General features: G+C 43.9%; 3 non-coding genes across 3 annotated transcripts; all 3 read right to left on the reverse strand.

Annotated features, from left to right (window-relative positions):
* Positions 1–50,146: 50,146 nt before the first annotated feature.
* On the reverse strand, positions 50,147–50,221 carry Trnal-caa (transfer RNA leucine (anticodon CAA)). The gene has a single exon. It is a non-coding gene; the product is annotated as a tRNA-Leu (tRNA).
* Positions 50,222–50,748: 527 nt separating this feature from the next.
* Trnal-caa (transfer RNA leucine (anticodon CAA)) lies at positions 50,749–50,823 on the reverse strand. Its single transcript has one exon. It is a non-coding gene; the product is annotated as a tRNA-Leu (tRNA).
* A 226-nt stretch (positions 50,824–51,049) lies between these two features.
* Trnal-caa (transfer RNA leucine (anticodon CAA)) lies at positions 51,050–51,124 on the reverse strand. The gene has a single exon. It is a non-coding gene; the product is annotated as a tRNA-Leu (tRNA).
* Positions 51,125–72,089: the final 20,965 nt, after the last annotated feature.

Raw genomic sequence — 72,089 nt, forward strand, 5'->3', positions numbered from 1 at the left:
CTGACTAGAATTATTACGCTATCTGACTGCAAAGAACAACAACAAAGAATGAAATGAAAATTTCCATAAACACAGTTAATTAATTAAGTCCCCAGCAACTATAAAACCTACAAAACCAAAGCACAAATGTAATTGTTCTGTGTGTGGGGGTGTGACTCAACGCACACATCTGGCACGGTTCTTCTTCAACAAGACAAGAAATTTCAAATACCATTTATACTGACGTGATAAAAGAAAATTACAAATACTATAATTGCGTAAGGAAAGCAGAATTAAACTCTAATACAAGAACACATGCCAGATGCTTTGTTGACTAAACCTGTAATGACGCATTATTTAGGATACTGAAATAAAAAGATATGGAGTTTATTACCTCATTTATATTGATGAAAATCACTCTAATCCTTACATTATATCTCAACCAGAACTCTCCAATATCACATCTCAGCAAGCACTGCCTAATAGCACATCTCAACAAACACGCTCTGCTACAACATCTCAGCACAGACTACCCCGAGTCCTCGACAGGCACTGACTAGTACGAGCTCTAAACAGGCACTGACTACTACGAGCTCTCTCCAAGCACTGACTTCTACGAGCTCTCGACAAGCACTGACTGCTACGAGTTCTTAACAGGCACTGACTTCTACGAGTTCTTAACAGGCACTGACTACTACGAGTTCTTAACAGGCACTGACTAGTACGAGCTCTAAACAGGCACTGACTGCTACGAGTTCTTAACAGGCACTGTGGAGGCGGCTTAATAATACTCTTTGGCGCAATCTCTGGCGCAGTGGCTCAGTGTAGCCACCTTTCATGGCAAAGTCATTTTTTCGGATGAATCGAGGTTCTGTTTACAGCATCATGTTGGTTGCATCCGTGTTTGGCGACATCTCGGTGAATGCACATTGGAAGCGTGTATTCGTCATCGCCATACTGGCATATCACCCGGCGTGATGGTATGAAGTTTCCATTGGTTACACGTCTCGGTCACCTCTTGTTCACATTGACGGCACTTTGAACAGTGGACGTTACATTTCAGATGTGTTACTGCGCGTGGCTCTACCCTTCATTGGATCCCTACATGTATGCACGACAGCATGTTGCAAGTCCTGTACGGGCCTTTCTGGATACAGAAAATGTTCGACTGCTGCCCTGGCCAGCACATTCTCCAGATCTCTCACCAATTGAAAACGTCTGGTCAATGGTGTCCGAGTAACTGGCTCGTCACCAGACGCCAGTGACTACTCTTGATGAACTGTGGTATCGTGTTTAGCTGCATGGCCAGCTGGACCTGTACACGCCATCCAAGCTCTGTTTGACTCAATGCCCAGGTGTATCAAGGCCGTTATTACGGGCAGAGGTGGTTGTTCTGGGTACTGATTTCTCAGGATCTATGCACCCAAATTGCGTGAAAATTTAGCCGGCCGGTGTGGCCGTGCGGTTCTACGCGCTTCAGTCTGTAACCGCGTGTCCGCTACGGTCGCAGGTTCGAATCCTGCCTCGGGCATGGATGTGTGTGATGTCCTTAGGTTAGTTAGGGTTAGGTAGTTCTAAGTTCTAGGGGACTGATGACCACAGATGTTAAGTCCCATAGTGCTCAGAGCCATTTGAGCCATTTTGCGTGAAAATGTAATCTCATGTCAGTTCTAGTATAATATATTTGTCCAATGAATACCTGTTTATCATCTGCATTTGTTCTTGGTGTAGTAATTTTAATGGCTAGTAGTGTATTTAGAGGTCGTGCAAAATAGATACGTGTTTCAAGTTCTGCCATATGGTAGGTTCGATAGGCAATAATGTCTCTATCAACAAAACTTTCAAGTCCAGGTACATGAGGAACTCCCGTACCACCACGTACTATGGCTACAGTGAGCCAACCATTACCATGAGAGAATGTATCATTAATGTCAATACTAAAAGTAAGTCTACAACCACAGAAAACACATGGTCCGCCGACAAGTGCAGTAGCAGCAACACTCTTAACAGGTATGCGGTTCTCTTTGTCGCCTGCTGTTGTGGCGAACACGATGTTCTCGATGGTTTTATAAACTGTCTGTTTAGAACGGCGACGAATTCTCCTGTAAGGCATCGTGGCGGCGTTCAATGCAGTTGCCTGTGCCTGTGCCTGTGGTTGTAGACTTAATTTTAGTATTGACATTAATGATAAATTCTCTCATGGTAATGGTTGGCTCACTGTAGCCATAGTACGTGGTGGTACGGGAGTTCCTAATGGACCCCGACTTGAAAGTTTTGTTGATAGAGACATTATTGCCTATCGTACCTACCATATGGCAGAACTTGCTAGTAAAGACTTTGTTAAATCTGCTTACATGTCCCCTTCAGCACAGGCACCGTCAAAGTATTCACCAGCATTGTGTATAACCCGCTGTCAGCGTGTTTCAAGGTTTTACTGACCTTCAAAGTAGTCATCAGCATTGTGTATAACACGTTGTCAGCTATGTGGAAGTTGTACGATACTCTCAGCAGTCCCAGTTGTGTTGACAGTTTGAGCGGCGCGGTCTATTGCCCGACGATTTTGTAACAGTTCTGAAGCGAATGCCGTGAAGTGTTTCCTTTAGTTTATAAATCGAGCTGAACTCACTATGGCTTAAGTCAGGGGAGTGCAGTAGTGGTATAGCACTTTGCAGCTCCATAAGCCAAACATATCAGTAACAGCGTGCACTGTACGTGCTTGAGCATTGTCCTGCAAAATGATGGTCAGGTCCTGCAGAAAGTGTCATCACTTCTGTCTCTAAGCTGGTCGTGGGTTGTGTTCCAAAAATGAACAGCATAGAGACAGAAGCGATGACACTTTCTGCTGGACCTGCCCATCATTTTGCAGGACAATGCTCAAGCACGTACAGTGCACGCTGTTACTGATTTGTTTGGCTGATGGGGCTGCAAAGTGCTATACCACCTACTGCATTCCCCTGACTTAAGTTCTCGTAAGTTCAATTCGATTTCTAATCTGAAGGAAACACTTCATGGTATTCGCTTCAGCGCTGCTACAAATTCGTCGGGCAATAGACCAAGCCGCTCGAACTGCCAACACAACTGGCACTGCTAAGAGTATCGTACGACTTCCATATCGCCGGCAACGGGTTATACACAATGCTAGTGACTACTTTGAAGGTCAGTAAGACTTTGAAACACGTTTTGTACGAGCTGTAAATAAATAATTGCCCCTATTAAAGTTCCAACTCTCGTACCTATGCCTTAACGATGTATCGACGGCATATAATGATATTTTTCTAAAATAACGATAAATCGAATGCCCGATATTTTTAAAAATGATAACACTCCTAGTGCGTACGTGGAACATAGCATTTCGAGAGGCCATTATTCTTGCTGTCAGCAGACAAGAAGTACGAGTGTGTGAGCTCTTAAGGATTCTTTTGGCTATTGCACGAGAATTTCCACAGATTTTTCAGGGAGCAATAAAACAAATGAAACCCATGAAAATTCTCTTTCTTGTACTGCCGTTGAGAAAAGCTGTTTATCTAATAATAGCTCCTTATTGTAGGAAAAAAAGAACAAAGAGAGTATAAGCGCTGCTTGTAGCTACACTCATCCCAAATAAGTTACGTCTGCAAATATGTAATTCTTATACAAGGCCCCTTAACAAATACAATAAATGAATCCTTCACATCAGGGACCTTTCCAGAGCAGTTAAAGCAGGCAAATGGGAAGTTGCGGTAGAGAAAATGGCCTCAATTTTTTCATCCGTGGATCTGTCGTGTCGATTATAATATAATATTTGTCTCTCTGGTGCCCGATGTTCACTTTGACCTGTGGTGTATACTAGGAGTAAATCTGATGATTGTCTCTAACTAGAAGTCTGTAAATATATGTGTATATGAATTAGCTTGTTTTAAATTGGTCTAAACTTGTAAATTCTTTGACATGTCCTATATCCTTGTAAAAATAGATATATGGATGATTAAAGCTACTACTACTACTACTACTACTACTACTAAAATAACAATAACGGCTTAATAAATACGAGACTAGACCCCTCAGAGGTTTCAATATATGAGTACGTGGCAGCGTTACAAAAATATCATCTTCCACACTCAACGACGTAAACAGCCCTTCAGCTCCGAATTTGTACCCTAGGGGGGCTGCCACAGACTCATTTAAGTGTTTAGTGTAACAGAGATAAAGAAAAAATGGGAATTCCAGATTTGTACACTTGGGGCGTTGGTGCAGACTGGTGTGGTTCAAATGGCTCTGAGCACTGTGGGACTTAACATTTGAGGTCACCAGTCCGCTAGAACTTAGAACTACTTAAACCTAACTAACCTAAAGACTTCACACACATCCATGCCCGAAGCAGGATACGAACCTGCGACCGTAGCGGTCGTGGCAGATTGGTATACGACAGGTATATTGTGTATTACGCCTTAAGGCCACAGCTGAATACTCGCCCCATCCTTGACTAAAAAATCTGTAAGTCTGCGCATTCCTCTGCATGTGAATTATGTTTTTGTTTTTACCTAAAATGCGGTGTATATATGAATAATATGTAACTAAAAGACACTGCGTGTTACACATTGATGATAGCATTCTAAGGGCATAACATGCTGATGACATTCTGTTTGCAAGTACCTTTGTCTGTTGCACTAAATACACCACTTCAACTGAGAATCAATATTCATTCCTAGAAATTTTGCATTTGTTACACGGTCTACAGAGGTGTCATCCATCCTCAATGTATAAAATGTATTGCATGACAGGTACTTTTTAGCTGCATATGTACACTTAGTTCTTAGCTATGGCTCTCTTTTTTGGGGAGCAAACGCACAAAATACGAACACAATTTTCAAACTCTAGAAAAGAACCATAAGAATAATAACCAAAAATACTAGTCGAGCTCATTGTAAAGATCTGTTCAAAACACTGGATATTTTAACCGCTCGATGCGAATACATTTACCAGTGAGTTGTACAAATCAAAAATAACAATGGAAATTACTGCACAAACATCTCTGTCGATGACCATGCAACAAGAGATAGACTCAACTTACATTTACCAAGAAAATATAAACATAGAACACAAAACAGCATTTTCTACCAAGGAATAAAACTGTGCAATAAATTGCAAAAATACACTTATTCAAAAAGGCAGTGTCAGATTGTATGCAATAAATCTAAGACGTTAAGGTAGAGCTTGTAAGCTATTCACAAAAAAAAAATATTCTACAACAAACATACGACTGATATACTTCCTTCTTTTCGAGCTGTATGTAAATGTACAGTACTGTTACGACAAAATTTTATGATGCCTCAGACTTTATTGTGTATTCCGTCTTCTGGAAGCTATTATGTAGTATTAAGTATTTGACAATATACACATAAGAAACGAAACGACAAACTCTCGAAAAATATGGATGTAGATGAATAGTAAGAAGACGCCACAGGTCAAAGTGAACATCGGGCACCAGAGAGACAAAGATTATATTATAATCGACACGACAGATCCACGGATGTTAAACTTGAGTATCTCAAGCTACAATGAAGAGCCAAAGAAACTGGTACACCTGCCTAATATCGTGTAGGACCACCGCAAGCACGCAGAAGTGCCGCAGCACGACGTGGCGTGGACACGACTAACGTCTAAAGTAGTGCTGGAGGAAACTGACACCATGAATCCTGCAGGGCTCTCCATAAATCCGTGAGAGTACGAGGGGGTGGAGATCTCTTCTGAACAGCGCGTTGCAAGGCATCCCAGATATGCTACAGAATGTTCATGTATGTGGAGTCTGTTGGGCAGTGGAAGTGTTTAAACTGAGAAGAGTGTTCCTGGAGCAAGGCTGTAGCAGTTCTGGACGTATGGGGTGTCGCATTGTCCTACTGGCATTGCCCGTCTGAATGCACAATGGACATGAATGCAGGTGATCAGACAGGATGCTTACGTAGGGGTCACCTGTCAGAGTCGTATCTGGACGCACTAGGGGTCCCATATCACTCCAACAGCACACGTGCCACTCCGTTACAGAGCCTCCGCCAGCTTGAACAGTCCCCTGCTGACATGCAGGATCGATGGATTCATGAGTTCTCTCCATACGTGTACACGTAAATCCGCGATGTACAATATGAAACGAGATTCGTCCTACCAGACAACATGTTTCCAATCATCAAAAATCCAATGTCGGTGTTGACGGACCCAAGCGAAGCGTAGAGCTGTGTGTCGTGCAATCATCAAGGGTACACGAGTGAGCCTTCGACTCCAAAAGCCTCTATCGATGATGTTTGGTTGAATGGTTCGCAAGCTGACAGTGTTGATGACCCAGCATTGAAATCTGCAGCAGTTTGCGGAGGGTCTGCACTTTTGTCACGTTGAACGATTCTCTTCAGTCGTCGTTGGTCCCGTTCATGCAGGATCTTTTTCCTGCGGTAGCGACGTCAGAGATTTGATGTTTTACCGCATCCCTGATATTCACGGTACACTCGTGAAATGGTCATACGGGAAAATCCCCACTTCATCGCTACCTCGGGGATGCTGTGCCCCATCGCTCGTGGGCCGACGATAACACCATGTTCAAATTCACTTAAATCTTGATAACCTGCCATTGTAGCAGAAGTAACCGATTTAACAACTGTGCAGACACTTGTGTTATACAGGCGTTTCCGTCTGCAGCGCCGTATACTGCCTCTCTACATAAATCTGCATTTGAATACCCATGGCTGTACTAGTTTCTTAGGCGCTTCAGTGTAATACAAAAATATTTAACACATATAATCAGTGGTATGTAGTAAATGACTTAACAGAGCTCGTAAATGATAGATGAACACATTAAACCTCATAGACATAATTGTAGGGGTTAGCACACTGCACTCGCATTCGGAAGGACGACGGTTCAATCCCGCGTCCGCCAATCCTGATTTAGGTTTTCTGTGATTTCCCTAAATCGCTGCAGGCAAATGCTGGGATGGTTCCTTTGAAAGGGCACGGCCGACTTCCTTTCCCGTCCTTCCCTAATCCTATGAGACCGATGACCTCGCTGTTTGGTCTCTTCCCCAAAACAACCCAACTAACTCAACCCTAGGTAATTGCATTCTTGATTTAGGTCTGAATGTTTTAATTCTGAATGTTTTAATTTTAGAGAATGTTTTAATTCTAAGACTGAACTCGGATAACAAATGACAAACGAAATATTGCATTTGTGTGATATAATCGCAAATTAATATGTTTCGGATTTTTTTCTCTTACTTGTAATGTGAAGCATTGCTTCATGCTGAAGTTCATGAATCAGGGTCAACGAGAAGCACGCTATAAGTTTTGAGGAGTGAGTTTGTGAGTATAAAACATGTGACATACATAAATAGCTATATCTTTCGACTGCATTGACTGTGAGACTTAATATTTTTACGTCTCCAAGAGATCGCAGACCTATGTCACGTAAATTTGAACTTGATTCGTCAACCCGTTCCTGAGAAAGAGGGGTCATAACAGCCGGACAGATAGTGGGACAAAAAATGACAAAAATATTTTTTTTCACGTGTTACAAACAGAAATTAACAATTTTCGGATTGTTTCCTTTACCCTTACTGTGAACCCTTGGTGACTCCAAAATTTCATGATTTTAAGTCAACATGAAGTACCGCGTAGGTTTAGACGAGTGAGTTTGCGAGTATCAAAATATGTGACCTAAATAGCCTTATCTTTTTACTGCATTGACTTACAAGCTTTAATTTTTTGCACTGCTTACAAATGTAGACCTTAATATGTAACATAGCTTTCAACTTGATAAGTCTGCCCGTTCCTGAGAAATAGGATTCTTAACAGTCAGAAGCAGAGACAAACAACAGAGTGATCGTATAAGGATTCCGTTTTTACCAGTTGAGGTACGAAACCTTAAAAAGATTCAATTTTGCTAACATATTTATTGCTCATTGCAGTATATTTTAAGCACCTTCCTCTCCACAGTAGTCCCCTCCATTGACAATACATCTCCCCAACGATTCTTCCATCTTTGGAAAGTTTCTTGGAAAATACTTTTTGAGGTGGCACGCAAGTCTCTCTTCGTATTATCCTCAATGTCCTCTATGGTTTGGAAACGGCGTTTTTTCGACGAGGTTTTACGTTTGGTAAACAGAAAAAGGTCTGCTGTGGCTAGATCCATAAACAGGGTTGATGGGGCACAATGGGAGTCTTGTTGTTTTGCCAGATGGCTGCGCACAAGGAGCGAAGCATGAGCCGGCGCATTGTTACAGATGCAACATCCAAGCTTTATTGTTTCACAATTCAGCCCTCTTCCTGCGTACAATATTTCTCAAACACCCTACAGTTTACTGTAACATTCTTGTTTACCAGTTGCACATGTGGTACAAACTCCGATGGACAAAGCCTTTGCATTCGTATAACACAAACACGACAAACTAAACAACATCACCTAGGTTTTTGACAGAAACATCGGTGCTTCTGCAGGAAGAGTTTCATGTTGTCAGTGGAGGCTGGAAAAGACGCACTGTTTTTGGCGGGATTCTCTGTTGGACGGAATCCTCGTGATTAAGCCGCAGTGATTCGTTATTCAGCGACTGGCGAATGGCACCTTTTGACGGCAAAGAATACGCAGAGCATAAGTGAGCACCACAGGAGATCCACTGGATGGTGGGACCGAGTGTCTAGTTAGGCATTCCGGTAGGGTGCGAGCTGTCCTGATCGACTTGGTATAGCAGCGTGGCAGAGGCTGCCACATCTTGGAGTATCTCAAAGGTGCCGACGACTCCATCTTCAGGAATGAGTCAGCACCACGATTAAATACTTGTCAGTTATCGTTGAACACCGAAGTAGTGTAAATTCGTAAGCGGGCAAGAAGTAATTTAACTGATAGGGGTGTGACTCTGCTGTCCGTTTAATCTTCAGCAAATTTGGATAGAGATAACTATCACAGGTTTTCGTTATTCATTTATATGTTGATCCAGAATACGTGTCTCTGAATAAACGTTAGTACTGAATTTAAACATCGTTTCTGTTCGACCCTTTCACTCTCCTTAAGTCATAGACTTTTAGTCTGTGTCCAGCAAGAGATTAGGAGCTAGGTCAAAATCATAGACAGAGTGAAATTTTGTGCAAATTCTCCACTTTAAGAGGATTTTGGAAGATTGATTTTTGAAGACTGAGGGAAATTCTACACCCAGGAGTTTGGCAGCTTAAACTGTACCCATTGTTCAATGTCATGTTTCTCTCTGTTGAAGACTATTCTCGAAACTGTGGTTATCCGCGAGTATTCCATTTAAGAAACTGCGGGGGCCAATAAGTAAAGCACACTGATGTGACTTTTTATCCTTGATTGACTGATTGATTGTTCCAATGCCAAACGTACCTGCAACAGCAATATGATTTGAATTTTATTTATATTCCAAGACCACAAATACTCAAATGGTTACTAATTATTCATATTTCATTGAAGTGTTCTCTTATATCACGTTACTGTTTTTGGTGGAGAACGGCACACTGGTAGTGAATTCACAAAGACCTTTGTTTAGTATTTACGTTTATTTAGTGCCTAGTGACTGTGTCGTCAATAAATAATGAAGATGGACGAAGGTTCATTTCTCGGTATCTTTAATCGAAGGCCTTCCGCTGAAAGGGAAGCCTGACGGAGAGATGATAACGCGTAGTCCAGAAGCATTATAACAGCTGGGCGTCTTTTGCATTGCCGGCTCTGAGAGACACTGCCAAGGTCGGCCTTATTGGCTGCACGCCATCAATGAATGACATAAACGAGCAGCCTTCCTCAAAATCGGACGTAATTTTCTTCACTCGCTCGTCAAGGACTTCCACCAGACATGACCCATATCCAGACGACGGAGATGTTCATTATTCGGGCAATTTAACAGACGTGTCGTCCTTACGGAACCTTCCTCGGATTTTTAAGGAGACCCGCACGATTACTGCCTTTGATGAAGGGTTAACCGTACGAAAGTCTCATATGGTGACCGTTTCCCTTAGATTGTGGGCGCCCCGTGTGTAAATTGCTCATGACATATGAAGGTGTCAACATTTTTTGGCTATAACATGTTAAAATAAATGGTTTAGCTTGTTCTAACATTTATCAGAGAAGGACATGTGAACCTGTGGCTTCAGATTGCAGTACGGGATGATCTCTTCTTAACTGAAGTCGTGGTACGTTACTTTTTATGTTTCAGATTCGGAACATTACGCGAAAATTGTAAAATTTTGTCTTCGTCGTCAGAATGTTCTCAATTTTTACTGTGCCGAAACACTATAATTAACTTTTTTCAGCTGCAGAATTTCTCATTGTGTCGTTTTCTTTGAGTACATCTGCATATTTTCGAAGGATATTCTTAGCCCATACTGCTCTCGCATAGCGCTCTGTAACTACGTACGGAAAGGTGTGGACTTCCCTGCAAACTTTCTTTCAAAGGCCTCCATCGGACATAAAAACACAAGTCAAATTTCCGGATCGAATTCGAATAGCTTCCTTGTCTACTGCCATTCTATTGTTGCACTGGACTTTCTTGCTGTAGTTTGGTTTCTTGTTATTTATCATATTCAATATATTTATCATATACAATACGCCGAAATCTCTCGTTTTTCGAGATGTTCATCAGCTTATAACAAAGCGTGCACTGATGTAAACTGTGCAATCTTTGAAAGATTTAATAATAAAACACTGCACGAGATACATTTTCTTGTCATGCTTATCATGACCCGTTTCAGGAATTTTTTCCTCTATCAGGTGCAGCAGCTATTTACAATTGTGTTTTATGTGCTGTCTGCGTGTGTGCTGTTCTGCCTCTATCGCTGCTGTCGTCTCTTTGATGTTTTACTGTCATAGGAAAATCAGAAAACTTAAATCTTCTGATTTTTCAATTGCTGATTTTAGAGAATAGTTATTTTTGGGTATCAGCTTACAGATTATGTGCGTCCTTCATTGTACAGGAATTCCTGCACATACAAATAAATCACTAACAAAGTTTGTTTACGTTAAATTAAAATATGGACTATCAAAATTCGGACAGTGTAGCTTCGGAAAGGTTTTCTGTTTAGCGGGAGTATTCCGTATTTTGTGGATTACGTTATTTACTCCAAGCTGTCGCCAATAATTTCTGTCAGTAACACAACAGACTAGTGAAATTATCAGTTATGCTTAATATCCCATTTTATACTACTTTTTTGAGGTGTTGAATGATAAATATATGAGAGAATCAACATATTTATCTATTTGCTATAGTTATCATGTATAAGAGAAACATTTGAAGAAATTAATCGATTCACTATTTACTTCGTCACCGAGAATTTCTTCTCCCGACTTTTTTCAGTTTACAAAAATTTTCAGCCCCTCAACTAAATGAGTCATACGTGAATTCTGGAAGTGATGAAGTATCTCAACAACTTTTATGTTCGTGAGTGGATGGCGCGTGTTGTCTTTTTTTTGTGTGTCTTTAGCTGATTTTGTGAACTGCTTATATGTGTACCACTTGATGACTTCAGTGTATCTAGTGCGAAAATTCATGCCAGTCAGTTCTATGTAGAAGCTCGAGCAAATTTTACACGTGATTTTGTGTCTTTCTAAATCCGAGAATTTATATTCCTTGTCACTTATAATATGTAATAATTTCTGTTGTAGTTCGTTGTTTGGGGAGGACACTTCCACTTTAAGTGACCTAAGTATATAGATTTGAAATTTTTGGAGAGATGTTTCTTACAGCTACATCTACATGATTACTCTGCTCTTCACAATAAAGTGCCTGGCAGAGGGTTCAATGAACCACCTTCAAGCTGTCTCTCTACTGCTTCACTCTCGAACGGCGCGCGGGAAAAGCGAGCACTTAAATATTTCTGTGCGTACCCTGATTTCTCTTATTTTATCGTGATAATCATTTCTCACTACGTAGGTGAGTGCCAACAGAATGTTTTCGCAATCGGAGGAGAAAACTGGTGATTGAAATTTCATGAGAAGATCCCGTTGCAACGGAAAACGCCTTTGTTTTAATGATTGCCACTTCAATTCACGTATCATGTCTGTGGCACTATCTCCCCTACTTCGCGATAATACAAAACGAGCTGCTCTTCTTTGTACTTTTTCGATGTCATCTGCCAGTCCCATCTGATACGGACTCCACACCGCACAGCAATAGTCCAGAATATAGCAGACGAACGTGATGTAGGCAGTCTCTTTAGTAGACCTATTGCATCTTCTAAGTGTTCTGCCAATGAATGCAGTCTTTGGTTGGCTCTACCAACAACATTATCTATGTGATAGTTCCAATTTAGGGTATCCAGGTACCGGTATTTGTAATTGTAATCCCTAAGTATTTAGTTGAATTTACAGCCTTCAGATTTGTGTGACTTTTCGCGTAACCGAAATTTAGCAGATTTCTTCTAGTATTCGTGTGAATAACTTCACACTTTTCTTTATTCAGGGTCAATTGCCACTTTTCTCACCATACAGATATCTTATCTAAATCATTCTGCAATTCGTTTTGGTCATCTAATGACTTTACGGGACGGTAAATGACAGTATCATCTGCAAACAATCTGAGACGGCTACTGAGATTGTCTCCTATGCCGTTAACAAGATCAGGAACAATAGACGGCCTATAACACTTCCTTGGGGAACGTCGGATATTATTTCTGTTTTACTCGACGACTCTCCGTCTATTACTACGAACTATGACCTTTCTGACAGGAAATCACGAATACAGTCGCACAACTGAGGCGATGTTCCATAGGCACGCAGTTTGGTTAGAAGACGCTTGTGAGGAACGGTGTCGAAAGCCTTCTGGAAATCTAAAATTATGAAATCAATTTGACATCCCCTGTCCATAGCATTTATTACTTCATGAGTATAAAGAGCTAGCTGTGTTTTGCAAGACCGATATTTTCTGAATCCGTGCTGACTACGTTGCAATAAATCGTTTTCTTCGTGGTACTTCCTAATGTTCGAATACAGTACAGTACAGTACAGTTACAAATAGTATGCCGGTCAAACATTTGATTACATTGTTATTTTCTGCCATGAAGCCAAGTATTAAATAGCTGAAATAGTAGGAAGTGTTGTTGTCGACCCTGATCTCGATTCATCAGAGTTACACTCAAAAATTGTCTGTAGATGATCAGCAATTACAAGTACGCTTGAAAATTGCATTGTAGAATACACAGATTTACTGCTGTATTTTTACTGAAGATAATCGATTTCGGACTTTAATCAGAACATCTTCGGAACCCAAAAGGCTCTTCACCTATGCACTGTCCAATTGCAATAAGAAATGCAACTTATAGAATGTTGCATTAGTATTAATAGATGTCTGCATGTAACTGTTATGTCCTGACATCAGACACAGTCGTGCCACTAGACAAAGCTGACTTGCGCATTATGCAAATAAGCATTATAGGTCAGAGGGTTAAAAAAATGATTTCATGTGGTAAAGAATTTAAACAGGCCTTGTTTTTAAACTCAGTTGTGGTTCAGAAAATAGAAATAAAATCTCATCAGTAACAGTTAGAAATGTCTGCTGGCGGACCATGTGACTGTGCAGAACATGGAGGTAAGAATAAGGGGAGATGGCGCTACGTATCCCAGCCGTACTACGTTTTGAAGCCACGGGGGCGTGGCTCGCTGCCATGACACTCTGACCAAAACATTGCCAGTGTGCTGTAGCGCTGCGTGTATTACAGTCGCTAATTGCACCATATACGCATGTAACGTCATCAGGTTGGTTGTTTTAAAGTTTTTGTTTAAAATAAAATCTCGTAAAGGCGAAATTCCGCGTTTTTTCTGATTAAAAATAGTTTTTAATGTAATATTACGAATAGCTAGCCTTCAATGTAAACGATACAGTTTTGTTAATTCAGTAACAAACGTGTAACACAAACTAAATAATAGAAACCGAAAACTAAGTTAGCTATACCCTCCCTCCAAAGCCCCATAAATACGTCTTGTTTGTAATACGTACTGGGACATTTCAGTTACGTTACACTACTGGGAAACACTGTTTATTACCACCAATATTTACTGAAAAACGGTACATAGAATAGCAAATCTACACAGTGTCCTGTTTAGGCCTATACTTTACGCCAGTTAATGTAGTGTTAGCTTTTAATTTGGTACATGATGAAGACAAAGTGAGTTACTCAACACTTGGATTATCGACGATACGTACGTATTATACTGACACGTGAACTTGAAAACTAAGAATTTAATTCTTTGAATTAACATACCTTTTGCAAATGTTTTGGGTGTGTAGGGAAAACTGATGGTACAGCATTTTCTCGGAGCCTTACTGTTGAAAGGGAAGTTCGGTCTATCTCCTCTTCTCGGAAATGCTGAGAACATATAGTGCTCCATTTAGACGCACGCCAATTCTTCCTCCTCACGGCATTCTCCCACAGAGCTTTCCGACTTTCATTTTTAGGAAATCTAAAATCATACAGGAGAAAAACACGCTATAGTACAAGTACCGATGTAGCACACGTTCGTTCACAATGAAGTTGTAAAATCACACTTAACGAGACAACTTACACATGAAATGTTATTCCCTTCGATATCGCATCACAATCAGAACGATTCGTACATCCGAACTCCACACAAGTCACCAAAATAGCGCAAAATCCTTCCAAAAGCGAGCGACAAGCCTATGCACACAAGCTTACAGCAGCAATGTTTTGGTCGGATTGAGATGGCTACCCTCGGCTTCACATAGCTTCACAGCTGTGACGTCACGGCGTCTCCCTCTATTCTTACCTTCATGGTGCAGAACCACAGGACAGAAACATAACCCCATATTCATGATAATTCCCGTAGTATTACAGTATTTAAAAAGTGTGCGAAGCGACCGATGTGCTCGGATGACTCAGTGACAAATAAACATTGATCCTCACGTATTCTAACAAAGATGTGAATTGAACAAAGAGCTGCTATTGCTCAGACGAATGTACAATAGCAAAATAAGTCCCATAAATGAACTTGAAAGTCGTGTAATGTAGAGTTACTACAGCTGAGGGCAAGCAAGCAAACAACAGTGTCACGTTAGACAGTGTAGCTTCAAAATATCTAGCTCAGTATCGCAAAACAAGTCGACGATAGACAGAACTATGTTCACAGCGCCAGGCGAAAATTCGGAGAACAGAACGAGAATGAATGTCTGGCTGCTCAACGGAACTCAAATGCCTCGTTGCCAGGCAATAGATTAGCGGGCTAGATTCCACGTTCAAAGCGCCGATTAAGGACGTGTCTTAGCAGGCCGTTGTGACCGAGAGGTTCTAGGCGCTTCAGTCTGGAACCGCGCGGCCGCTACGGTCGCAGATTCGAATCCGGCCTCGGGCATGGATGTGTGTGATGTCCTTAGGTTGGTTAGGTTTAAGTAGCTCTAAGTCTAGGGGACTGATGATCTCAGATGTTAAGTCCCATAGCACTCAGAGCCATTTGAACCATTTTGACATGTCGTACACTATTCAGTCAAAGATGAGGTTATCCCAGCAGGCGAAAACACTGACTAGACAGTATTTGAGTCACACGAATGCTCCGCAACTCGCTTGCTCATACCATAACACGAAAGTGTTTTACAACAGACGGCTTTCAGAATTTCCACTTGGTTCAATGAGTGGCAGCGCTCTTTAAATGTAGATAAATACAAGATAATGCTATTAACGTAAAGAGAGCTGCTGACAGTAACGATTACAAGATTAGTAGTAAATCATCTGAAGCCGTCTCATCACTTAATATTTACGGGCAACACTGAGAAGCATTATGAAATCTAGTCATGACAGCAGGCTAGAACGCATTCAGAGACGCGCAACTAAGTCGTAAGAGGTCGATATAGCCCATGTGATACTGTAACAAAGATGCTCAGCGAACTTGATTGGTAATTTTTGTAAGAAAGATGTTGTTCTCGTGAAAATTCAACAGCCCTCTTAGACTATTTGCAGGTGATGCGGTGATTTACCGTCTCATAAAGTCATCAGATGATCAAAACCAATTGCAAAACAATTTGGACAAGATATCTGTACGGTGCGAAAAGTGGCAATTGACTCAAAATAATGAAAAATGTAAAGTCATCCACATGAGTACTAAAAGGAATACTCTACATTTCGATTACACGAAAAATCACAAAAATCTAAAAGTTGTGAATTCGGTTAAATTCTTAGGGATTACAGTTAACTTAAATTGGAGCGAGAACACAGATAATGTTATGGGTAAAGCGAACCAAAGACTGCGATTTATTGGCAGAACATTTCGAAAACCCAACAGGTCTACTAAAGGGACTGCCTACACGAAGCTAGTTCGTCCTCTTTTGGGGTATTGCTGGCCGTACGGCATACACATCAGATAAGATTGACGGAGGACATAGAAAAACTTCAAATAAGTTTGTATTATCGTGAAACAGGGTAGACAGGGACACGGAAATTACACGAGAATTGGAAAAGCAATCATTGCAACAAAAGCAGCTTTCGTTGCGGCAGGATCTCGCCATGAAATTTCAGTCACTAACTTTTTCCTCCGAATGTGAAAATATTTCGTTTGGCGCCCATCTACAAACAGAGAAATGATCGTTGTAGTAAAATAAGAAAAATCAGAGCTCGCAAGGAAAAGATTTAAGAGTTCGTTTTTCCCGCGCGCTATTCGAGAGTGGAACGGTAGAGAAATAACTTGAAAGTGGCTCGAAGAACTCTCTGCCACGTACTTGATTGTGAATTGCGAAGTAACAGAGTAATAAATTAGATGTAGATGAAATATTTTTAGGTAAATCTGGAACACTGGTGTTCGAGGAGAAAGTGCGATAATCCTAGTGACATCCTATTTTTCTTGGGAATAAATACGATTCGTCCATGTCCAAACACACAGCCGGCTCGAGAACATTTTTCCGCCCAAGTAACGTATTATTTGCCCCCTCCGCTTTTCCTCTCTATCACTTTCACCTATGTCAATTTTCTCTACTTATTATTAGTCGACCAGTGTATTATTGCCTCTGGCAATGAGGGCTCTTCGATGGGCTTGTCGTGTTGTCGTGGATCTTTATCGTGATATTTCAGCAAGGCACGCTGAACCACTTGTTGGTATATGCACAACTATCTTGAAACCGTTCACAGTGCGATGCGTTTTCCTCAGTCACCACTGTAGTTGTTTGCTGTGATGTCACCGCCTGTTTCCGATAACTATCACGGGAGGCCATGTGCAATGATATCGTGGTGGGGAAGTATTATGGTACGCATTTTATACGAATCTTGCACTTGGCCGCCTCTCTTAGCTTGGAGACCCAGGCGGCGCCTTAATCGGCCCTACCGAGGCATACAGTCATTTTTCCTTCACTGAATTTGTTAATGAAGTAGTTAAATGAAAGAATGTTTCCTGCAAGCTATATTCTTTTATAAGAGAATGACTTATTCGTTACGACTGGTCAGTTTCGATTACTTTGTCGTTGCAAATGAACCGTAATTAACACGAATATACATGAAGCATACCAATTTATCAATCACATAACATTCGTCAGACTTTAAAGCATATGGTATACAGCATATTTGTCTTCTTGAATATAGCCTATATGGAATACATCATCCATTCTTAATGTCTGACGAACGCTATGTACGATAGTTGAAAGTTATCCTGGCATCGGACGCCACAATGAGAGTTAACCCATGGTGCTGACTATTTAAAATGAGAATGCAGTAAAATTTACTTACATCTATTTTTTAAAATGAAAAAAAACTGACATAAATTAGAGTTATTGAGTGAATACAGTAAACAACTAACAGTTGGGTTAAGAAAACAATGGACAAGGATCCTGAGTGCCAGAAGTGAGTCAAGTACTCTGGTTCTAAAAATGTGGATAACACCATCTGAATTTATCTGACGCTGGGCAGACTTTGATTGATAATCTAAAGAAGTTTCTCAATAAAGGTACAGTTGAGAGCAAGTGCCGACTGAGATATGAACGCCCTGACAAGGTTGGAGCAAGAGTACGTTGCGCTGTTTGCTTTGTGCGGCGATGTAAATTGCAGCTGGCGAGAAGTGCGTGGCGGTGCCAAGACGTGGAGGCGGCACCTGTGAGTCGACCACAGCCACGAAAGAAATGCAAAAATGTCACGGTCTAGCGATCAGTCAGACGGATCGAAATTCATTCTCCACCAGACCCCTGAAATCACGGTAGATTTCAGTGTGTGACACACCGGTTGGCTGGTCATTCCAAGGACCAATTTGGCTCACTTATACGACAGAGTGCACAAGGATACCAAACGTCGAGACTGGTAAACAAAAAACAAATAAGTGTGCCTTTGGCAAACGAGTGGTCTGAGATGTTTGAAGTCACACTGTCAGTGCAGTAAGAACTTCACCACAGGCTCCCCAGTCTAAACTACTAGCAAGTGAAGTCAGTCTCTGGACAGCTCCCAAGTACCAACCACACATGCTAGAGCCTCGACCAGAAGTGGTTTTTAGCAGAGCAAAGTCCAGCACCCGAGTGCTTCCACCAATCCAGAAAAAAATTCCATTTTCCCGCAAAGGGCACGAACAACAACGCCTTCACGCCGTCTTGAACCAATCACAGGGCTTTAGAGGCGATGAATTTCCCCTCGTACACGATAGCACAAACTCATGTCGAACCAATGAAAGAGTTAAGAAACCTGTGTCTCTGAAAATAGAAAGAAACAGCCAATTACCGACTTTTTCAAGTTTTTGCAGAGGGAGAGGATGGTTTTCTCTGATGTCGTGTTGCTTTCCGTGGCAACTAGTGAACAGATACACTCTTAAAGATCTTTATCTAAATCGCCTGTGGCTTGGAACATGTTAGTCCTAGCTATGAGGTGTAATAAAGATTCTATCTTTAAACGTTTCATAGACGCTGCAGTTTATTATACAAGTGAGGTGGCTGATGGAAGTGAGTCACAAGCCTATTTGCAGTATCGGCAAATACGAAAACTTGTGAATTTTTATTACACGTGGCTCTGCACACAATGCCAGGTTTAAGACTTCACGGTGTAGACGCATCCCTTCAGTCCACCGCCCCTAGCCCGGCCTTCAGCTGGCGCCACAGCAGGTAGCTCAGGATTGTTCTGCTGGAGACCTGTCTTGGCTAGGGGTTGCTCTGTCTGCCCTGTATGGCTGGTGGGCCTGTCCAGCAAGATTTACTGAGGGATGGGCTCGCCATCAATTGCTTTAAACTTCCAACATGCCGTTTCTGCAAGCTAATACCTCATGCCTTTAGCACCCTACCAGGCTCCATCAACGTCTGCTCAGGCCATTAACTTTCTAGAGTCACACTGAAGGTGCATAAGGTTCTAACAAAATCTTTAATAATTTTCCGTATACGAAAAATAGGTGAGAGAGTAATTTGTCCTCTCTCATAATTAAGTCAGTGTTTTTGGTCTCACTTTATGATAATGACTGTTCATTTAACAATAATCATGAACTCCTTAAGTAATTTAACCTCCACATACTCTCTCTTACTATTAGTTTAGTCGATTCTGACTCTCCGTGACACCTTGAATGCCAATTTGTTGTGTCCTGCAATTTCTCCCACAGACAATCCATTACTTCTGTACTGCCATCTCCCACTGTCGCCCTTTTTTCTTTGTGTCCTCTATCTTCCCCAGCATTAATTTCTCTTCCAGCGAATCATGCCTTCTTATGATTTGCAAAGTAGGACAATTTTTGTTTTAGCATCAGACCTTCCGAGGAGCAATTTGTTTTTTTTTTTTCTGTAGTGCTGACCTAAACCCTTAAAACGAGACGTTCCTCACAGTTGGCCAGCCTTTTTCTATAGATAATTCCGATGAATAAAAGACAGCGTAACAGAAAAAAATGTTTCACTTACTAAATGCCTTATATTTGTGGATCCATGTATTGCGGGAAAGAACAATTTTGATTGGAACAACAGAGAAAATCTCTAATATTGGCAAGAAGGATGTTCCGTCACTCATTTTACAGCGAATTGCGGAGTAAGTAAATTCGTGGGAAAACTTAGTCTTCCTTCCGTTATTCCACAGTTTGAGAAGACAGTTTGCCTTTTCAGGAGACATTTCATAAACAGGGGAGAGTTTAAAAGTACTTTCGTTGGACCGTCTTCTAGGCAGGAATTGCTCAATAGGCCATGTTTTCTCTATACCATGCCGGCCACTGTGACCGAGCAGTCCGGCTTTCGCAGCAGTGCGGACGTGTTGTTGTTTCCGCCTGCGGAGCGCGCGCGCGCTCGCTGTTGTTTACATTTCAGCGGCCGTCACTTACGTGTCGCTTACTTGCACTAGAACCATGACCAACCGTTTTGGAAAATCAACACTACGATTCAACTTCTGCAACGACTACGCCCGACCAAAGGCCTTGGAAGTGGAACGCTTCCTACGCGACGTTACTAAGATCCCAGCTTCCGACATCTTGGGCATCCATTTGTCCATATTAAGCAGTACGGTGTACGTCAAAGTCGTCAATGACGCGGTATGTGAAAGAATACTTCGTGACACCGACCATGGATTACGCTTTTGCCACGCCGACGGCAATGTCGGAGCGGTCACTGTCGACCATGCCGGCTTAGGAATGAGCACCATACGAGTATTCGAACTCCCGTTCGAGCTCCCGGTGGAAGACGTTATCGCGGCTTTCCGCCCCTATGGCACTGTACATGGCCACACTGCCGAACGCTGGGCACAATTCCAAACGTACCCCGTTCTTAACGGTGTACGGCAGATCACCATCGATCTCCATCGCCACGTGCCATCTTACCTGCAAATTAGCGGGTGCCGCGCGGTTGTCATATACGACGGCCAACCCAAGACCTGTTCCGGGTGCGGCAAAGAAGGCCACCTCATATCTGAGTGTCTTCAGCGACGAATCACCCAATTGCCAGCCGCTACCGTGGCACCTCCGGCTCCGACGACGGTTTTACCGATCACCTACGCATCGGTGCTCTCTTCTCCTCCCACCGGCCGCCGCCCATCGGACCACGTACCGGTGACCCTTCCAGCTACTACGGATACCGCCGGGGCCGACACGTCGTGTTCAAAGCCTGACGCTACTCCGGCGCCACTACCAACAGCGACGACTTCCGACCCCCACCCGCCCGACCATATGGACGCCCCTTCATCTGACGTTCCCGCGACGGCCTTCCTCTCAAAGCGACCCGACTCCCTTCCGTCTTCCGACACGGAGGGACGAACCCGCAAACAACGCTCACCTAAGAGGCGCAAGAGGAGGCGCCGTACGGTCTCGGAACGAGACGGATCACCTCCCCCTGATGCTCCAGAGGCCGTCCGACCCGACGAGGCCTCGGAGAACCTGGACGACGATACGAATGACGACAACATGACGCCGACTTTGGATGTGTCGATGCCTACTCTACTGGCTCGCTCAGGTGCTCCTGAACCAATGGACTCTACCGTTGCGACTGCCGCCGAGACGTCCTCCGCCCATACGACCGAAGTGGAACGTACGACCATCACAACGACAGCGCCTTCACTGGTGTGGAGCGAGGACGTCGATGAGGACCCGGACCACACGCTGGGGACGGAGTTACCCCAAACGGAAGCATCGTTACGCCGCTGATAACGCCGTCAGGTGGCGTACGGCACGACTCGCCGTTGCCTCGCCCTCTTCTTCCTCCGCCGGTGGAGTTCCCTTCCACGGCGGGGTACGGCTCCAAACCTACCGAATAGCGACGATCAACACTAACACCATTAGCTCACCCGTGAAACTTCAACTGCTGCGAGAGATGATATGGGCATCGGACGTCGACATCGCACTACTACAGGAAGTACACTTGGCCACACTTCCAGACGTCGCGGGATATAATACTTATCCATCACCTGGTGACCACCTGGGACGCGGCGTCGCCATCTACGCCAGAGAAGGCATTCCGGTGGCTGATATCACATACCTTCCATCTGCCAGAGGCATGGCCGTCACCGTCATGGGGACGCGTATCGTCAACATTTACGTTCCGTTAGGCTCCACCGGCAGACACGACAGGGCACTCTTCTATTAAGAAGAAATCGCTCCTTTGTTTCTTGGACGCTGCGACCATTACTTGCTTGGGGGTGATTTTAATTGTGTCTTGCACCCTAAAGATCAAGTGCCCCACTGCAACACCTGTCAAGAACTGCGTCTTGTCGTCCGAGATCTGTTGCTCCGCGACACTTGGGAAGTTCGGCACGGCGACGCGCCTGGACATACTTACCAGACGAGTCACTCCGCGAGCCGCCTTGATAGAATTTACGTCTCTCGGGAACTCTCACCAGCAGTCCAAGATGCAGAACTTTGGCCCCTGGCCTTTTCGGACCACTGTGCCTACATCTGCAACATTCTCTTCCCCAAGCAAGTGGTCTGGCGTAGTCGTGCACCGTGGAAGCTAAACACCTCCCATCTTCATGATCCCGAATGTCTTCAACGTGTTACCGAGACATGGCCCACCTGTGAACGTCACTTACCTAAATACTGCACGACCTTGACCTGGTGGCTGGAATGTGCCAAACCTGCCATTCGACGTACTGTGATTCAGTATGGAAAAGAAGTTGCTACGTGCGCCGGCACACTACCGACTATTTCTACGCCGTTCACCGCGACCTGGACGCCTAACCGCCCACCCCCGACACCCAGAGGGAATGCAGCAGGATTAAGGCACAAATTGTAACGTTGACACGCCGTAGAATGCAGGGGTCTATGGTGCGAACCCGATGTCAAGATTCGGCGGAACAAGAACATCCGACCATGCATCATATCGCCTCCGATAGGAAACATCGACGACAACAACTCATCACCGAGATCACCACCTGTCGCGGCCAGCACGTCACTTGCCAGGCCGAAATCGTCAGTGCCTTTGTCGACCACTACCGCACGATGTACCAGGAGGAGACTACCAACAACCACGCTGAGGAGTCTGTGTTACCACACGTAACTCGCACCCTCACCAGCGACAAAGCGGACGAGCTGATGGAATCAATTACGCGTGACGAAGTCCACGATGCAATCAAAAAAGGTGCTCTGAATAAGTCACCTGGTGTCGACGGATTGCCGATAGAATTTTATCGCGCTTTCCTCACACTAATGGCGCCACGGTTGACAACGATGTTTCATGAACTGCTGACGATGGGGAACGCCCTACCGCCGTCCTTCGTCACGGGAAATTTTATACCCATCCACAAACCGACACCAGGTGTGACGACAGCACATTACCGCCCCCTGACTCTGCTTAACGCAGACAGTAAAATTTTTACACGCCTACTGGCAACGCGATGCCGCAAGGTCCTGCCTAGCATTCTATCCCCGGAACAGACATCTCCGGGCGGCTCAGTTAATATACAAACGGCCACAGGAGAATGTCGCGATTTAATTGCACTGGCAGCGGCGTGCAGACTCCGAGCCGCAGTGATTGCCATTGATTTTGACAGTGCATTCGACAAAGTGCGGCATCTTTTTCTGTTCTCAGTGATGAACCGCATGGGTTTTCCACCAGCCTTGATCGACATCATCCGGCGCCTGTACGGCACCGCCGAATCGCTGATTCAGGTTAATGGCCGTGTGGCGGGACCAGTGGCGATCCGGCGTTCCGTACGGCAAGGCTGCCCACTTTCGACCCTACTCTATGCCATGAGCCTGGAGCCACTCATCGGGAGTCTGACGAGCCACCTTTCTGGTCTCACTTTGCGACAGCACAGTTTTCGATGTCGTGCGTAAGCGGACGACCTCCTCCTCTTGATCCGCTCACGGCGTGAAACGCACACGGTACTTGATTTGATATCAACGTACGGCACTGCAGCGGGCAGTAACATGAATGTGGCTAAATCCGCGGCGATGCCCATTGGATGCGGCCTCTCACACGACGACTTAGCACCCCTCCCGTGTGTACAAAAACTACGATACCTTGGTATCATTTTTACCTCCACCGTGCGCCGCTCCGCTGCCATCAATTTTCGGCGTGCACTCCAAACTATCCGCACGACGGTGCGACAAAATCTTCTCCAACGGCTCGATTCATTACAACGTGTCCAATACCTCAATCAACATGTGGCGTCCAGAATGGTCCACATCGCACAGGTCCTCCCGCTGCCATCAACTATTGGACGCAGCCTCCAGGCTGCCTTCGGATACTTCCTTACGGCCGGTACGCTCTTTAAGGTCCGCTACGACACGCTCACCCTTCCCCCGCGAGCGGGAGGCCTCGGCCTTGTCAATGTGCGACTCCGAGCGGCGTCCTTGTACATGTCCACCATGCACAAGCAGTGGCACGGGGGCACCTCCCTTACGCGCAGCTTGCTGGAAATTCTTGTGCCCGCGACCATAAGACCACCAGTACCAGTCGGACACATCAAGCACCATCTGACACACATTTCTGATTTCATCGTCGACTTCAGTTATGCTCACACACACTTACCGACCACGCGTTCACCTCGACCTAAAGATTTTTACACCCCACTGCTTCGTTCCATATCCAGCAACAACATCGAACTGAGACATCCGTCAAAGCGCTGGCCCACGGTTTGGCGTCATATCCACCAGCCTTTTCTTCCCTCCAACGTCCGGACAACATGTTACCAAGTCGCAAATGAAAAATTCGCCACAAATCATCGTCTTCACGCCATCGGACTAACGGACTCTCCACTTTGTTCCATTTGCCACCTCGTGGATGACGATGTCCATCAACTGACTTGTACTGCCACCAGTGCCGTCTGGAAACTTGCCCGACAGTTCGTTGCCTGTTACCTCCGCGTTCCGCCGGACTCGATTGACCCATGGACTTTTATCCATCCTGAGAATACTTATTTCCCCGCCACCAAAAATCATGCGATTGTATGGGTCAAGCGATGGACGATCACCTACATGTATAATGATGGCGAGAAATCACGCCTTGATTTCTGGCAGTACCTACAAACCGCCCACAGTGAAGTCGAACACCGACCGCGCTACCGAGCCTACTTCGCCAATTACCTACATGCGATCTTTACTTCACCCCCGCTCAGTTGGGTGGTGCCACACGCCGACAGCACTCACGCCCCCCTGATGACATCTGAGACTCCCCGCGCTACTTTCTATGTTGTAACCCACAGTGGAGTAGGCGCATGGACACGCGCCTCCTTTCTTTTATGCACTATACCAGAACACACTGGTTTTTCCCTCACTCCACTGCATATTGCTTCACACCTCTTAGCTTACATCAGTATTGTTATTCTTTTTTTTCCTACACCTTGTACCTAAAAAAAATTGCTCGCCTTGTACGAGTATAATGTCTTGTGTTATTTCCGCCGGAAGGATGGCATTTGTGTTGTATTTAAGTTTGTACCAATAAAGATCTTTTGTTCATTTACCCTGTTCCAGGTAAAAAAAAGCGGTTCTAGACGCTTCAGTCCGGAGCTGAGCTGCTGCTGCCTCGGGCATGGATGTGTGTGATGTCCTTAGGTTAGTTAGGCTTAAGTAGTTCTAAGTCTAGGGAACTGATGACCTCAGATGTTAAGTCCCATAGTGCTCAGAGCCATTTGAACAATTTTTTTTCCATACCATACAACAAGTATGCTCCGGAAGAGTAACTACATTATAAATGCATTGTTTGTTCATGGTCTGCAGCACTCTTCACTGACGCTGTGTATTCTAGACACATATTGACGTCAAGAGTCGTTTTGAAATACAGGGTATATCAAAAAGAATTATTCTATTTGGCACGTCTATGTTTCTGAAACTGATAAACATATACAATGAATTTTGCTTTATGATGGACCAGAAACTCAAAAAGTTTTATTTCATACTTTTTATAGGAGTTCAATATGCCCCCGTTGAAATGCACGGCATATGTCAACTCAATATTCAGATTGTTCCTACACTGCAGCTAGCATGTCTTGAGATACAGCTTCCACAGCTGCTGTTATGCGATGTCTCAGTTCATTCATTACTGTTGGTAAGGGAGGCGCATGAGTAGAGTCTTTTATAAACCCCACAAGAAATAATCACATGTAGTCAGATCGAGCGACCATGGCGGCCAGTAATGTTAAGGCTGAATCGTTTCGTACAGTGCGACCGTTACATCGTTCAATAATATCTTGATTTAAAAATTCCCGCACTTCCAGATGCCAATGTGGCAGTGCCCCATTTTGTTGGTAAATGAAGTCGGTCGAATCAGTCTCCGACTGTGGGGAAAAATGTTCTCAAACATATCGAGATGTGTGCTTCCTGTAAGAGTGTTCTCGTCATAGAAAAATGGACCATACGCCTCTTCCCGTAAAATTGCACAAAACACAAAATTTTTGAGAGTCCCTCTCATGTTGTACAACTTCATATTCCGTAACCCATATTCTCATATTATGACGATTCACCTTTGCATCTAAATGGAATGTTGCCTCGTCATTAAACACTAAGCGTGGAAGAAAACTGTCAACCTCCATCTTGCCAAGAACGAAATTACAGAACTCCGCACGTTGTTGCTTGTCATCTTCACGTAAACCTTGCAGTAGCTGAATTTTGTATGGTTTCATTTGTAAACGTCGACGCAACACACGCCAGACGGACGTCGGGGGCGTGTTGAGCTGTCGTGCTGTACAGCGAACGGATTTCTGCAGACTCTTTGTGAAACTATGGCGGATGTGTTCGACGTTTGTGTCAGACACTCGGGGACGGCCCGGCGATTTGCCTTTACATAAACAACCTGCTTCTCGGAATTGTTCATACCATCATCTTATGCCCTATGTTGTAGGAAGAATCCATACCATAAATAGTGCAAAAGTCACTCTGAATAGTTATTTCTGACCAGCACTGCGCAAAAGCCGGCTGGAGTGGCCGAGCGGTTCTAGGCGCTACAGTCTGGAACCGCGCGACCGCTACGGTCGCAGATTCTAATCCTACCTGGGCATGGATGTGTGTGATGTCCTTAGGTTAGTTAGGTTTAAGTAGTTCTAAGTTCTAGGGGACTGATGACCAAAGAAGTTAAGTCCCATAGTACTCAGAGCCATTTTTGAACTGTGCAAACTGTAGAACACAATACGCTTTCTGTTATCCCGATACCATTTTTACTAGAACCTAAGTGGGCGCACATTGGTGTTACCTAGCGGGAACCATGAAAACCTTCAGAGTTTGCTCTTTCCAACATTACGCACATATCTCCGAAATAGTGCAGTAGGGAAATGGCACCATGATTCCTGCAGGGCTGTCCGTAAATCGATAAGAGTACGAGGCGATGGAGATCTCTTGTGAACAGCACGTTGCAAGATATCCCAGATACGCTCAATAAAGTTCAAATCTGGGAAGTTTTTAAACTCAGAAGAGTACTGCTGGAACCTCTCTGTAGGAATTCGATTTTGTTGAGTTTCGCATTGTCCTGCTGGAATAGCGTAAGTCTGTCGGAATCCACAGTGGACATGAATGAATGAAGGTGACCAGACAGGATGCTTACGTACGTGTCACATATCAGAGTCGTTTCTAGACGTGTCAGGGGTCTGATATGACTCAAACTACACACACCCTTTATCATTACAGAACCTCCACCAGCTTGAACAGTCCTCTGCCCACATGCAGGGTCCGTGGATTCATGAGGTTGTCTCCACACCCGTACATGTCATTCCACTCGATAATAATTTGAAACGAGAGTCGTCAGACCAGGCAACACGTTCCTAGTCGTCAAAAGTCCAATGCCGGTGGTGACAGGCCCACGCGAGGCGTAAAGCTTTGTGTCGTGCAGCCATAAAGGCAGTCATGGTTCGCACGCTGACACTTGTTTATGGCCCAACATTGAAATCTGCAGCAATTTGTGAAAGGGTTGCACTTCTATCACGTTGAACGACTCTGTTCGGTCGTCGTTGGTTCCATTCTTGCAGAATCTTTTCCGGGCCGCAGCGATGTCGGAGATTTGATATTTTACTGGATTCCTGATATTCACGGTAGACTCGTAAAATGGTCGTACGGGAAAATCGGCATTTCATCGCTACCTCGGAGATGCTGTGTCCCATCACTCGTGCGCCGACTTTAACACCACGTTCAAACTCACTTAAATCTTGATAACCTGCCATTGCAGCAGTAGTAAGCGATCTAACAACTGCGCCAGATACTTGTTGTTTTATATAGGTGTTTCCGATAGCAGCGCCTTATTCTGCCTGTTTACATATCTCTGTACTCGAATTCGCATGCCTATACCAGTTTCTTTGGCGCTTCAGTGTATTAGTCGACCACAATATCATTGCCTGGGAGTGAAGGTGCTTCGTTCGGCCTATCATGAGTTTTTATTGTCATATTTGACGAACACACGCTTAACGATTTACAGTAAATCCACAACTCAGCTGAAAGCGTTCATATTGCGATGCCTTTTCCTTAGATACCATTAAAATTATTTACGGTAACGTCATAGGGCGTTTTTGGTAAGTGCAATAACGTGGTGTCAAATAGTACGTATTTCTCAAACAGAGCAAACAGCACAGTAAAACACAAATTAGACAGAGAGTTACAAAGAGCGTCTTGTGAAAAAACTTGATCTCGTCAACTCTTGATAATGAAAACCGCAGTGCTACTTTAGTGTTTGTGAGACGAAAGCGAAACCTTTGAATGGCCACCATATAACTCTGTATTACTTTGAAAGTGGGTCAAATAGAGCTAAAGTTGGGAAATAAAAATTTCATGTCATTCTTGCTTTCTTTTGTCAGTATTCTGGTTACGTGACTGACAAATCACGGAAATGTTTACCTTTGAATTATTGCTCGGCAGCAACAGCTTCGTCGCGATATTACGTCCTTATGTTTTGAAAATTACAGGCTATTATCCTTAACAGGTATTTTCTTTTACGCTTAAGTAGTTCACAGCAGTCTGACGTTCTGACGTTCGCCAGAATGGAGAATTTTCTTCCGACCGCTTAAACAACAAAGCTGCGCGTAATGCGTGGGCACGTGTGTCACACCGCAGAACGCCCGTCCCGTATTTACATCCGCTTTGCATAAAACAGCACTGGTATTCGAGGTCATGGCGTGTGAAATGTCAGTAATTGTCAACTGAGCTTACCGAGATTAGCGTGGGAGTAGCGCTGCGAGCTCCTACAGCCCGCAACGCTCTGCTTCAGAGCCGCGGCCCCTCCCCACCGCTTTTACTTCGCTGCTGCCTTGTATCTTCTGGCAGTCAAGGTTTACATGGTCTCCGAGGAGTCTGTTCAACATAAATACACCCTGAGAGTGGAGTCAGCTGCTGTCTTTTTAATTCATCCGCTCGCCCAGTAGCCAAGATTACCAGTGTTACTGTCTAATTTAGTTGAGAAGGCAGTAGAAAAATTATAAGCAAGTGTAATCAATAATAAAGGGCGTATCAAAAAGAATCATCCGATTAAAAAAATGATAACTACTATTTCTACAGAGTGGTTCCAGCAGCACTCTTCTGAGTTTAAAGACTTCCCAGATATGGACTTTATTGAGCGTATCTGGTATGTCTCGCAACGTGCTGTTCAGAAGAGATCTCAATCCCCTTGTACTCTTATGGATTTACGGACAGCCCTACAGGATTCATGGTGTCAGTTCCTTTCAGCACTACTTTAGACATTTGTCGAGTACATGCTATGTCGTGTTGCGGCACTTCTGTGTGCTCAAGGGGGCCCTACACGATATTAGGCAGATTTACCAGTTTCTTTGGCTCTTCATTGTAGATCCTGAAAAAATAGCATCTACCGTTGTTGCAGTCTTCGTCTGAAGACAGGTTTGATGCACTCCTCCGCTCTGTTCTATCCTACATCAATATCTACATCTACGTACACAATAAGCAAGCCACCGTATGGTCCGCGGTGGATGGTATCTTGTACCTCTATTAATGAGCTCCTTTCTTGTCCTATTCGCAAAATAGTTAGGAAAAAATGGCTGCCTTATATGCTTCCGAACGAACCCAAATTTCTCTTATCACTGTGCTCCATACGCGAGATGTGCGTTGGAGACAGTAAAATCGTTCTGCAGGCAGCTTCAAATGCCGCTTCTCTACATTTTCTTAGCAGTGTTCCTCGGAAAAAACGTCGCCTTCCCACTTGAGTTCACAAAGCATCTCCGTAAAACTTGCGTGTTGATTGAATCTCCCGCCTCTGCGTTGTTCGATGTCTTCCTTTAAACCGACCTCGCGGGGATTCCAAAATCTGGAGCAGTACTCACGAAAGGGTCGCCCTAGTATATCAAAGACGGCCTCCTTTAGAGACTGAAAGGACTGCAGGGCACAGAGGTGCTGGGCTGGAAGCAGTGAGTCCAATTTAAGGATACAGAGCATTAATATTTATTTATTTATCTATAAAAAAACCAATGGTAACAGCATAGGTGCACTCTGATTTCCAACTGCAGTTTTATGAAGAAATATCTGTAAAATGTCCCGCCTCACTGCCATTAAAAGTTAAAGTTAAGGTTCAGGCGAAGAGGTGCAAAACAAATAACGTTACAACGAAAGTAGCGAGTTTAAGTTAATTAAGCTGTTAAAAATTGACAATCAAATGTCAATAGCATGAAAATTCAACTTCAAATGTTTAGTTCCAATTTATTTAACAAGTTGCCTAAAACACTTAAATCTTCCTTGAAATTTACTGCAATCACCAAGACTTACTGGCGAAATCTTAGTTAAAGAATTTACAAACAATCGAAATGGATTACGGAGTTGTTGAGCCTGGCAGGCCACAAACAGCATAGGCCGTTTAGTTAACTCGGTCACTCGACCCAATGCACTGCCGCAGGCAGTACAGCTAGACTAGCATCAGTTTGACCTAAAAGACAGAAAAATGGTATTAGCACAAGGCACTTTCAGAAGTTACCAGAGCAGCTATGCTTTACCGTATAAGGCAAGTAACTGACGTTTGGACACAAGCTATACAAACTGTCATGAACAGAGTGTCTAGAAATAAATTACACTGGTTAACTTAACCACACAAATATAATTCGCAATATATCTTTCAGATTCACCCATAAGTGATCAGAGAACCCATAACTACTAGCTATTAAACATACATACTCGTGAAATTACAAAGGGTATTATCACGACAATGCTTTTCACTTCACTTCAAACAACAGTCAGCAATATTAATATTGAAAAACCACTCTGAACCCTATTTTAGTATCAAAACCTTTTCCTTTCAAAATATTAAGGGGTTTACTATCCTTGCCCCGAAAAAAGCATATTCTTTGAGAATTGTTTTCTCGGGATGTGTTATAGATATCAATGTCAAATTTGGTAAAGATGTTTATTGATATTTCCTCTACAAACTGGAATTTTTTCGGCTGGAAATATCGAAGAGGAAATGCGGAAGTGCCGTCGGAACGAAACAAAATTTCGATGTAGGCCTCCACGCGCGGTATGTCACAGGACAGCCGGCTCGTCTGAAATAAAAATTGAGTTGACGTTAGCGAATATAAGATTCTTTAGGAGTTGTACCTCGCTTAAGTTATTTGGACCATAGGAAAGAAATGGCGGCCATTTGAAAAAAAATAGGGTTTTTCATCGATTTTTCGACTTCATCTGCCAAGTAAAAATATTTACAGTTGATGGATCGGAATGAAAGTGGTACAACTCCTAGAAAATTTAGTTAGCTTCGTCGGAAACAAAGAATCATGCCAATCGGTTCAGTAGATTTGAAGTTACCATACCGTGCGATAAAAAAACGTCATGTCGAGAAAAACGCGTTTGAAGTTTTGACTACATATAAATGCAATATTATGCAACTTACGTTCAATCTGCCATTCCGGATCCATAAAGTAGTCCTTCCTCTTCCTCATAGAGGGCGCTCTGCTCGATCTGGGCCATCTTGCACTGCTCCAGAGCCGCTCGTACGGCCGGTGACAGGCGGTTTTCGGCCGCTTGAATCTGAATGCTCGGCGAACTGCGTCGAATAGAGCCCCAGGGTGACGTCCATCGTCGTCATGGTCTTCAGAATTGCTGAATACTCTTCGTTGAAGCTGCTCACTGCCAGGAAAGTCTCAGTCTCCACAGTCTTCGCACCAGAATGCAAATGCTTGGGGGTAACTTCCAAACACACGCGTTCAAACTTTGATTTGAATTTGTGTGTTTCCTTCCAAGGACCGGTACAATAACTCGTCCTCCGAAAGAAAAAAACTGATTCGTGAAAAAGGCCGATTTCAGGCAGGTGCATTGTTTTGTTCAACCGCGAATAACAAACATTTCTGTTCCGTATTCGGAAAAACCGTTTCAGGGGTGGATTATAAACACTTTTATGGTTCCAAGAAATGCAATTTAAAAAATCGATTTTTTGAACCAAAAGATAGTAAACCTCTCCTTAAATTCAGATACTTATGCTACAGCTGCTTGTAAGGAATCGACACAACTAACTTCCTGGAGATCCCACAACCAAAGGAGCACGTTATTAAAAGCTTTAACATAACTGACAGATCAAATGTTCGATGCCCCTACAAATCGTAATATAGTCAAAAAATTTAAGTCATGCAAGCACAAAGTTCAAACAACGACCATGGCACTGCCAGAGCAGTTCAGCGAGCCTGGACGAGGCACTAAGCCGGCAGCAATACTAGTACCGGGCCAAACGATTTCAGCGCCATAAAGAGTGCGGAGCACGGTCGCGCTTGCAGGGCAGGTCTGCAGTAGAAAGACAGCTTATCACAATCTCTAGTCCGCAACAGCAGAGGCACAGGAAAGTAGTAATTCCTGCACCACTCCAGGGATAGACTGGCGCAGGCAGGCACAAACAGCCCACGACAGCGACTGTGTCTGCTTCGTGACCACTGCTAAATTCCAGTTCTACTACAAGGTAGACATCGCGCAGCGGCAACCAATACACCCATGCCGCCACTGCTCTTCCACTATGCCAACTCGCTGCAGCAATACTCCCTACCAACTAACTACCTTTTTCTTCTTTATTATTATTTCATCGCCCACGACCCATATGGGCGAGGGGTGGGTTGTCGACGGTACAACACTGTACTCTTTACCCAAGGTAAAAAGGTAACAAAGGTGACTGAAGAATAAAAATATGATGACTGTTTACGTTTTAATAATAAACAAAAGGACGCAACTAAAAGGACAAAGGGTATATACAATTTAAAAACACAGTTGTGATGAGGCAAAATTCTTCTATGAAAAAACACTGGAGCACTGCACTTTTACTTAACATCTGAAGCACCTGCACTGGGTGAAAAAGTATCCTGGAAGGAGAGGAATATGTTCCATAAAGGTTCTGGGGGCGTGGTAAGGAGATAGGGATCTGTTAGGTAGGGAAACTATAGAGACGATAGGTAGGACGTGAAGCAGATAGAGGGAATACAGACAGTGGAAAGGATAGAGGATGAGGAGAAGTAACGGTGTATGAGGAGGGTAGTGGCACAAGAAGTAAGGGACAGGGGTAGGTGTAGAGGGAAAAGGTGAGAGGAGCCCTGATGTGGTGGGATAGGTGGGGAAGGGTAAAAGTTGGCAGGGGGAATAAATATCGGGGCGGATCTCCTTGTCTTGGAGAGGAAACTTATTGTAGATGCGCTGAGATAGGATACAAAGTTCAAAAATGGTTCAAATGGCACTGAGCACTATGGGACATAACATCTGAGGTCATCAGTCTCCTAGAACTTAGAACTACTTAAACCTAACTAACCTAAGACATCCATGCCCGAGGCAGGATTCGAACCTGCGACCTTAGCGGTCGCGAGGTTCCAGACTGAGGTGCCTAGAACCGCTCGGCCACTCTGGCCAGCCTAGGATACGGGGTGTGTGTGTGTAGGGATGGAGGGATGTGAAGGCGCGGCAACATACCAGGGTTGGTGATCAGAGGCGAGGCAATGATGCTATCGGTATCTAGTAAACCTCACGCCCGTGGCCAGTCACGCTGTTACTTCAAGCCACGGCCAACCAAACCTTGCGCACCTCGCCAAACCTCAGCGCTCGGGCAGATAAACCCAGGACGAGACAAGAACATCGCAGGGTGTTACGAATCACACATGAACAACGCATTCCTAGAATTTTCCCAATAAACCTACCATTCACCTTTGCTACTACAACCCTTACTTCCGCCTTCCATTTCATATCACTTTGCAACGTCAACCCCCTAGATATTTAATAGACCCGACTGTTTCAAGCAGCACGCTACTAAAGCTGTGTTCGAACATTACAGGATTTTGTTTCGTACTCACATTATTCTACATTTAGAGGTAGCTGCCATCGATAACACGAGCTAGAGATTTTGTCTAATTCATCTTGTATCCTCCTGCAGCCACTCAAAGACGATACCCTCCAGCACACCACGGCTTCATCAGCAAAGAGCCGCAGATTGCTGCCCATCCTGTCTGCCAGATTAATGATGCATATAGAGAATTATTTCGGTCCTGTGACACTTCCCTGGGGCACTCGTGACAATACCTTTGTCTCTGATGAACCCTCGCCGTCGAGGACAATGTACTGGGTTCAGTCACTTCGAGTCACTCTCATATCTGGGAACCTATTCCGTACGTTCGTACTGTCGTTAATAGCCTGCGGCTTGGTACCTTATGAAATTCATCTACATCTACGTCAGTGCTTCGGAAGCCACTTGACGGTGTGCGGCGGAGAATACTTCTGGAACCCTCTGATCCCCTCCCCTCTTCCCTGCTTGACTCATGAACGGCGAGAGGGATGGATGATATTTGGTAATCCACTATATTAGATCTAATTTCTCGAAGTTTTTCATTGTGGTCATTTCGTGAGATGTATGTGGAAGGAAGTAATATGTTTCCCGACTCTTCGCGAAAAGTACTCTCTCGAAATTTCAATAATATACCTCTTCGTGATGCACAAAGTATTTGTCGTATCGCCTGCCACAGGAGTTTGTTGCCCATTACCGCAACGCTCTCGGGCCGACTAAACGAAGCCGTGACGAAATGCGCCGCTCTTCGTTAGATCTCCTCTCTCCCTTCTGTCAGTCCTACCTGGTGAGGTTCCAAACTGATGAACAACAGTCAAGAATCGGCCGAACAAACGCTTTGTAAGGTACTTCTTTTATGGGTGAGCTACATCTCCTTAAGATCCTTCCTATGAATCACAGTCTGGCGTCTGCTTTTCCTGCTGTTCGTTTATTTGGTCATTTCACTTAAGATCGCTTTCGATAGTTACTCCAAGATATTTTTCCGGTAGATACTGTTTATAGCAGTTTGTCATCAATTGTATAGTTGTAGAGTAGTGGATCTCTTTGTCTATCTATTCGCGATATGTTGCATTTATTGACGTTCATGGTCAACTGCCAGAGCCTGCACCATTCTTGAATCCTCTGCAGGTCATTATGCAAACCAGTATTGTTTTCAGGTATTGTTACTTTGTTATAGACAACCACATCATCTGCGAACAATCTTAAAGAGCATCTTACGATTCCTACTAGGTCATATACACACATTGTGAACAGTAATGGTGCTATTACACTCCCTTGGGGTACTCCGAAAATTAACTTTGCATACGTACCTTTGGTTCCATTGTGTTGAGTTATATGTGTAAGGAAGTCTTGAATCCATTCGAAAATGTGGTCCGGCAGTCGGTAACCTCCCATTTATTTTACTAGACGGCAGTGCGGGGCGATTCCAGATATCTTGCTGAAGTCAAGGACCATGCAGCAACCTTAGCTTCGTTGTCTACAACGTTAGGGATTCCGTGGAGGAAGAGTGCGAGCTGGGTTTCAAAAGATCTCTGACCTTTTGATGGTTTTTATAGAAGAGATTTTCGTTCTCCTAAAACGTTATAATTTTTAAACATAAAATGTGTTGCATAATTCTACAACAGATTGACGTCAACGATACAGACATATAATCATGTGCATGTGTCCTGCGACCTTTCTTGAAAACGGAAATGACTTGCTTTTTTCCAGTCGCTAGGTACCGTTCGTTGCTCTAGTGAACTACGATAAACTGCTGCTATAAGTGGAGCAAATACAAGCCTCTTCACATCAATTTGGACCTGCTTATGGCAGGGAAGCCTTGGTATCTACAATGTCTAGCCCCCATACTCCTCTCAGTTACCAAATCAGCAGTTCCTTGGTGCCTCAGGATAATTCCTATCAACCGACCTCTTCTTTTAGTCAAATTGTGGCATAAATTTCTTTTATCCCCTATTAGATTCGGTACCTACTCGATAGTCAGAACCTGCTCATATAGTATGCTAGCTTGCAAAACAGGAAGGTGAGACGGACACTAATGGACACTGCAAGGCAGAATAATGACCTTGGGCTGGTACCCAAAAATAGTGGCTGAAGGGCATTTTTGGGACAATCCTTTGATACCAGAATGAGATTTTCACTCTGCAGCGGAGTGTGCGCTGATATGAAACTTCCTGGCAGATTAAAACTGTGTGCCCGACCGAGACACGAACTCGGGACCTTTGCCTTTCGCGGGCAAGTGCTCTACCAACTGAGCTACCGAAGCACGACTCACGCCCGGTACTCACAGCTTTACTTCTGCCAGTACCTCGTCTCCTACCTTCCAAACTTTACAGGAGCTCTCCTGCGAACCTTGCAGAACTAGCACTCCTGAAAGAAAGGATATTGCGGAGACATGGCTTAGCCACAGCCTGGGGGATGTTTCCAGAATGAGATTTTCACTCTGCAGCGGAGTGTGCGCTGATATGAAACTTCCTGGCAGATTAAAACTGTGTGCCCGACCGAGACTCGAACTCGGGACCTTTGCTTTTCGCGGGCAAGTGCTCTACCAACTGAGCTACCGAAGCACGACTCACGCCCGGTACTCACAGCTTTACTTCTGCCAGTACCTCGTCTCCTACCTTCCAAACTTTACAGGAGCTCTCCTGCGAACCTTGCAGAACTAGCACTCCTGAAAGAAAGGATATTGCGGAGACATGGCTTAGCCACAGCCTGGGGGATATTTCCAGAATGAGATTTTCACTCTGCAGCGGAGTGTGCGCTGATATGAAACTTCCTGGCAGATTAAAACTGTGTGCCCGACCGAGACTCGAACTCGGGACATTTGCTTTTCCCGGGCAAGTGCTCTACCAAGTGAGCTACCGAAGCACGACTCACGCCCGGTACTCACAGCTTTACTTCCGCCAGTACCTCGTCTCCTACCTTCCAAACTTTACAGGAGCTCTCCTGCGAACCTTGCAGAACTAGCACTCCTGAAAGAAAGGATATCGCGGAGACATGGCTTAGCCACAGCCTGGGGGATGTTTCCAGAATGAGATTTTCACTCTGCAGCGGAGTGTGCGCTGATATGAAACTTCCTGGCAGATTAAAACTGTGTGCCCGACCGAGACTCGAACTCGGGACCTTTGCTTTTCGCGGGCAAGTGCTCTACCAACTGAGCTACCGAAGCACGACTCACGCCCGGTACTCACAGCTTTACTTCTGCCAGTACCTCGTCTCCTACCTTCCAAACTTTACAGGAGCTCTCCTGCGAACCTTGCAGAACTAGCACTCCTGAAAGAAAGGATATTGCGGAGACATGGCTTAGCCACAGCCTGGGGGATGTTTCCAGAATGAGATTTTCACTCTGCAGCGGAGTGTGCGCTGATATGAAACTTCCTGGCAGATTAAAACTGTGTGCCCGACCGAGACTCGAACTCGGGACCTTTGCCTTTCGCGGGCAAGTGCTCTACCAACTGAGCTACCGAAGCACGACTCACGCCCGGTACTCACAGCTTTACTTCTGCCAGTACCTCGTCTCCTACCTTCCAAACTTTACAGGAGCTCTCCTGCGAACCTTGCAGAACTAGCACTCCTGAAAGAAAGGATATTGCAGAGACATGGCTTAGCCACAGCCTGGGGGATGTTTCCAGAATGAGATTTTCACTCTGCAGCGGAGTGTGCGCTGATATGAAACTTCCTGGCAGATTAAAACTGTGTGCCCGACCGAGACTCGAACTCGGGACCTTTGCCTTTCGCGGGCAGGTGCTCTATCAACTGAGCTACCGAAGCACGACTCACGCCCGGTACTCACAGCTTTACTTCTGCCAGTACCTCGTCTCCTACCTTCCAAACTTTACAGGAGCTCTCCTGCGAACCTTGCAGAACTAGCACTCCTGAAAGAAAGGATATTGCGGAGACATGGCTTAGCCACAGCCTGGGGGATGTTTCCAGAATGAGATTTTCACTCTGCAGCGGAGTGTGCGCTGATATGAAACTTCCTGGCAGATTAAAACTGTGTGCCCGACCGAGACTCGAACTCGGGACCTTTGCCTTTCGCGGGCAAGTGCTCTACCAACTGAGCTACCGAAGCACGACTCACGCCCGGTACTCACAGCTTTACTTCTGCCAGTACCTCGTCTCCTACCTTCCAAACTTTACAGGAGCTCTCCTGCGAACCTTGCAGAACTAGCACTCCTGAAAGAAAGGATATTGCGGAGACATGGCTTAGCCACAGCCTGGGGGATGTTTCCAGAATGAGATTTTCACTCCGCAGCGGAGTGTGCGCTGATATGAAACTTCCTGGCAGATTAAAACTGTGTGCCCGACCGAGACTCGAACTCGGGACCTTTGCCTTTCGCGGGCAAGTGCTCTACCAACTGAGCTACCGAAGCACGACTCACGCCCGGTACTCATAGCTTTACTTCTGCCAGTACCTCGTCTCCTACCTTCCAAACTTTACAGGAGCTCTCCTGCGAACCTTGCAGAACTAGCACTCCTGAAAGAAAGGATATTGCGGAGACATGGCTTAGCCACAGCCTGAAGGATGTTTCCAGAATGAGATTTTCACTCTGCAGCGGAGTGTGCGCTGATATGAAACTTCCTGGCAGATTAAAACTGTGTGCCCGACCGAGACTCGAACTCGGGACCTTTGCCTTTCGCGGGCAAGTGCTCTACCAACTGAGCTACCGAAGCACGACTCACGCCCAGTACTCACAGCTTTAATTCTGCCAGTACCTCGTCTCCTACCTTCCAAACTTTACAGGAGCTCTCCTGCGAACCTTGCAGAACTAGCACTCCTGAAAGAAAGGATATTGCGGAGACATGGCTTAGCCACAGCCTGGGGGATGTTTCCAGAATGAGATTTTCACTCTGCAGCGGAGTGTGCGCTGATATGAAACTTCCTGGCAGATTAAAACTGTGTGCCCGACCGAGACTCGAACTCGGGACCTTTGCCTTTCGCGGGCAAGTGCTCTACCAACTGAGCTACCGAAGCACGACTCACGCCCGGTACTCACAGCTTTACTTCTGCCAGTACCTCGTCTCCTACCTTCCAAACTTTACAGGAGCTCTCCTGCGAACCTTGCAGAACTAGCACTCCTGAAAGAAAGGATATTGCGGAGACATGGCTTAGCCACAGCCTGGGGGATGTTTCCAGAATGAGATTTTCACTCTGCAGCGGAGTGTGCGCTGATATGAAACTTCCTGGCAGATTAAAACTGTGGGCCCGACCGAGACTCGAACTCGGGACCTTTGCCTTTTGCGGGCAAGTGCTCTACCAACTGAGCTACCGACGCACGACTCACGCCCGGTACTCACAGCTTTACTTCTGCCAGTACCTCGTCTCCTACCTTCCAAACTTTACAGGAGCTCTCCTGCGAACCTTGCAGAACTAGCACTCCTGAAAGAAAGGATATTGCGGAGACATGGCTTAGCCACAGCCTGGGGGATGTTTCCAGAATGAGATTTTCACTCTGCAGCGGAGTGTGCGCTGATATGAAACTTCCTGGCAGATTAAAACTGTGTGCCCGACCTAGACTCGAACTCGGGACCTTTGCCTTTCGCGGGCAAGTGCTCTACCAACTGAGCTACCGAAGCACGACTCACGCCCGGTACTCACAGCTTTACTTCTGCCAGTACCTCGTCTCCTACCTTCCAAACTTTACAGGAGCTCTCCTGCGAACCTTGCAGAACTAGCACTCCTGAAAGGAAGGATATTGCGGAGACATGGCTTAGCCACAGCCTGGGGGATGTTTCCAGAATGAGATTTTCACTCTGCAGCGGAGTGTGCGCTGATATGAAACTTCCTGGCAGATTAAAACTGTGTGCACGACCGAGACTCGAACTCGGGACCTTTGCCTTTCGCGGGCAAGTGCTCTACCAACTGAGCTACCGAAGCACGACTCACGCCCGGTACTCACAGCTTTACTTCTGCCAGTACCTCGTCTCCTACCTTCCAAACTTTACAGGAGCTCTCCTGCGAACCTTGCAGAACTAGCACTCCTGAAAGAAAGGATATTGCGGAGACATGGCTTAGCCACAGCCTGGGGGATGTTTCCAGAATGAGATTTTCACTCTGCAGCGGAGTGTGCGCTGATATGAAACTTCCTGGCAGATTAAAACTGTGTGCCCGACCGAGACTCGAACTCGGGACCTTTGCTTTTCGCGGGCAAGTGCTCTACCAACTGAGCTACCGAAGCACGACTCATGCCCGGTACTCACAGCTTTACTTCTGCCAGTACCTCGTCTCCTACCTTCCAAACTTTACAGGAGCTCTCCTGCGAACCTTGCAGAACTAGCACTCCTGAAAGAAAGGATATTGCGGAGACATGGCTTAGCCACAGCCTGGGGGATGTTTCCAGAATGAGATTTTCACTCTGCAGCGGAGTGTGCGCTGATATGAAACTTCCTGGCAGATTAAAACTGTGTGCACGACCGAGACTCGAACTCGGGACCTTTGCCTTTCGCGGGCAAGTGCTCTACCAACTTTTTTTTTTTTTTTTTTTATTTTTTTTTTTTTTTTTTTTTTTTATGTAAATATATTTAATCACATTTTAGTATATCATACAGTCTTTTTATTTTTCACGTTAACGAAGTTGAAATTTCATTGCTTGCACAAAAATGTAAAAATACGTTCGATCACATCGGACGCATGCTTACGACTCTCGCACTCAGCGGAAATGACAATATTCGTAAAGGTTTACAATTTTTCTTGGTAAATGAATTTCTGTTAATTCCGATTGTTATTTCATAAATGATTCCAGAAATAAATATAGAAACCAGTACAGGATTGTGTAATTAATAATAGAAATTTCAATTTTAACTGTACATTCAGAACTAGTCTTACCGATTGAAATGTCGTGTGACTAGGGCCTCCCGTCGGGTAGACCGTTCCCCTGGTGCAAGTCTTTCGATTTGACGCCACTTCGGCGACTTGCGCGTCGATGGGGATGAAATGATGATGGTTAGGACAACACAACACCCAGTCCGTGAGCAGAGAAAACCTCCGACCCAGCCGGGAATCGAACCCGGGCCCTTTGGATTGACAGTCTGTCACGCTGACCACTTTTTTTTTTTTTTTTTTTTTTTTTTATTGGTTTTCTTAGTTTACACAGGGATATACAGGTATACAGAAAACTTGTAATTTCCTTTTCTTGAACATTAAAACACATAATGCTTCAAACTGTACTAACATGCAAATTTTTAGAATGTTAACTTCCCTTTCTTTTCTAAAACATCAGAAGGAATAACCTTTTAAAAAACTTAAGATTATTCAAAATATTTAAAGGTAGTTACTGAGATTCTAAATTAAACAAAATTTCCTTTTCCTTAAACGTTATAACCAATAACTTAAAAAAAAAATTTAAATCATGCAATGTATTTAGAATAATCACTGAAGCTCTATATTGCCCAAGTTCCCTCATATTTAAACATTAAAACAAATAAGTTAAAAAAAAAAAAATAAACCAAGGTACTCCCCGCCAGGAATCGAAACCGAGAACCCGGGCGTTTTGTAGTCATAACATTCTACAGTAGTACATATTTTTCAACTGACATTTAAAAGTAATAAAACAAAGGTTCCTTGGCATTTTAGAAAAAAAAAAAAAAAAAAAAAAAAAAAAATCCAAGTCTAAACCAGATAGTGATGTTCGTCACTTGATCGTATTTGTTTTTCAAAGATCAAATTGTCTCTCGTTTCTTCATGTTCTGAATCGCATCATCGAAAATGGAGTTCACATGACTGTTCTTCTCAGGCAGTTGGCGTATGTATCATAATAATTATTCATGCGTAGTAGCTTGTGATGCTGGTCGGAAATGTACGTCCAAAAATCTTCTTCGCTCCTTTCTTTACTGGACAGCAGGTAAAATACTGCGTGTCCCTTCAACCAGTTGACGGCATTTTTCTTCCAGGTGGGGTATAACTCCTCTTCTGGGTATAAAAGGTACGCTGGCGTTATCAAATACGGCGGTTTTCTCTGCATAGTTGCTAATTTTTTTCTGATTGACAACCATATATTATTCGCATTTCCACAGACAAATTGATGTTCATCCGTATCAATCAGGTTGCAAATGGTACACAAAGGGGAATCAGCCAGGCGAATGGAATGTAGTCTGGAGTTTGTTGGAAATTTCCTATTCACAAAGTAGTACCACAATGACCGCACTTTTGTTGGTAAATATGGGTGATGTATGTTCCTCCAGATATCATGCCAAGAGTGACCGACGTATTTTTGTTCTATGATGTTCTTGGTCTGAAAGTTCATTAAGTTTTGGTATATTTTCTTGACTTTGATGACATCTTTCTCGGGTGTTCCCAGTCCAATGTAGCTATACTCTACGAAGAAATGTTTTAGGTGGTAAAGTTCATTTGGGATGTGGTGAACGTCTATTGGGGCGTCCTGGCTGACCGGCGCTATTTCATTTAACAAGAATGCGGTGACACTGTCGACTGACCGCTTCCACAGTTTATATGTTTTACAGACGTACAATGCTTGTGCTTTATTGTACACGTCTGTGAGATTCAATCCACCATTCCCAGTCGGTAGAGTCAATGTCTGGTACTTGACTTTGAAGATGTGGCCGCGGCTGACGAAATGGCCAAAAGCAGCCAAAATCCTGTTCGCCACTTCCCTCGGCATTGGCAGGGCTTGAGCCACGTAATTTAATTTAGAGGACAAATAGATGTTGACGAGAGCCACTCTTTGTATCTCATCAAGAGTACGGAGATTGTGCTGACGTATACAGGCACGGATGGTGTTGAGGATTCTTCTGTAATTAACTGCGATGGTCTGCCGAATATTTCTTGTGTATTCCACTCCAAGACATGTCATGGTGACAATTTCCTTTATTGGCCCATGAATGGGAACTCCTAATCCGCTTCCAATATTCATTATGCCAGACTTATTCCTATTCATTTTCGCACCAGATACTTGTTCATATTTGTTTATTATGTCGAGTGCTTTCTCTATCTCGTCGTTGTCTTTGACAATAAATGCAACGTCATCGGCATATGCTCTGCAGACAATCCTACGGCCGCGTGTAGTGAATCCTTGTAGGTTGTGGCTGAGGCGAAAAAGCAATGGCTCGATTGCTATTGCAAAGAGTGACATAGACATCGGGCACCCTTGTCGCACCGAACTTTTCATTACAATGGGCTTACTGGACTGACCGTTTACCATAACTATCGATGTTGACTTCTGCAGAAGATTTGTAATAATGTTGATAAAACCTTGCGGGAAGTTCATGGCACGCATGGTGTGAAAAAGATAAACATGATCGACTCTATCGAATGCTTTCTCAAAGTCCAATGATACGATGGCGCATTTTATTTTACAGGCTGCGGCAATGGAAATAATATCTCTGTAGTCGCACAGTGTTTGGTAAATTGATCTGTCTTTTCCTACGCTCGATTGATATGATCCAGTGACTGTGTTCAATACTGATTTTAATCTTTCGTTTATGATGCGGGCAAATATTTTATAGTCCGAATTTAGGAGAGTGATAGGCCTAAAATTTGTTACAGATTTTCCTGCAGGATGTTTCGGGATTAGAACAATGGTTCCTTCTAGGAAGTCGCGTGGGATGCCATTGGCGGGATTCATTAATTCGTTACAGATACACGCTAATTTGGGAATCAACTGTCTTCTGAACATTTGATAGAACTCGGCCGGGATTCCGTCAGGCCCAGGAGACTTATTTTTCGGGCTTCGTGTTATAGCGTCTGCGACTTCTTCTTCTGTGATTTCAGTTAACAAGTTGTTTGCTTCTACTGGGTCGAGCCCGCGTGTGAATCCCGTCATGATGTCATTGTCCACCGGGATATCCATTGTCGTTTTGCCTAATAACTCTGCGAAGTACTTGTGAATTTCGTTCTTGATGTCACTTTGCTGCGTCAGTAACCTACCGTCAGAAGATCTTAGTTCGGTTATTATTTTCCTGCGTTGCCCCTTCCTCTCATTAATCACATGATATATAGATGTTTGCTCTCCTTTTACAGCATCGTGAAGTCCTGTTCTTACTTGATGACCTTCCAGCTGTTTCCGCTTCAGTCCGAGAAGTTTAGCCTGAATCCGTTTTATTTCCACGTAGTTGGCGATTACGGACTCATCAGATTGATATAGGTCACGAAGGACTTGGAAGTAATATTCTATCGTCCGTTTTTGCCAAACACTTTTCTCGCGGGAGTAATTCATCAGCGATTTTCTTATCGCGGGTTTCACACATTTCATCCACCATGCCAGTGCCGAGGTATATGAAGCGAATTTGTTCTCGCACGCGTTCCATACGTTATTGAATATTTCGTGGTATTCAGGGTCTTTTAGATGTTCCACGTTCAACTTCCACAAGCCTCGTCCCCTGTACGTTTCTTGCCGTTTTAAGTTCATGGTACATATGTATGCAGCGTGATCCGAAAAGATAGTGGGCCATAACTCTGTCTGGAGAACGTGTGTTTCCAGGTCGACTGTTACATAGATCCTGTCGATGCGACTAGCGGAATGATTCGTAATATGAGTGAAACCCGGCAATGCACCGTTCTTGAGCTCCCAGGTGTCAATTAAGCGGAGTTCTGTAATTACGGCTCCGAGTTCTGCACAGTTATTAAAATGCGGCGTCTGGTCTTTTGGAGACAGCACACAATTATAATCACCTCCAAAAATGATATGCTCGTAGCGGCCACCGAAAAGGGGAACTATATCATCTTTATAAAATTCAGCTCTTCGCCTCCTGTTCCCGGTGCCAGATGGTGCATAAATATTTATAAAACGCGTATTGTGAATGGTGACAGCTAGACCTCTGGCGTTTACCAGTTTCTCCACATCTTTGATGATAATTCCTTCTTTGGCGAGTATCGCAGTTCCGAGGTCACTGTCGCTCCCTGGATTTACGACTGCATTGTAACCTGTGATGGCATCCAGTCTAATATCTGTTACTTCTTGTAACATAATAACATCAATATCAGCGGCGTAGAGCATGTCTTGCAAGTTCTTAAGGTTTAATTCGCTACGGATCTTGTTTAGATTCAAAGTCCCGATTCTATAAGCTTGTAACGAATTCATGATTAATTAAGCAAGTATACAAGTCGTTATGACCCACTGCCGACAAAGCCTAAGGTTTTCCATGTTATGGCCGAGACGATGTCTCGTCCCTCATTTGTTTGTCTTTCTGCACTGGAATCTTTCCTCCTGGTAGGTGTGACACTTCTTTCATTTCCTCATCTGCGGGAAATTCTTCAATGTCATCTGCCCAATTTTTCGTATCACTGCGTTGAGACAACTCTATCTCTGGCCCACGTTGAGATGGAGTTCTGTTCTTTGTTTCTTTACTTGCGGACCGTTTCGTTTCACCATCGTGTTGCGTCTGCGTTTTCACTTTTCGAAACTCGTCTTTTCCCGCTGTATGCGGGGTCTGTGGGTCTACGTCAAAATTGACGGATGTCATACCACTGATTTTGCGACCAATTTGTTGTGCCTTTTCACGCACTGATTGTACCTTTTGAGGAGCGTCAGGTGGAGCTATCCTCCGTTTTTTATGCTTTTTGGGAAGAGATCCGGATTTCTGTCGCTCTTCAGTCTCGGAAGCCGTGCTGGGATCTTGTGCAGCATCCTCGTTCTCGTCTCTCTGTACATCTTGCTCAGTAGTTCCGTCATTTTTGGAAAGACATCCTGCTTCTGTAATGGGCGCCGCTTCAGGCGACGGAACGACAGTCGTTACTTCAGTAGAGCTAGTGGTCATTGACAAGTTTTGGTCGTCGTCTTTTCTGTCGCCACTGCTCTCCAAAGCGAAATTCGGTGTCGTAGCAGAGTGGCCACGGGTGGCCGTAGCATATGTCACTGGTAAGGTCGTCATCGTCATGGGAGGGACTACTTCCCCCGCAGGCACCTGCGTCACTCTCCTCTGTATACATTCTGAACGTACGTGTCCAGTCTGTCCACAGCCGGAGCAAGTACGCGGCTGTCCATCATACATCACAATAGCTCTATAACCGCATACGTAAACATACGAGGGAATATGCTGCTGAAGATCTATTTTTATTTGCCTGACACCATTTAAAACTGGAAACGTTTGAAAGGTGGTCCACTTTTCCGCAACATTACTAATGACCTTCCCATATGCTTTGAGGACGCAATTAATTTGTTCCGTAGTTATTTCAAAGGGAAGTTCAAAAATACGGACTGTTCTTATCCCGAAACCTGCATGATCTACTTTGACATCACCGACGTTTCCATCACAGTGATTAAATTTAAAAGATCCTCCACATCCTTCAATAATCCTATCACAGCATTTAGCATTCACCATCTTTACATAAACTGTGCTACTCACAATCGATAAGTGGATCCCAATTATATCAGTGGAACTGAGCTTTACTACATCGCGCAAGAACTGTTCTACTTCGAATGCTTTAGGTCGTGCAAAGCGTTCATCGAACGTGAACTTCAAAGTATCTTTGCGAAGCGGTTGCGTCATATTCATGTTCGATTCATTTTCAAATATACAATTGGCGTGTAAGCCACAAGAGCGCCCACTTACTTGTCAGCGCGCGGCCGGCCGCAGCGAGCACGTAAACAAGGCCCGTCCGCACAGCTCGCCCACCGAAGCACAACTGCCAACTGAGCTACCGAAGCACGACTCTCGCCCGGTACTCACAGCTTTACTTCTGCCAGTACCTCGTCTCCTACCTTCCAAACTTTACAGGGGCTCTCCTGCGAACCTTGCAGAACTAGCACTCCTGAAAGAAAGGATATTGCGGAGACATGGCTTAGCCACAGCCTGGGGGATGTTTCCAGAATGAGATTTTCACTCTGCAGCGGAGTGTGCGCTGATATGAAACTTCCTGGCAGATTAAAACTGTGTGCCCGACCGAGACTCGAACTCGGGACCTTTGCCTTTCGCGGGCAAGTGCTCTACCAACTGAGCTACCGAAGCACGACTCACGCCCGGTACTCACAGCTTTAATTCTGCCAGTACCTCGTCTCCTACCTTCCAAACTTTACAGGAGCTCTCCTGCGAACCTTGCAGAACTAGCACTCCTGAAAGAAAGGATATTGCGGAGACATGGCTTAGCCACAGCCTGAAGGATGTTTCCAGAATGAGATTTTCACTCTGCAGCGGAGTGTGCGCTGATATGAAACTTCCTGGCAGATTAAAACTGTGTGCCCGACCGAGACTCGAACTCGGGACCTTTGCCTTTCGCGGGCAAGTGCTCTACCAACTGAGCTACCGAAGCACGACTCACGCCCGGTACTCACAGCTTTACTTCTGTCAGTACCTCGTCTCCTACCTTCCAAACTTTACAGGAGCTCTCCTGCGAACTTTGCAGAACTAGCACTCCTGAAAGAAAGGATATTGCGGAGACATGGCTTAGCCACAGCCTGGGGGATGTTTCCAGAATGAGATTTTCACTCTGCAGCGGAGTGTGCGCTGATATGAAACTTCCTGGCAGATTAAAACTGTGTGCCCGACCGAGACTCGAACTCGGGACCTTTGCCTTTCGCGGGCAAGTGCTCTATCAACTGAGCTACCGAAGCACGACTCACGCCCGGTACTCACAGCTTTACTTCTGCCAGTACCTCGTCTCCTACCTTCCAAACTTTACAGGAGCTCTCCTGCGAACCTTGCAGAACTAGCACTCCTGAAAGAAAGGATATTGCGGAGACATGGCTTAGCCACAGCCTGGGGGATGTTTCCAGAATGAGATTTTCACTCTGCAGCGGAGTGTGCGCTGATATGAAACTTCCTGGCAGATTAAAACTGTGTGCCCGACCGAGACTCGAACTCGGGACCTTTGCTTTTCGCGGGCAAGTGCTCTACCAACTGAGCTACCGAAGCACGACTCACGCCCGGTACTCACAGCTTTACTTCTGCCAGTACCTCGTCTCCTACCTTCCAAACTTTACAGGAGCTCTCCTGCGAACCTTGCAGAACTAGCACTCCTGAAAGAAAGGATATTGCGGAGACATGGCTTAGCCACAGCCTGGGGGATGTTTCCAGAATGAGATTTTCACTCTGCAGCGGAGTGTGCGCTGATATGAAACTTCCTGGCAGATTAAAACTGTGTGCCCGACCGAGACTCGAACTCGGGACCTTTGCCTTTCGTGGGCAAGTGCTCTACCAACTGAGCTACCGAAGCACGACTCACGCCCGGTACTCACAGCTTTACTTCTGCCAGTACCTCGTCTCCTACCTTCCAAACTTTACAGGAGCTCTCCTGCGAACCTTGCAGAACTAGCACTCCTGAAAGAAAGGATATTGCGGAGACATGGCTTAGCCACAGCCTGGGGGATGTTTCCAGAATGAGATTTTCACTCTGCAGCGGAGTGTGCGCTGATATGAAACTTCCTGGCAGATTAAAACTGTGTGCCCGACCTAGACTCGAACTCGGGACCTTTGCCTTTCGCGGGCAAGTGCTCTACCAACTGAGCTACCGAAGCACGACTCACGCCCGGTACTCACAGCTTTACTTCTGCCAGTACCTCGTCTCCTACCTTCCAAACTTTACAGGAGCTCTCCTGCGAACCTTGCAGAACTAGCACTCCTGAAAGAAAGGATATTGCGGAGACATGGCTTAGCCACAGCCTGGGGGATGTTTCCGGAATGAGATTTTCACTCTGCAGCGGAGTGTGCGCTGATATGAAACTTCCTGGCAGATTAAAACTGTGTGCCCGACCGAGACTCGAACTCGGGACCTTTGCCTTTCGCGGGCAAGTGCTCTACCAACTGAGCTACCGAAGCACGACTCACGCCCGGTACTCACAGCTTTACTTCTGCCAGTACCTCGTCTCCTACCTTCCAAACTTTACAGGAGCTCTCCTGCGAACCTTGCAGAACTAGCACTCCTGAAAGAAAGGATATTGCGGAGACATGGCTTAGCCACAGCCTGGGGGATGTTTCCAGAATGAGATTTTCACTCTGCAGCGGAGTGTGCGCTGATATGAAACTTCCTGGCAGATTAAAACTGTGTGCCCGACCGAGACTCGGACTCGGGACCTTTGCCTTTCGCGGGCAAGTGCTCTACCAACTGAGCTACCGAAGCACGACTCACGCCCGGTACTCACAGCTTTACTTCTGCCAGTACCTCGTCTCCTACCTTCCAAACTTTACAGGAGCTCTCCTGCGAACCTTGCAGAACTAGCACTCCTGAAAGAAAGGATATTGCGGAGACATGGCTTAGCCACAGCCTGGGGGATGTTTCCAGAATGAGATTTTCACTCTGCAGCGGAGTGTGCGCTGATATGAAACTTCCTGGCAGATTAAAACTGTGTGCCCGACCGAGACTCGAACTCGGGACCTTTGCCTTTCGCGGGCAAGTGCTCTACCAACTGAGCTACCGAAGCACGACTCTCGCCCGGTACTCACAGCTTTACTTCTGCCAGTACCTCGTCTCCTACCTTCCAAACTTTACAGGAGCTGTCCTGCGAACCTTGCAGAACTAGCACTCCTGAAAGAAAGGATATTGCGGAGACATGGCTTAGCCACAGCCTGGGGGATGTTTCCAGAATGTGATTTTCACTCTGCAGCGGAGTGTGCGCTGATATGAAACTTCCTGGCAGATTAAAACTGTGTGCCCGACCGAGACTCGAACTCGGGACCTTTGCCTTTCGCGGGCAAGTGCTCTATCAACTGAGCTACCGAAGCACGACTCACGCCCGTACTCACAGCTTTACTTCTGCCAGTACCTCGTCTCCTACCTTCCAAACTTTACAGGAGCTCTCCTGCGAACCTTGCAGAACTAGCACTCCTGAAAGAAAGGATATTGCGGAGACATGGCTTAGCCACAGCCTGGGGGATGTTTCCAGAATGAGATTTTCACTCTGCAGCGGAGTGTGCGCTGATATGAAACTTCCTGGCAGATTAAAACTGTGTGCCCGACCGAGACTCGAACTCGGGACCTTGGCCTTTCGCGGGCAAGTGCTCTACCAACTGAGCTACCGAAGCACGACTCACGCCCGGTACTCACAGCTTTACTTCTGCCAGTACCTTGTCTCCTACCTTCCAAACTTTACAGGAGCTCTCCTGCGAACCTTGCAGAACTAGCACTCCTGAAAGAAAGGATATTGCGGAGACATGGCTTAGCCACAGCCTGGGGGATGTTTCCAGAATGAGATTTTCACTCTGCAGCGGAGTGTGCGCTGATATGAAACTTCCTGGCAGATTAAAACTGTGTGCCCGACCGAGACTCGAACTCGGGACCTTTGCCTTTTGCGGGCAAGTGCTCTACCAACTGAGCTACCGAAGCACGACTCACGCCCGGTACTCACAGCTTTACTTCTGCCAGTACCTCGTCTCCTACCTTCCAAACTTTACAGGAGCTCTCCTGCGAACCTTGCAGAACTAGCACTCCTGAAAGAAAGGATATTGCGGAGACATGGCTTAGCCACAGCCTGGGGGATGTTTCCAGAATGAGATTTTCACTCTGCAGCGGAGTGTGCGCTGATATGAAACTTCCTGGCAGATTAAAACTGTGGGCCCGACCGAGACTCGAACTCGGGACCTTTGCCTTTCGCGGGCAAGTGCTCTACCAACTGAGCTACCGAAGCACGACTCACGCCCGGTACTCACAGCTTTACTTCTGCCAGTACCTCGTCTCCTACCTTCCAAACTTTACAGGAGCTCTCCTGCGAACCTTGCAGAACTAGCACTCCTGAAAGAAAGGATATTGCGGAGACATGGCTTAGCCACAGCCTGGGGGATGTTTCCAGAATGAGATTTTCACTCTGCAGCGGAGTGTGCGCTGATATGAAACTTCCTGGCAGATTAAAACTGTGTGCCCGACCGAGACTCGAACTCGGGACCTTTGCCTTTTGCGGGCAAGTGCTCTACCAACTGAGCTACCGAAGCACGACTCACGCCCGGTACTCACAGCTTTACTTCTGCCAGTACCTCGTCTCCTACCTTCCAAACTTTACAGGAGCTCTCCTGCGAACCTTGCAGAACTAGCACTCCTGAAAGAAAGGATATTGCGGAGACATGGCTTAGCCACAGCCTGGGGGATGTTTCCAGAATGAGATTTTCACTCTGCAGCGGAGTGTGCGATGATATGAAACTTCCTGGCAGATTAAAACTGTGTGCCCGACCGAGACTCGAACTCGGGACCTTTGCCTTTTGCGGGCAAGTGCTCTACCAACTGAGCTACCGAAGCACGACTCACGCCCGGTACTCACAGCTTTACTTCTGCCAGTACCTCGTCTCCTACCTTCCAAACTTTACAGGAGCTCTCCTGCGAACCTTGCAGAACTAGCACTCCTGAAAGAAAGGATATTGCGGAGACATGGCTTAGCCACAGCCTGGGGGATGTTTCCAGAATGAGATTTTCACTCTGCAGTGGAGTGTGCGCTGATATGAAACTTCCTGGCAGATTAGAACTGTGTGCCCGACTGAGACTCGAACTCGGGACCTTTGCCTTTCGCGGGCAAGTGCTCTACCAACTGAGCTACCGAAGCACGACTCACGCCCGGTACTCACAGCTTTACTTCTGCCAGTACCTCGTCTCCTACCTTCCAAACTTTACAGGAGCTCTCCTGCGAACCTTGCAGAACTAGCACTCCTGAAAGAAAGGATATTGCGGAGACATGGCTTAGCCACAGCCTGGGGGATGTTTCCAGAATGAGATTTTCACTCTGCAGCGGAGTGTGCGCTGATATGAAACTTCCTGGCAGATTAAAACTGTGTACCCGACCGAGACTCGAACTCGGGACCTTTGCCTTTTGCGGGCAAGTGCTCTACCAACTGAGCTACCGAAGCACGACTCACGCTCGGTACTCACAGCTTTACTTCTGCCAGTACCTCGTCTCCTACCTTCCAAACTTTACAGGAGCTCTCCTGCGAACCTTGCAGAACTAGCACTCCTGAAAGAAAGGATATTGCGGAGACATGGCTTAGCCACAGCCTGGGGGATGTTTCCAGAATGAGATTTTCACTCTGCAGCGGAGTGTGCGCAGATAGGAAACTTCCTGGCAGATTAAAACTGTGTGCCCGACCGAGACTCGAACTCGGGACCTTTGCCTTTCGCGGGCAAGTGCTCTACCAACTGAGCTACCGAAGCACGACTCACGCCCGGTACTCACAGCTTTACTTCTGCCAGTACCTCGTCTCCTACCTTCCAAACTTTACAGGAGCTCTCCTGCGAACCTTGCAGAACTAGCACTCCTGAAAGAAAGGATATTGCGGAGACATGGCTTAGCCACAGCCTGGTCGATGTTTCCAGAATGAGATTTTCACTCTGCAGCGGAGTGTGCGCTGATATGAAACTACCTGGCAGATTAAAACTGTGTGCCCTTTCACTTGGTCATATGTTATGTTTATTTGGATCATAATTAATGGGCAATAAATGTCATGTAATTAACATAATTTATGGGCAACGTGGCGCCCTTGTGGCTTCATGTGTAGTCAGTGCTTTTAGATAAAGGTGATGACTGTTATTGTTAATGACGGTAATTTATGGAAATTGGAAATTTGAGGTAAGGTCTTATGGAACCAAACTGCTGAGGTCATCGGTCCGTAAGCTTACACATTACTTAATCTAACTTAAACTAACTTACGCTAAGGACGACACACACACCCATGCCCGAGGGAGGACTCAAACCTCCGACAGGGGGAGCTGTGCAGATTGTGACAAGCCACCCAGACCACACGGGTAATTTTTGACCCAAAAAAATTATGTCCCTGTCACCCCCTCTGTGATGCTACTGGCCACACCCAAACCATCACACCCTCCCCTCCTTAGTGGTCCCCAGTGTCCTGAGAGTGTCGTTTTTAATATGGACCTGACTCAAGCAGCAGCAGCAGTAGTAAATTCAGGCGATGTTGCAAATTTCCAGCACAGCATAGCACCCACCCACCTTGTCCTAGGTTTTGTGAATGTTTGGTACCTATCTCCATTTTCTGCAACAAGTGACGCTATTTACTGCTTCGTAGATGATTTTTAAGAAGACTCACATTTCATTGCAGTTTTAATGATTTCCTCTCACTTTTTAAGAAAATACGTGTAAATACTGGTGCGTTTGCTAGTCTCGCCTATTTTTTAGGAAGACACATGTAAATACTAGTTTCATAATTAATTTTACCGATTTTCTAAGACAACATTCATAAATTTGGATTTCGCTGCTATTTTAATAGTTTTCAGGGAACACACATAAGAATCAGGGAACGTTCATAACAAAAACATGGCTTTAACAGTTTAATACATTTTTACCTAGTATTCCACAAGTGGCTACTTTCTTCAGGAAGATACACGTAAAAATATCGGTCAATCAGTCACCACATCGCAGTAATATAAGAAATTTTACCGGTATTCAGCGTTAAACAATTTTTATTCAGCAACAAAATACGCATCAGGTCTATGTTTCGCTTAAAACGAAGTTATTCTCCACACCTTTTTGTGTATGGCGCAAATATCCCTAATACTTTGAGATAATACTGGACTTCGTGGGAAGATACTGGCTAGGAAATTTCTACAGAGAAAGGTATATACTTCGCTAATTCGCTCCATACCTGCGCCACTCCCACGAGGATAGTAGTGGGGCAAAGAGAGTTCTACACCACTTCCTTTAAGCAGGCTGTATACATTGAAAGGCAAGCATACATACAGGGGTAGATTATCCTGTCCCCTTAACCTATTATTATGCCAATTGATGTATGACTTCCTAGTTTTTGCTTTATGATCCCCCAGGGATAATCCATCCTGTGTAACTGCCCACCCCTCCATCTCCCCCTTCCTCCTCCCCCACCTCTCTGGGAAAAGGGATGCCAATCATCGGACACTTTTGTTTTTGTCATACCCTCTGAAGTTCAGTTCTGAGCCACTTTTCCTGCTCATGGGAAATCCCCACTCCTCTTCCCCTCCTCCTTCCCATTCCCTCCCCCACCTCCTTCCTCTACTCTCTCATCTGGAAATTGGTGGGAAATTCTGAGTTGTTGGTGTGGAAGGACCTCACGAAAAATCTGTGTCAATTATATGGCTGAAGACATGGTAATGTACTGTTTATTTATAAAATTCAGTTTGCATTTTCTTCATTTAATCAATCTGTGGAAGACAACTCCTCCCCTCCCCCAAGTGGGAAAAAGACTCAGTGTGTGTTGAACTGCTGGAGAGGAAGGCCGTAAGGTGCTATCTTTGTTTATTTATAAGTGGACTATCCTACAGTCGCCTTCCCTCCCCCATTTGTGAATTGGTGGGCAAAGCTCAGTCTGCATTGAACTACAAGACTGGGAAGATCTCATTACATGAAATGGGGGGTACATTTGAGCAACATATTGTTTATTTATGTAAACATCAAATAAATAAATAAATTAAATTGGTGGGAAATCCTAGGCTGTGGTTTTCTTTTTTGGTGTGGGAAAAATAGCCCACTTTTATGACATCATAGGACAAATGGGGAGCTGGCACAACTACAATATCAAAAAGGGTGGAAAATAGTCCATTTGTGCTACCCTATCAAATTAATTGTTTAACAGTTTACAGGGATCAAACTGATCTCTTAAAACACTCACTACCACATTACAATGAGTCTTCTTTGTAATAAAGCATTATGAGACTTTCAACATTTGAGGATCATGTATACATTTTGCAAATCAAGTAATTAAATTTCCACCACAAATAGATTGTAGCCCTTAATATATCCAAGGTTTTATATGCACTGGCATTTGTGAACACAAGCACCCTCATCCATGCGCTGTCCATAGACCACACACCACTGAGGGTAAATACTAAGTGTCTGCTTCCATCACAACTCAATTGCCATACTGGTTAGTTCGCTGTTCAGACACACGGAGGGCACCACAAGTGGCGCTGTCCTGTCAGCTGGCAGAGTTGGCGCAGCAGCTCACTTTGATCTCACAGTCTAATGACCATAGATTGGAAGTCAGTGTCCTTTGATATTTGGGAAACTACTTCCGCTCTCTCTAATGAAGTTTCATCCTGTTATAATACCACTGCCTCAGACCCATAGATTGAGGTGTTTTCCCCTGTCCCAAATACTGGTTGCTTTTGGCTAATGCTGAATAAGTAAAGGTGTATAAGACTTACGTCTCCATTCTCATCCTCATTCTGCTGTCATCCAAGGTCACGCTGGCATGCCTTTGTCCTCGTTAGTGCATTGAGTTTTCAATAGTGTATTGATCCATTTCTACCATAAAGCAGTCAACAATGGCAAACAAAAGCAGCATCAGTGGCAAACGCCCTAGACAATCAGAGGAATTCTTCTTATTGTTTCAGCATATATGCAACAAATAATTTCTCAGGTGGAAGTTGAGAGGCAGCAGTGACAGCAGCCACTGCATCATAAGTATATATACACTCCTGGAAATGGAAAAAAGAACACATTGGCACTGGTGTGTCAGACCCACCATACTTGCTCCGGACACTGCGAGAGGGCTGTACAAGCAATGATCACACGCACGGCACAGCGGACACACCAGGAACCGCGGTGTTGGCCGTCGAATGGCGCTAGCTGCGCAGCATTTGTGCACCGCCGCCGTCAGTGTCAGCCAGTTTGCCGTGGCATACGGAGCTCCATCGCAGTCTTTAACACTGGTAGCATGCCGCGACAGCGTGGACATGAACCGTATGTGCAGTTGACGGACTTTGAGCGACGGCGTATAGTGGGCATGCGGGAGGCCGGGTGGACGTACCGCCGAATTGCTCAACACGTGGGGCGTGAGGTCTCCACAGTACATCGATGTTGTCGCCAGTGGTCGGCGGAAGGTGCACGTGCCCGTCGACCTGGGACCGGACCGCAGTGATGCACGGATGCACGCCAAGACTGTAGGATCCTACGCAGTGCCGTAGGGGACCGCACCGCCACTTCCCAGCAAATTAGGGACACTGTTGCTCCTGGGGTATCGGCGAGGACCATTCGCAACCGTCTCCATGAAGCTGGGCTACGGTCCCGCACACCGTTAGGCCGTCTTCCGCTCACGCCCCAACACCGTGCAGCCCGCCTCCAGTGGTGTCGCGACAGGCGTGAATGGAGGGACGAATGGAGACGTGTCGTCTTCAGCGATGAGAGTCGCTTCTGCCTTGGTGCCAATGATGGTCGTATGCGTGTTTGGCGCCGTGCAGGTGAGCGCCACAATCAGGACTGCATACGACCGAGGCACACAGGGCCAACACCCGGCATCATGGTGTGGGGAGCGATCTCCTACACTGGCCGTACACCACTGGTGATCGTCGAGGGGACACTGAATAGTGCACGGTACATCCAAACCGTCATCGAACCCATCGTTCTACCATTCCTAGACCGGCAAGGGAACTTGCTGTTCCAACAGGACAATGCACGTCCGCATGTATCCCGTGCCACCCAAAGTGCTCTAGAAGGTGTAAGTCAACTACCCTGGCCAGCAAGATCTCCGGATCTGTCCCCCATTGAGCATGTTTGGGACTGGATGAAGCGTCGTCTCACGCGGTCTGCACGTCCAGCACGAACGCTGGTCCAACTGAGGCGCCAGGTGGAAATGGCATGGCAAGCCGTTCCACAGGACTACATCCAGCATCTCTACGATCGTCTCCATGGGAGAATAGCAGCCTGCATTGCTGCGAAAGGTGGATATACACTGTACTAGTGCCGACATTGTGCATGCTCTGTTGCCTGTGTCTATGTGCCTGTGGTTCTGTCAGTGTGATCATGTGATGTATCTGACCCCAGGAATGTGTCAATAAAGTTTCCCCTTCCTGGGACAATGAATTCACGGTGTTCTTATTTCAATTTCCAGGAGTGTACTTTTCTCCATCATAGTACTGTGCATAAGTAATATGTTTCTGTTATTTTAGTGGCCAGAAAGGCTGAGACATATCCTTTTCGTTACAAAAATTCTTTCTAAAATTTCATTGTAATGCTGTGCGTACATAATGTGCTGTTACTTTGCAGTCAACGAGCCTGAGCCATATTCCTTTTTGTTGTAAAGGATTTCGAGGATCAGGACCAGGGAGGGACAGAGGTTATGATACCATGAGAATCACAGCTATTGTGTGATTGTGTAAAAATTTGTTCTTTGTAGTTTTTTCTGTATACATAATAAGTGGTCAATATACATAATAAGTGGTCAATAGTCTGATACATATTCTTTCCATTAAAAAGAATTTCTTTGTAAAATTTCGTCATACTGCTGCGTGTGTGTAATATGTTGCTGTTATTTCATGGCATATTTTATGTTTTTGTAGCAGTAGGGAGTGACAGAGGATGCGATGCCATCAACATCACATCCACTGTGTAAGTGCATATTCTAAAAAAACATTGTTCTTGGTAATTTTTGTGTGCATATTTTTTTTATTGGATCAATATGTTGTAGGTGGTGTAGGAGGGCTGGATCGATGGATCCAAAGTGGTTTAAGCGAGATTATTGAAATGCCACAATTGGTGGAAGTCATGGAGAGGGGGGCATATTGCCATGAGGAGATGCCGGAGGTGATTCCCAGAGACCTGAGGTATGTGTCACAGAGCCAGGGCGATATAGGTCATTTATACAAATACTCACTCTGCTTACATATAATTGTGTTATTTCCTTCCTTGCACCAGCATCAGACAATGTCTGGAATATTATACTTTCTTTGTTGTTCATTCGGCAGTTTTGTCTGTGGGACAACAACCATCCCACAGTACGCCCTGGCGTCGGTACAGGGGGCAGTGATGAAACAACAATCTAGAGGTGGTGCTTTACACATTCCACCAAGAAAGACAGATCCCATCACTGTGCAGGAAGCCACAACAGCCATGGCCACAGTCACAGCCAGCCTGCTGTCACCCCCATCGCACCATCTCTGCTCTGGCATCCATTGGCCACCACCCCCCACTCCCCCCTCCACCTCCCCCCTTCCCGACAACTGTCTCAGGATTGTGGCAACAACCACCTCCATAGCTGCAGCAGCAGTCAGGATGCTCACACTGGGGCAATGCAACATCTCTTCCTGCATGTTCTCACTCGAACTGCATGGTGTCCACCTCCCTGCTCCTTGTCACAGCCAGCATCAACATCGTTGTCATCTAGTTGTAGTTACAGTAGTAGTAGTAGTAGTAGTAGTAGTAATTCTGTGGCTAGCGGCAGTTTCCTCCCCCATCCTGTTAGTGAAGAACATCAGATTAGTAACACCATACTGTAATTAGAATACTTGGTGACTGCAGATACCTTTGAGCAGCAAATCTCGTTCACTAGGATCGAGAACTCAGCAGTAGAGTGCTGTGACCCTGTAGGTTTTCTGAAAGCGTGCCTTCCTGTTCTGGAAATGGAGCTACTCAAGAGTGCTAATGATGTGCAGTATCCTGCCAGTAAGTGTAGCGTTCTGCTGTGCGTTGAACTGTCCCACTCCCAACCTGCAAACAGGCCTCTGGCATTGACGAGGTAAAACCTTTACTATCTTTCATGGGAAAATGGCGTGATATCAGGGAGCACATCAATGAATGAGTGGTTTCGTGAGTCCGCATTGAGTGTTACACTGGACTTGTTCTTTGAGATGGAAGTTATTGGGTCAGCTAAAACACTGAGACGAATTCTAAAACTTAACATCCATACGCACGTCTATGATCCATTAAATGGAAGTTGCAGCTATATGAGGAGGCTTCCTAAGGATGTAGCTGATAAGAGGGCAGGTATTAACGTCGAAAGTAAAAGCGACAAGATTTGTTTTGCATGGTCAGTCATGGCTTGCGAGAAAAATTACTCATAGGGTTCATCCGCATCATTCGTCTCGATACAGTAGATACCTTGACATTCATTCTGTAAGTCTCATAACTTAGATGGTACCGAGTTCCCGTTAAACTCCAGGAGATATCTAAATTTGAGGAGCAGAATATTGGAATATAAGTTCATGTTTATGGCCCAGAGAAAGGTTAGTCAGATGAGCAGAAGAAGGTGAAAAAAGACGTAGTTGTCAGATTTCTCCATTTCTCAAAAACTTCTGGTGAGAGTAACATGCATGTGAACATGCTCCTATTCTCTAATGGAGACAGACTTCATTAAGTTTTAATCAGGGACATGTCCCAACTCACTTCCTGCCAACTGAGTAAACACAATGGTAAACAGCGTATTTGCTTTGAAAGGATACAGTACCGCCCGACATTGAAAACAGGTACAACATTCTTCGTTATTCTTGTCAGAGCAACATTTTTTCTAATAATAACTCAATTTCAATTAACACAGCGAAGCCGGATACCAGTTGGGAAAGAATGACAGTTTATTTATTTAATTGATCACATGTGCACTCCCACAAAATAAATCCCTACATCCAGTTTGGTGAGATCTGTGAAATGAACGAATGTATGGTCGTCTGCTAACCGCAGATAGTGAATGTGAATATATGATCATCTTTGAGACGATACTTGGGTCATCTTTTATAAAATAAATAAATAAATAAAATAAAATAAAATATTAATTATTGTATATTATACATTATAGTGATTGGTTGTAATTAATATTTGCTTATCTGGAACGTGGACGTTTAATTATTTGGTATCAGACGCTTGACAATGGCCTTTTCGTAAATGCAACCTTATTCGTAGTTTACCGTGAAATAAGACTCAAATAATCGGGCTTCGTATTTAAATCGTTCCCAAAGACTGCTGCGGTAGGTGCGGACTCAAAATCTAAATCTCAATATTAGAATAATTTGCCAGCCATGTCAATACGTCGTACGGAGGTGACTGTCTACTAAACATAAAAAAGTTTACACAGTTAGTTAAATCAGATATATTCAACGAATAAGCCTACAGTTAAATAATTCTACTTACTTTCATAAATATAAATTCTTTACAGAATCGAGTGCCTAGTGAGATTGCAACTCGCAGTGTTCTTATATAACTTCAAATATGGCGGTGTGCCAGTTAATAAAATATACGTGCTTCCCGCACCAGTTGTTCTGCAAGACCTTCCCCTTCTTAATGAAACATAAGAGTGTCCTAATTGTATGTTGTTTTATCAGCGACAAAGCGCTGCAGTTCTGTGCCATAGGCGTTATTTATTTGTCAGAGATTAATTATTTAATTAAGATTTCGCGTTTGCGAGGAAACTCACGCACGGCATGCAAATGTGCCTTTATATTGCCCCCTGAGTTTGCGAGGCGAAAGGACACACTTGCAGGCGAGCAATTATCCTAAAGGCACAAGAAAATGTAAGTTATCTACAACCATATACATGACATACATTATACAGTATATTATATACAAAATTTGAATGACGCGCGTGCACCGTAAAAGTTCTTATGTTGGCAAAATAGAGTGCGCGCATGCGCAGAAGCGTCTATGTGACTCCGGCACTGCCCTTATATCGTAAATTTAGATCACGCGGCACAGTATTGCAGTTCATATTGTTCGTGTGCGCGTGCATTTCTTAGTCGTTGCACAAAGAAAATATTCCACCAAGATTACATATGAAGAGTACGTTCTATGAGAGGTAACTTAATTTTAAAATTACAATATTTGTTATAATACAACTTAAGATTGTTGAATGTTCTTAGTTACATAGTATTGCATTGAAATGCTTCAAAGAAAAATGTCTTTATGTTTCAGGTGCGTTCACCTATACACATCGTGTCGTTATTACAGTTTATGTTCATCTGCTGCACAGTAATGTTTCACAGGTTAGTGTCGTCGAGGTAAAGTTTTTTGATCACAGTAACATCGCTGTATAACAACGTAATTGATACATAAGCATGTCCATTTCGTATTTCCATTATAGTCGTTGTGATGCAGTTCGTTGTGACAACAAGCATTGTTTATTACAGATCGGACGTGACCCGTCGAGTAATTGGTCCATATGCAGTTTGTTTTCGATATTCCGTGGAAGCTTGGTTGCAGAAACTCGGACGGCACATAGCTGGCGTCGATCCTTGGACAGACCAGGTGTGTCCGTCACATTTCGAGAACATTCCATTCCCTGAAGTTCCAACCAAAATTCTTCCACTCGCCGTGTTGTTGTCTGGACATGCACGTTGTGACCATTTAATCCAGTTAACATCTTGAAGTTAGGTACTGTAGTAATGTCACTAGACGAAGCACCAATTATCCACTTCACATTTTCAGTTTTTCTTTTAAAATGTAGCTCACCTAAATGTTCGTAGTTACTTATCAAAGAAATTGTTCATCGCGTTTACAAAGGTTCGATGCATGATGAATGTCATTAACAGTTTCTTTCACATAGGTTTCTTCGTAGTTGCAGACTTAGTAATGTACGTTAATGTCCGTGAACAGTGGTTCACTATGCAATTTTTTTAAAGTTTTTCGCATTTTGGCACTCGTTATCGTTCAAATTTTCACATAGTAACAGTTACATTATACACCATTTTTTTTAAAAAAAAAACATAAGTAATCGTACATATACACGTCACATATTTTCTTAGCATAAACATAATACAGTTACACATAAACATGTTTACATCATCATTACATAGCTATAAATTATTACATTGTGTCACATTTGATTACATAAATTGCATATATTTACGTTCTCTTTAACGGTTTTGCTGGGATTTTATCGATGTTTCTTGTGATGTCATCTGAAATTAAGATAGGTTAGACACAACATTCATTACATCAGTAGGCAAGACCAGGCGTTTTCACTACTCAATAAATATTCAAAATAATAAGAGAAGGAAAATTGTTAGATTCCTTGCGTTTTGTGCGTGTGTGTATAGTGCCTGTGTGGCCTTGGCTACTGGTAGATACTTTTCTTGCTGAGAGATGTGCGTCTAATCTATTTCTCGAAGTAAAAGATCCCTTCACAGACGACGTCTGTCGGTTCGTCAGGTGTCATACCAAGTCCGTGGTACCTACAGTCACATATGTTCCGTGAAAAATTAATATATCATTCACTGCTACGTAATCATAAATTTTACCTTAATATTCAGTCTTCTTGGTAGTGCCGCGGCGTTGAAAGAAAAGTTCTTCTGTCTTCAACTGCGTCACCGGTACAGCTGAAATGAAAATTTCTATACTACTTATTATCTGTGTTGTAGCAAACAGAGTTTTGCGAGTTGCTTAGCAATGTTTTCATGGATATGACTTTGACATTATTTAGCATAAAGTGCTCTAAGATCTCGGTGTGCGTATAGCCCAATAATTTTGTTAGTTCTAGGATGTTGTAACAGATACGCACCAGGATGCGGTATGTTAACAATAATATAAGGTCCTTCATATAGCAGACGCCACTTAGCATTGCGTCGTTTGAGTGCTACAGATTTATGATGAGTACGAAGTAGTACAAGCATTCCTGCCTTGAATTTTTGTTTTCTTTTTATTATGTTTGTGTGATGTTTGTTTCGCATCTCTGCGTCTAACACTAGCCTAATGCTACCATTTGGTTTTTTGACAACAAGTAGAGGACTACAGTAAGGTGAGGTGGATGGTTCAATGACCTTCCAGTCTAACATTTGTTTTAATTCTTACCACACAGCAGGTCGTTGAGATAACGGTACGTTATATGTCTTGTGGTAGAAGATCTTGTGAGGCTTAATTTCAATCTTGTACACAAACATGTTGATAACACCTCATCGTTTGGTAGAAACTTGTACATATTTGGATAACACTTCCTGTAGTTTTATACGTTCATGTACACTGAGAGCTGTAGCTTCATTTATCTTATGATCAAGCAATGTTTTCAAGTCCATTAGCTCTGTGTCAGATGAGTGTGTTTGCATGTCTTGAATGTCATTGTCAAGTACTAACTGAACCTTGTACCCTGTACAGCGTTTGTCATGCTTTAGAGATCTCCTGTCCAAATCAATAATAATTACACTGCATTTATCATTTAAAATACATTTACCTTTGGAGAAGTCTATAATGCAGTCCTTCTCGCTCATAATATCTAATCCTAATATGCAATTTGTCACAAGGTTTTGTACAACCAGGAATGGCCATTGTACGGTTCCGTTACCTATTTTAATGTTTACAAAAACTTGCTTCTTAACCCTACACGACTTATTACCTAGAGCAGTAGTTATTTTACAGTTTTGGGCGGGAAACTCAAGCATAGGCTCCAATTCACACATCTTTTTATAGAAATTAAAAGACAAAACGCTCACAGCTGCACCTGTATCTAAGATAATAGTAGTTGGAATCCCACCTACTACACCAGTAGTAGATGCTAAAACATTTTCATTTGTGTTTGAACGACATTGTGTACTGTCTTGCAAAAGTTCATCTGATATATTCTCATTGTGGTTGTATCTTATAAATAAAACAGGTAGTTTTTGTTTGCGATTGTAAGGCATATTAATATTTTGTTGTTCAATGGTGGTGTCAAATAACTGATTAACATTGAAGTCGCCCCCCAAGAATTCTTCAGCCACGACCCGGGGCATAGAAGTGACTGTTTCTAGTTTGTTGGATTAGCATTTGTATTAGGTACTGACAGAGATTGAGGTTGTGTATCAGGTGTCACTTCTATTATATTCACATTCGGATATTGCCTATTGTGATCTCCAAACTTTTGCAGTTGTTGCTGTTGCGCATTATGACTTGCCTGTCGGTCGTAAGGTATGCTCCAATTTTGTTCTGGTGGCTGCTGTGGTATAGCAGTGTTTGAATGAAAGTATTGATCGCTATGAGTCCAGCCTTGATGCTGTCTTGGCTCGTAGTTATTATTATTTCTATTTCTGTTTGTGTTTTTGTTGTTACATTTGTATCCGTTGTTACCGTTGTTGTTGTTGTTGTTATTACCACGGTGCCTTTTGTATGGATTGCCGCATGAAGTGTTATTACTGTTGTAACTGTTGTTTGTATTGGAATACGCGTCTTGATTTTGATTTCCGCATTGAGACGGCATGTGAGTTTGCTGTTTTTGCTGTACCGCGTATCCAACTGTGGACACGCTAGAATTGAGTTGGCAAGCCTGCATGTTTTGCATATTCAAGTATTTTTCAAATATCTGCGTAAGTTACCATTTTTACTATTAAAAGTTTCAGGTTCTAAAATTTGTCTTCTGAGTCGCTCCTGGACGGATTGCGACCACAATTTGTTCAGAAAGGCACGCTCAAACTCACTGTACGTGGTACATACGTCAGCTTGACTGTATGCCCAGACAGCTGCATCGCCTTGGATGTAACCGACAATATATGAAATCTTTTTCCGGTCACTCCAAGTGCGTGGAAATGCGTGACTAAATGATTTAAGAAAAATCACCGGATGAATGGTTCGTTTTTCTGGGATAAAAGTCTGAAATTGCCTGTGTTTTATTAAGCTTTCTTCTTCCTTTGCATTATGATATGGATTTGTTCCACTGTAATTACTGTAATGTTCAGATGGCGAGTAATTACGATAATGTTGCTGTGGTTTACCATGATAATAGCTTGTGTTTGTGTTTGCACGACGTGGTATGTGTTGTTGTCGTGGTGTGTTTTGTTCTTGTGTGTTTGTTGTGTGCGGTATGTGTGCGTCATACTCGTATGTATATTGATTTCTGAACTGTACATTTTGACTGATATTTTCGTTACATTCAGACTGTGGTTGATCGGTGAATTGTGTCATTGGTGCAGTGACAGACTGTACTGCGTCACTAATCAGCTGTTTGTTATTAGTGATGTATTCTGCTACGGAGTCGTGCACAATTGTTGGTAAATTTTCACGTATGCATCTATCAAAATGTTTGTCTTTGTACTCTACCCAATCATGAAATTCCTTATTAATACTTTGAAAATGAGCTGTGGCATCAGATTGTAATCTGTCAGTCAGGTGTTGTTCAACATCGTCAAATTTATTCTGCACGTCAGTAACTCGTTTTTCAAGGTAGTCATGTACTGTAGGATATGTTTGAATTTGTCCAGTAAGAGCTTCACACGTGACATTAAGGTTTTTTACTTGTGCCTGTAAAAGTGCTACGTCATTTGTAGTCTTTTCTTGTATCGTATTAAGCTTGGAAAATTTCGTACTGAGTTCAGTCATCTGTTTGGTCAGTGTGGCGTCTATAAGTTCCACACGTTTACATGAAGTGTCATTACATGTCTTGATTGCTATGAGATCAGATTTAATTTCGTCATTTTGTGTCTTTAAGGTTGCCATATTTTCTGCCTTTTGTTTCATTAGCATTTGTAACATGTTGGCAATGTTTACAGTTTGCAAGGTCACTGCCCCCGCCGCGTCATTAGACGTGACGTCACGTATTAACATGGGCTCTGACTGAGACTCTGAAATTTTTGTGGTGGACGGCCTATTGTCAAAATTTCCGTTAACACTTGCGTCAATATTTGATGAATCGTCACTACCGGTTGCTGTCGTAAAGTCATTTTCTAACATTTGTCTCTCGTCCGAGTCGGATTGTGTCTGAATAGTATGTCTTTGCTGTTCCATTTTTGCGTATTGTTTTCTAGTTATGACCATGCCACACGTAAGATATGCTTCAAGAAAATAAAGTTTAACACTGGTTTTAAAATAAAATGCAGTTGAACATGAATCGCTCGTAGCAACAATGGCTCTTTGTTAATTTAAAAATGTAAACTGAACAACGGATTATTCTTAATGGCTGCTGGCCATGTTACAACGTATCGTACAGAAGTCGGCCATATTGTACACTCATGTATTGGTATTGTTGCAGAAGTTATTGTTTAAGGAAAAGCACTGAGAATGAAATTTATCACTGAAAACTGCTACGCGCGAAATAAATACTACAGAATCTACTGAAGAGCTAATACACTGAATTATGCGTCTGGTCAAGCCTGCCAATGCAAAGATGCTGCGTCTTACCTTATTTTGCTGGAGGCTTCGTTGCGTCTTCCCGCAAAATTTTAGAATTGGCAAATATCTTCAGATTTTTGTTATTTTTCATATATTCAAGTCCAGGTCCAGAAAGTTGATTTTTCACATGAAACAAAGAGAACAATGTAACATATGACAAAACAACAAGTCCGACACGCAGTCGCCAATATAAAATAAATAAATAAATAAAATATAAATATTAATTATCGTATATTGTAAAATATTAATTATTGTATATTATGTAGTATAGTGACTGGTTGTACTTAATATTTGCTTATCTGGAACGTGGACGTTTAATTATTTCGTATCAGACGCTTGACAATGGCCTTTTCGTAAATGCAATCTTATTCGTAGTTGACCGTGAAATAAGACTCAAATAATCGGACTTCGTATTTAAATCGTTTCCAAAGACTACTGCGGTAGGTGCGGACTCAAAATCTAAATCTCAATATTAGAATAATTTGCCAGCCATGTCAATACATCGTACAGAGGTGACTGTGTACTAAACATAAAAAAGTTTACACAGTTAGTTAAATCAGATATATTCAACGAATAAGCCTACAGTTAAATAATTCTACTTACTTTCATAAATATAAATTCTTTACAGAATCGAGTGCCTAGTGAGATTGCAACTCGCAGTGTTCTTATATAACTTCAAATATGGCGGTGTGCCAGTTAATAAAATACACGTGCTTCCCGCACCAGTTGTTCTGCAAGACCTCCCCATTCTTAATGAAACATAAGAGTGTCCTAATTGTATTTTGTTTTATCAGCGACATAGCGCTGCAGTTCTGTGCCATAGGCTTTATTTATTTGTCAGAGATTAATTATTTAATTAAGATTTCGCGTTTCCGAGGAAACTCACGCACGGCATGCAAATGTGCCTTTATACTTTGGTGGGACCAAAGAGATGAAATTTACCTGAGCTTTGAGCGCCTGAAATGTGGCTGACCAATACAGTAGCAAGGTGCTCCCCCACTTCAGCAGAGGTGCGAGAGGACCTGAAGAACGGCCGTGTTTCAGCACTCTGCTGCTGGATCTAGTGTTGGTTAGACCTGTCTTAGGTGTGCTCCGTAAGGACAAAAGAGTGGAGACATGGTATGCAAGTGAAATACTTAAGAGTAGTTTAGAATAATAATTTCTCTATTTCAGGAACTTTTGTGGGGAGAATTAAATGTCAGGCAGGTAATATTAAGGGGATCGTAGTACTCTTCAGAAGTGGCCAACGGTCACAATGAAACCACGTGTAGCAATAAGTTGAAATACTTCTGAGTGCTTAAGTTAAGCTGAATTACTAGCGTGTGTACTATAAGTTGGAAATATTTAAGAAATGGCGTGTGCAGGACTTGAAATTAGAGACGAGTACTTCCACGTGGTGAGTACTGTGTGAGTCTCAATCTGTGTATGTGACAAAGGATAAAGAGAAGTACTCGTCCATGGTATCAGTTGAGGACTCGCGTGTGTGATGAATATGTTCTTAATATTACTTTGCGTGTTATGTTTCCGTGTGACGCTTGATTCAAACTATAATACTCTGAGAGAGAAGCAAGGTGAGTCAGCCGTCTATCCAGCAACGTCACTTGGATTGCATTGCACAGGAAGACGTGCATATATCGTCCAGAGTTCGTAGTAGGAAAGAAAAGTTACGAAGTGGGGCAGTGTCGTGTGAAACTGGGATGAATACTAATTGAAGTGGGAAAGCTGAAAGTGATGTGATTATAATGTTGTGACTATTCCTTATGTTGTATTCCATGTTGCAGTGTGGTGTATGTCATGTAATTTAAGTATGTGTGGTTTGCATGGGAGAGTAGCAAGGTAGTTTCAGAGGTAGTGGGTTATGCATGTTCCTTTTGTAACGCTCGGTCTGGAGGAAAGTTTCGTGATGATGGTTGTGAGAGTCGAAGTGTGAGATATAGCAAAAAAAAAAAAAAAAAAAAAAAAAAAAATATCCACCATCCTATCCAGAAAGTGCACTGTAGCATTAAATCATTACGAGACCATAAGATAGAGAATCACCAATGTTTAGGTTATAGAATTTATCGGAATAAATAAGATAGTGAAAGGAAAAAGATTGGTGGCCTTTTCCTTCGAATTGTATGTTGTCATGATATCCAGAATTTATAATGTGTGCGCCATTCATATTCAGTGTGATGGCCACGTGTTGATAAAAGCCGTTAAATAATAAAAAAAAAGAAAATGTGGTATTGCCAGTGCGTAGTGAACAGTCAGAGTAGTATAAATTACTAATAGTCAGTTTGCGTTTCCGTTGCGTAATATTCGTACAGGAGAATAATTTGTTACTTAATTGTGAGTACTAGAGTTCATGTTACTCGACAAATAAGAATGAATCCACTCGCTTGGCAGACCACTCATGTTGCAGGCCTGATTGCTTGATGCCACAATATGAGCAAGGCATGTGGGTGCCTCTCAGCTGATGATGTCCGAATGCCTCTTCCTCACACAAGCTATTAACAAAGCATTTAGTAGATTGCGCTTCCAATGTCCTGGTATGTGTTATTACGCCTTCTAAGGAAAAGAAATTCACAAAGTTTAGGAATGCTCACCGTCAGGAGCGATGCCCGTTTGTGGTGTACGCCGACCTTGAATGCCTCCTCAATCCTATGACCCATTGTGAAGGTGACCCTGTAGCCTCACATACAATCTTCACAGAAAAATACGTACCATATGTGCCATTGTATCAAGTGGTATCATCCTGTGATTCGAGTCTTAACCAATACAAATCTTATCTCAGGGGTAATCTTGCGGTTTGGCCTCCCTCTGAGCTTGAAAGCCTTTCATGGGAGGTTGATAAACTTTACAGCGACAACATTCCAATGACCAAACAGGAGAAGAATGAAGATTTGTACAATATGACTGCCATATATGTGGACTGCCGTTAGGCAGAAAAGTGGAAACTCCTTGTACGAACCACTGTCATCTTACAGGGAAGTTCCGTGACGCAGCTCACAATACATGCAACTTGAAGTGTCAGTTAACACAATACATACCCGTTTTCTTTCATAATTGAAGTGGGCATGATGCTCACTTTCTTATTGAGCACTTGACTAATTACTGTACGAAGAATGATCAGGTCAGTGTCCTCCTGAGAGTGCTGAGAAATAAATCTCATTCTCCAAACTAATGTCAGCAAGAATTATGTTCCGCTTCTTGGCACACTGCATTTTATATGGGAACCACTCCAGAAACTTCTGTAAACTCTACCTCAGAAGGATATGCACATCACCCAAGCTGCATTTCCTGACATGCAAAAGTTTCGACTACTTACTAGGAAGGAGTTTTTTGCATACGAATTTGTAGATAATATCGCAAAAGGCAACGAAACCAGGTTACCTGAGATAACTGGACTGTCCAGAAACCTTACAGGCGATGCCATAACGGATGCAAAGTATGAGCATGTAGTGAATATCTGGCGGGAAATCAACGTCTCCACTTTAAGAGAGTATGCACAGCTTTACATGGACGCAGACGTGTAATTGCTCGTGGATGTTTTGGAGAAGTTCTGGTGTCTATGGATGACCACATATTCTCTGGATTCCGCCTTTTATTACGCAGCACCTGAGTTTCCTTTTGACGCTATGCTTGAGGAAACGAAGCTCAGCATCGAACTATTGACTGATGCTGCCATGCTTCTGTTCTCTAAGTGTGGGATCCGTGGGGCACTGTCAACCATAGGAATGGCAAGCGAAATAACTCACTTTTGGGTGAGACATTCAGAGTATCCCTTGATTCGAGTTACATCTCGTACCTGGATGCTAGTAACCTATATGCAACAATAACTGCCGACTGGCGAGTTTCGATGAGTGCCTGAAGAAGAATACAAGGGATTAGGTGGAAAAATCAAGAGTATGGTGGCTCATTCTAATGTGGGGTATATGGTAAAGGCAGAACTCACGTTCCCTATTAGTCTGAATGACACACACGCTGATTTGTCTGCATCTGGAGCAACTAGCTCCATGAGGAGGCTCCACCCCAAAACTGATGAGAACTCTGGAAAGTAAGTGTAAATAGATTATTTACCGTTGTAATCTTCAGCTGTTTCCCAGATTGGGGATGAGGATGGTTAGGATTACTGAGGCTATCTTCTTCAAGTAATCCCCCTGGTGGGTTGATTTGAGTACAAAACAGCTTCCACAACTTTGAGAAAGATTTTTAAAAAATTAATGAACAATCCAGTTTTAGACAAAAAACTGGAGAATTTGAAGAAACATCATGAAATTTTGTTTAGAACCAGAATGGGATGGGTGTTGCGACGTGAGAAAATGCATTGCCAGACCAAATTCTAAATGGGCCAGAATATTCAATGAGAACTTTGTTGTAGTGGAGATGGCGAAGGCTGTAATAGAGTCCATAAAACCTGTCTATATGTGCATATTAGACATATCCAAAAATCACATGTACCAATTCCACTAGCAGCTTGCGAAAATTCATTTTGCTGAGCCAAAGTTACTTTATATGGATACAGACAGCTTCATCTGTTGGATGAACGGTTGGATCCATATGAAGTAATGAGGTGCTGTGGAGCAGACTTCGACACATCTTTATACATGGCCAATAATCCTTATGGTATTGTTCCAGAGAACATGAAGGGTATCGGTCTAATGAAAGACAAGGCAAACGGGTCACCAATTGTGGGGTTTGTTGATATGCAAGCAGTAAAACTATGCATATCGCACACTAGAAGGTGACACCCAGAGGCTGGCTAAGAGTGTGTGTCATGTGGCACCGAGAGCCCTCTTGATCGAAGACTATTTGCAGTGCCTCTACAGTGGTGTTCATGATGTTCTACCACAGCCACAGCATGTGGTGCTGCAAAGTAAAATCTGATCGAGAAGACATGAGGTATACACTGTGCTGCAATCTCAAGTCAGCCTTTCGCATCATGACACTTAAAGGGTCATTTGTTATGAAGCGATTGAAACTCTCCCATAGTCAAACTATTCACTTGTTCAGAGAGAGGGGGGGGGGATAGGGGACTCCTATTAAGTGAGAGTGTAAGAATGAGAATGGGTGTAAATGTTGGAGAATAATATGATTCTTTTATCATAGTGTAAGTAATTTTGTGTGTGTTTGTGTGTGTATGTATGTGGTGTAAATATTTATTTATTTATGCACACCATCTGTGTGAAGAATGTGTACTGTGTACACTTGTAAATACAGTACACACCTTGCAATAAAATATCTGCACACGACATTTGTCGACAAGACTGTACTTGTAAATTATATGCACATGACGTGTGTTGGCAAAAACTGTACATCAGAAATGCATTGCATGTCATATAAATTGAATAGGTTTTAAGTTTCACCTGCAACTAGCAGTCGAAGTCTGATTACTTTTTAAATGTTCTGATATGTATATATAGTTCACAGTCCATCAAAAATGCAGTTGTTTTTGTTGTATAACAACCATGTAACTGCTACTATTTGGACTATGAAACTTAGTTGTAGTGTGAGAGTAAAAGTACCTCTGCATTAGTTTTACTGTAGATTTACATAAATGATAACTGTGAATATTTCAAGCAGTTAATTTTTTGTTATGATGTAAAAAAGTATCACTGCATTGAAATATAGTATTAGAATAAAACTGTATCTCAAGAATTAAATTGTATCTCAAGAATCAAACTGTACTGAATAAACGAAAAAATCATTATCATACATCTTCGTTGATGTTATTTACAGAAAACTTATCCCAGTTTCATGTGCATAAAGGATATACAAGATACAAAAAACATTAGTTTTAACCACGAGGGTGAAGTTTAAGATGGAGGATAATGAAACATATGTGATTACTGCATGGGGTATACATCTATCATGCAGTATATGTTCCATTATGGGAGCAGGTAGGACGTGACCACATCTGCTTACAGAGACATATAGCAAGAATGTATAAAATGATATCTCCTATGCTGAAGGAAAACCGCAGATATAGTGTCTAGGTAAAGTTACATACTAACAAAGTGTGAAAGAAAAAGTACACATATTGTGAGATAAAAATTCATTTATTTTTCGTGCAACTTGAGAGCAATTTTTTGTTTTCATAAGCAGACACAACTCTATTTTCACACATCTCCTTCTGATTCTTAAGTTGATGGAGAGCAGGACACCTGTAGAATTCCAGGTCTTGAATAGCAGCAAACTTGAAGATTCGACACACCCATGTGATCTTCTCCTTGCCTTTGACATAGGTGATGGTATATGTGTGGTCACAGTATATTTATAGGGTATACCAGGACCATCACAATGAATTCCATGGTACAAGTGTGTTAACTACTTTGCGCTCCTCTGCGTTTTAGTACACTTCACATCCCAGAAAGAGTCGCCGATGCAGTGCTTGGTGAGAATGTCTCTGTTATACCAGAATCTTCTGTGTATGCTATGAATGCAGCATTTTGAAATATGAACTATCCACGCTTAT

This window comes from Schistocerca serialis, chromosome 9 (assembly GCF_023864345.2).
Source record: "Schistocerca serialis cubense isolate TAMUIC-IGC-003099 chromosome 9, iqSchSeri2.2, whole genome shotgun sequence".
NCBI lineage: Eukaryota > Metazoa > Arthropoda > Insecta > Orthoptera > Acrididae > Schistocerca > Schistocerca serialis.